This window comes from Abrus precatorius, unplaced genomic scaffold, assembly GCF_003935025.1.
Source record: "Abrus precatorius isolate BTA unplaced genomic scaffold, Abrus_2018 Scaffold9, whole genome shotgun sequence".
NCBI lineage: Eukaryota > Viridiplantae > Streptophyta > Magnoliopsida > Fabales > Fabaceae > Abrus > Abrus precatorius.
Window position 1 is genome coordinate 26836513 of NW_020874439.1, and position 71381 is coordinate 26907893.

General features: G+C 28.6%; 5 protein-coding genes and 1 pseudogene across 5 annotated transcripts; 3 read left to right on the forward strand and 3 right to left on the reverse strand.

The window, feature by feature from the left end:
- The first annotated feature begins 214 nt into the window (after positions 1 to 214).
- Positions 215 to 3590, forward strand: LOC113850328 (peptidyl-prolyl cis-trans isomerase CYP18-1). The gene is made up of 5 exons (XM_027480824.1): positions 215 to 371; positions 474 to 548; positions 1293 to 1454; positions 2386 to 2544; positions 2734 to 3590. The coding sequence occupies exons 1-5, from the start codon at positions 369 to 371 to the stop codon at positions 2815 to 2817; spliced, it is 483 nt and encodes a 160-aa protein (XP_027336625.1). The 5' UTR covers positions 215 to 368; the 3' UTR covers positions 2818 to 3590.
- An 11750-nt stretch (positions 3591 to 15340) lies between these two features.
- Positions 15341 to 16099, forward strand: LOC113851124 (protein LITTLE ZIPPER 1-like). Its single transcript, XM_027481606.1, has 2 exons — positions 15341 to 15447; positions 15874 to 16099. The coding sequence occupies exons 1-2, from the start codon at positions 15341 to 15343 to the stop codon at positions 16097 to 16099; spliced, it is 333 nt and encodes a 110-aa protein (XP_027337407.1).
- A 7311-nt stretch (positions 16100 to 23410) lies between these two features.
- LOC113850294 (4-hydroxy-tetrahydrodipicolinate synthase, chloroplastic-like) lies at positions 23411 to 26027 on the reverse strand. Its single transcript, XM_027480770.1, has 3 exons — positions 25802 to 26027; positions 25094 to 25174; positions 23411 to 24517 (listed from the first exon to the last, which is right to left on the reverse strand). The coding sequence occupies exons 1-3, from the start codon at positions 25996 to 25998 to the stop codon at positions 23590 to 23592; spliced, it is 1206 nt and encodes a 401-aa protein (XP_027336571.1). The 5' UTR covers positions 25999 to 26027; the 3' UTR covers positions 23411 to 23589.
- A 1923-nt stretch (positions 26028 to 27950) lies between these two features.
- Positions 27951 to 30798, reverse strand: LOC113851125 (annotated as a pseudogene).
- Positions 30799 to 32239: 1441 nt separating this feature from the next.
- On the forward strand, positions 32240 to 42395 carry LOC113850149 (kinesin-like protein KIN-UB). Its single transcript, XM_027480536.1, has 19 exons — positions 32240 to 32302; positions 32433 to 32555; positions 32741 to 32926; positions 33113 to 33334; positions 33466 to 33619; positions 33730 to 33879; positions 34152 to 34240; positions 36336 to 36539; positions 37140 to 37245; positions 37483 to 37503; positions 37941 to 38047; positions 38137 to 38268; positions 39458 to 39596; positions 39666 to 39758; positions 40689 to 40814; positions 40976 to 41101; positions 41575 to 41718; positions 42019 to 42147; positions 42235 to 42395. Exons 1-19 carry the CDS (start codon positions 32255 to 32257, stop codon positions 42393 to 42395), a joined length of 2460 nt encoding a protein of 819 aa, XP_027336337.1. The 5' UTR covers positions 32240 to 32254.
- Positions 42396 to 52264: 9869 nt separating this feature from the next.
- Positions 52265 to 53182, reverse strand: LOC113851366 (AT-hook motif nuclear-localized protein 22-like). The gene has a single exon (XM_027481830.1). The coding sequence runs from the start codon at positions 53180 to 53182 to the stop codon at positions 52265 to 52267; it is 918 nt and encodes a 305-aa protein (XP_027337631.1).
- Positions 53183 to 71381: the final 18199 nt, after the last annotated feature.

Below are 71381 nucleotides of genomic sequence, written 5' to 3' on the forward strand. Positions count from 1 at the left end.
CTTGTTACCGACACAGTAATATATCTAGTATTTAAGAAAAAATATTTTTTTCTACCTCTTATATAACTACATAAGCAAAGAAAAAAAAAAGTATATTTTCACGGTACCTTCTCTTATATTAAACAATCTAAAAATTGTCTTTTTCTAACCACTTATCTTTCTATCCAAAATTTGCTTATTTATTATATTTTTTAAACAAGCAAAGCATATACCCCCGAAAGTCCGAAACCCAAATTACAAAAAGCGAAGAATCTTGCAGAAGCAGAAGCAGCGACCCTTCGTTCATTCATATATTTCTTTCACACTTGAAAGCTTCCTATTCTCAGAACTCACTCTTTCGGAATTATAAAAACCCGAATCGAAATCAAATGGTTAGTAGCATCACTCGCTCCGCCATGCGCGTGCACACGTTAATCTCTTCTCTTCTAAGTTCTAACTCACCTGATTTGGTTTGGTTTGGTTTGGTTTTTCAGTCGGTGACGCTGCACACTAACCTAGGAGACATCAAATGTGAAATCTTCTGCGACGAGGTCCCCAAAACCTCTGAGGTAACCCTTTCTATGCTTCATTTTGCTTTCTTCTATTCTAAATAATCAAATTTAATTGAGCAATTAACTTTAACTAATTTATTACTTCCCTCTTCCGTGCTAAATTATTTGCCAAAATATTCAAATTAGTCTGATGTTCATTTTGAAATGTTTGCACGCAAATTCACTGTAGTTTTAAACTTAAGCGTGCGTTTACTTTTTTAATTTATTTTGGGAGAAAATTTGCTTTCTTTTTTATTTTATTTTGTTTTTCCCAAAAGTATGGATTTTTTTTTTATAAATAACTCAAAATATTAAGCTTTTGTTACCCTAATTCGTAAAAATGATGATTGTGAACGAAATCACTGCATCGCTTGTGTAATTTGTTGCCTTAATGCTGGTTAGATGTTATCCTTCTTGTTATCTGAGGTTTCCATTGGTTGTTCTACACTGAGGGGTGCTGCCTAAATTTTAATAGGGGTGAAGCGTTCGTTTGGTGTGGATTAATTTATTTTTGGGAGAATGATTGCGTTATTTTTTTGTTTCATATTTTCCAAAATTATGAAGTGTTAAAAAAAAAACTTGAAAATAATATGCTTTCTTAATTGTGATTATTGATTACTGTGGACAAAATCACTGCATCGCTTGCGCAATTAATCCTTGTAAATGTAAACCTTGTCTGAGGTTTTTTCCATTGGTATTTTTATGTTGGAAATTGCTGTAACTAACAATTCAATTCTTGTGTATAAATGTGTTTCAATCCAGAATTTTTTAGCTCTATGTGCAAGTGGTTACTATGATGGGACTATATTTCACCGCAACATTAAAGGTTTTATGATTCAAGGTGGAGACCCAACTGGAACTGGCAAAGGAGGGACCAGTATATGGGGCAAGAAATTTAATGATGAGATAAGAGAATCTCTGAAGGTGAGTCCATTCACTATGAAGCCACTTCTTTGAGTAGCATTTTGTAAATGTTGTTAGAAGAGGACAAAAGTCACAGAACAATGCATACAAGTTCTATTTAATGTTTGGTGCATTTTAAAAGTTAAATAGAACAGGCATAGGAATAGGATAAACCGATAAAAAGTAGTACATTTTGGTTCCACCAAATGAGATGAAATCAATGAGAACAAAATTTAACCATTTGAAGGGTTCAATGCTACCTTAGGCACATAACTGTACACTTGTTTTGACTTTGATCAGATGCCAACATTAAAACTATAAAGTTTAAGTGGAGAAATGCCATACAGTTTCCATTTTATAAATACCTCTTTTGTTAGCATGCCTTAAAATCAAGACTACAATTGAAATATATGCCCAATTTGGATAGACTACTCTCCAAGCACTTACAGGGGAAGAAATGTATTTGCATGCAAAATGGATTTTCAAGTTACTCCCAGGCTATTTCATCATATTTGAGAGTTGGAGTACTCTAAGCAATTTTTTTAGCTGAAATAAGAGTTATTTCTTGCATTTTTAACTTTGTAAGTTTGAGGAAGTTCACAATATTTAACAACTATTAGTTTCTTCATAACCTAATTGTTTTCCCTTAGCATGTTAACTTTTTATATCTATATATATGTATATTTGCATCTTGATTGGCCAACTCTTTTCTGGTCAATGAAAGTCAATTTTACTATATTGAAATATAATTATGTTACAGTTGTTACATTCTAGCATCTCAATGGAATAATCATGTGGGTTTATGGTGATACTGGTGAGCTGGGGGCTGGCATGAAAATAGTGTGTCATTTCATTTTGATGTGCTTTAGCCTTTATGGAGCAATAATTATAGATTTTTTCTTCATCTGATCATTGTGGTAGTTAATTGGTTGTTTTTTTTTTTATGTTCCAGCACAATGCTAGGGGAATATTGTCAATGGCTAACAGTGGTCCAAATACTAATGGAAGTCAGTTCTTCATAGCCTATGCAAAGCAGCCGCATTTGAATGGACTATATACTGTATTTGGCAGAGTAATACATGGATTTGAAGTTCTTGATCTCATGGAAAAGGTATCATATTCTTCTGCCATTGTTAAAAATGCTTTAGAAACAAGGTTAAAACTAGGTGAGCCTGGCTTGGTTTGGCCACTCAACTAAGGTCTACATTTTTTTTTTCAGTGTCATATTTGTGCAGCCGGTCTAGAGAATGTGTGTGTGTGTGAATCATAGAAAAAAAATTATAATTTTGTTTTTGTGCAGACTCAAACAGGTGCAGGGGATCGACCACTTGCAGAGATAAGGCTCAATCGTGTAACAATCCATGCTAATCCGCTTGCTGGTTAGACTTGTCTCAACAGTTGTTTACGTAAAATTTTAAGTTCCTTTTCCAAACTTTGATCTAACGTAAAGGTGAGGAAAAAGGGAATTCTTACATACTGATTTGAGCGCTTGTACTTCTGATTCAGAGAAGCATTTTGATATAGTAGTAAAATGTACATTGAATTAACATATTTGTGAGATATGCATGGAACACGATAGGTACATTTTAATGGATACTGATTTGAGCACTAGTACTTCTGATTCAGAGAAGCATTTTGATATAGTAGTAAAATGTATGTTGAATTAACATATTTGTGAGATCTGCATGGAACACGATAGGTACATTTTAATGGATTAGTTTAAGTGCTGAAATTTTAATGTCAGAGATCTTGGTATCTTGCCATCTTGGCGTCAGTGTTGTGATTTTCTTAAAGGCCAAGCATAGTATCCCGGCGTGGTATGCCACAAGTAACAGCAGCTAGTTGATGGATAAGCCTGATGAGCTTTCATGTGGAACAGTACATAATCAATGATCTGAAATGAAGCAAAAGGTATATCCTAGAAGAGGAGTCCAAGGAACATGCTACTACAAAAGTATCAAAATGAATCATCAGGTTAAGAGTGAGAATCATTAATTTTGGGATTCACATATTTTTGTGAATTTTAATAAATTTTAACTAAACTAGGAGATTGATAGAGAATATGTTGGTATTTCTTTTTACTAGTATATGTTCAGCCAAGCATGTATAGTGTATAGAAGAAAGGTTCGGTATTTTGAGTTGTACACGTTCCAGTTGGCCAAATCGAACTTGGGATGGGGCGGGTAGTGTTGTTTATGACTAATATACATTATAATACGTGCGTTAATTTTTGCCAAAAAATAAAAATAAAAATTGGTAGGATCTTGGTTTATAATAAGTAAATGGGGTGCAAGAATTTAACCTATCTATCGTGATTTTCATTTAATGCATTAACCATTCTCCAATTAATATTCATTTTGGTTCTTGGAAATAATTTTTGACTTCGGTTCTCTAAAGCGTTTCCCTTCATAAAATAGTTGAGGGGTGAAATTATTTATAAGTTGACTTCCTAGTGGGATAAATTTGTGAGTTAATTCTTTCAAAATGTTAAAAGAAACAAAATATTACTTTCAGGGATCACATTGTGTGCCAATACTTTCACCTAGTGAATTCATTGTATTTGCTTGCCGAAGTAAATCATATATGATATATATTGGCTGATACACACATTGCACTTGGAGCAAAACGAAAAGCATTATATTGTTAAGCTGAAAACATATTATATTATTATTTAGGCTTAATTGTAATTTTTTTTGTCCTTATAACGTATGTACAATTTTGATCTTTCTAATTTTTATTATTTAGTCATTCTAGTTCTTTAAATATTTAAATTAAGTCTTTCATTCCAAAATTTTATTCAATAATTAGTAAAAATATAATTAAAGTATGACATTTTATTTATTGATATAAATAAATAAATATGAAAATTATTTAAATAAAAATACAAAATAAAATGTATAAAATATAATAAAGTTTTAATTTTGAAGTGAATGATTTAATTTGATCAGTTTAAACAAAGAAAGACTAGGAGAATGAGAACGAAGGTGTTTTCCACCCTTAGTTTTGGTTCTTCAATATGGGAGGAATTTATTGGGGAAAGAAAAGTGAACTTCAGAATTTTAAAGTGTATTGACAAATTTGTCGTGTTTATGTTTTAATTCAGGGGGTACAACGGTATACTTTGTCTCATTCTCTCTCTCTCTCTATTTCTTTCTTTTCTTATATTGGTCATTAGTTTAGGTTATATATACTTAATTTTTTAAGTAAACTTTAGGCTTGAGTCTTATCAAAATAAGTTATTTATGTAATTAATTTCAATACTTTTACAATTAAAATTTAATAAATAAGTATTGAATTAAATTATTTATTTAAATGTCCTTTTGGTTGAACTAGAATTGCATTTGATAAATGAAAACTTATTTAGTTATAGATGAGTCTAAAGAAGTTTGATGCACAAATTTGTTAATATATGATTAAATGATATTATGCAGAAGTTTTGCATTAAAAAGAAAACGAAATACGATAATTGAATCCTTAATTTCAATTTGACGGTTCACAGTATAAGATGTGTGTCCCTGCCCTCTATGTAATAGAGTACAATTCTTACGAATTAATAATAACTTATGAGAGTTTGTGCCCAAGTTATTTGGTTTGCATTAGCCAAGATTGAGTTGTCGTCCATTATCTTAAGGGTAAATTCCTCACATTCAACTTATACATTTTAGAAAAATTGATTTTCCAATTGTTGATCCAACATTCTACATTAAGTAGGCAAAGTATTAAGAAAATGAACAAAATTTAGGTGTAACTTCTTAAATATATTAAGTATTTTTTAATGATAATGAAAGTATTACTCTGATAATACGCAATAATGATATATATATGTAATTATTTTTTTTCACTAAAGTAAAACTATATTTTCTATTAAAAAATAATAAAAGCACTTAATTAACTGTATTTAAGTTTTGTTATTAAAACATATTTATATATACAGTAAAGTAACAAAACAAATAAACCCACTTTTAACTAAATAAAGGGTTTTTTTTATGCTCAAAGGGTGTTTATAGTTAATGCAATGGATGAAAGAATAATTAATTAGTTGATATCAAGCTATATGACATTGCTTGGGAAAAAATAACTATCCGTATGATTACACATTCTCACTGTGTCAAAATGCAAGCAATTATGGTCATTGTTTTACAAATTGTAACAGAAATAAGTCTCAATGAGCCCATACAAGCAAGGAATAGCTTTTGTCTAGTTGCCTATGATGATTTCAAATGTAGTGTGTGTGGCCAGAAAATCCCTAAAGTCAAAGGTTTGTGTGGACTGTAAAGCTATTGTAAAGGTTTAGTTAGATGGGAAATAGAGGCAGAAAGCTGAAATAGGATCAGACTAAACGTGGCTCTGTAAATCTTATGTCAAAGAACCATTGACATTTAATTTGGAAATGTGGTCTTGCTTTGTTGAATTTGAAAATTAAAATAAATTTTCTTAAATGTAGTTAATGGGTTAGATACCATAAGGAACAGACATTTTTTTTTCTTCTCTTGTCACGATTTTGGACTTATTTGCTTAAAAGTTGAAAATTAATTTTTGCACTTTTTAATTAAAAAAGCATGTTTTAATAAATATGTGTGGTTTAAATTATGTGCATATCTTAATCATCTTTTAAGTATAATTTAAAATTAATTTCATCAAAATTAATTCTCTAAACATTATAGCAATGAACTCTGTCATTACCACCAATTTCTGTTATCACAGTCTACTATTAATTTATTATCATTGCAATCTTTGAATTCATATATTTTCTTTAATTATATTTAAATGACTAAAATCGTTATTTACCTGTGCACATTAGGAAGAGGCATATGTCAAAGTAGAATTTAATTATAATTTTTTACAACTAATATACATCGGGCCTATATTAATTAAACCAGCCGTATTATTATTATCATCTTAATTTATTCTATTCTCTTAGTGCATAGTTTAATTTAATTAACCGTAACTCTTGTATTAAATTTATATTTACAATTTTTTTCATATAAATTTAAACACACACTATATTATCTTATATAGTGTATCAACCCATTTTAAAATATTGACTAAGCACATCGATCTAGCCTTTAGTCCGACAAGCGAAAGGCAAAGATGGAGTATAAACAAAGACTTTCTAATCAGCTAACACCAATGTTACTATACATTACAGGTATTATCAGAACAATAGTATGTGTAATATTCTAATTATTCACCAGCCTCTAATTATACATTACAAGTTTTTTAATGTTAATTGAAAAAATTTTATTTTTAGCAAAGAAATTTATTTAGCTAGCTAGCTAGTATATCTAAGACATATATGTAACTATATTAATGTCATGTTAAAGTTATTCCTCAGATTGAAATGATTTTTTTTAAAGTGAGTAAACTTGTAAAGTGGTTTATAAATATAAATCACTTTTTCATTTTACACATTTTTTCTTATTTTAAAAGAGGTAAGTCCATCTCAAACTGTGTACTACATTAACTTGAACGTATGTGTCAGGTAAATACTCAAGTGTTTCCTTCGATTACTGTTCACAAAAGAAAAATGCCATATATGTTCAGAGATCATGGTTCTACAAAAGAAATAAGCAAGCTAGAATTCACTCCTACATTCAATAATTGGTAGACAAACTAATCATCCTCTGAGAAGAGAGAAGGAACATCAAGTACCTCTCAATTTATTACTGAAGGGCTATTAATTTCAAGTTATTCAGCTTCTCTTCCAACTATAAGTTTGGGAATGTTCGTTAATTTATATGCATGTATTCAATTCATTTCTGTAGTTCTTTTGAATGTGTGACAATGAATGCTTTAATAATTAAGTTTTACAATAATGATTCTGAGAAATTAATACAATAACTATTCAATTTTGTTAATATGAGTCTTTAAATCTGAATTTAACCATGTAAAAACAGTGAATCTTCTTTTAGTATTAAAAACATAATATCATTATTTTTCATATTTTCAAAGAAATAAATAATATTATAGTAAAAATTATAACGTCTTAATTTCTTAATTATGTTCCAGTACTATATACTGCATGAGATTCCAGTCTCACTATCTGTTTGGTACGAATTCATAGAGAGCTATAATTGCATTTGTTTAAACAATGTCATGATGATATTGCACAGTTGGTAGAGGATGAAAACATATAGTGAAGAACAGCAAGGTTCGAATGGAATTTCTACAAATGCTCTCATTTCAAATTTTCTTCTTCTATACGTACATCCATTACCACCTTTCCTATTGCATTAGGGGTCCATCTATGAGTTTCACTGAATGCTCCATTTTCCAAACAGATAGTGTGGGCACCATGTCTTACTCCAAAATAAAATAAAATCAAGTAAAAATGCCATGATGGTGATGTTAATAGACAAAAAAAGTTAAGTGATGATGATGATGAGGATGTGTACCAATTTCTAAAGCAATCAATGGCAATGGATAATTGAATGGCACAGAAAGAAATCATAAATTTTCTTATTTGAAATGAAGGGAAATTGTGATGTTGAGGTGGACCACAAGAGTGATGCTGAAAGGTGCATGAGTTTGCAGTCAATACATTGATAGTGCATGCAAAACTACCGCATGCCCTCATCTTAATTATATCTTCAGATTATTGTTTGTTGACATGCATTCCCATCCACCATGTATATCATGCTACAAGAAGAAAAAAAAATATAATTTTGATGTATTGTAAGTGTAATTTTTATTTTTTTTTGTTATTCCTATCAATTAATTAAAATAATTTTATATAATTTTAAAAATAATTATTATAAATTTTGATGGTCTTCGGTTAGATTATTGTTTTCAAAATGTTTTTAGTATCAGTGTATTTTGATTAAATTTAAGAATTTTTGCAAGCAGGTTTAAATTCATGAAATGAGTGAATAAGAATGTATTTTTACTCCTTAATTAATTTTAGTGTGATAGAATCAGTATGTTTTAAATTAAATTAACTACACTCTTCTTTATTAACTTCAAAAATAAAATTGAAACAAATTCAAATCCTACAAGCAAGTAATATTAAATTTGAAAGTCATAAATTCAACCGATATTGAGAGAAACTAAAGACAGTGTGAAGGGATATTTTGGAGGATTCGAAAAAAAATATAATTAAATTTATTTTAATTAAATACATCTTCAAATTCTACACTTCTATGTACGTGTATATGCAAGAATTTTTCAATTATTACTTGCTGGATGGATAATTTATAAGAAAAATGAAATTTAAATATTTTGTGTAAGCCAATGATAGAACTGAAAATAATATTTTAAAAAGAATAAGCGCTTGTTTGTTTTCTATTTTTAACAATATTTTTTTTATTTTTAAAAATATTTTTTTTTGTTTTTAAAAATTTGTTTATAATATAAGTTTTATTTTTATTTTCTTCTTAAAAACAATTTTTTAAAATTGTTTTAAAATATAATTTTTAAAAATTAAAAATCAAAACAGAAACTGACTTTGTGGTGAACAAAATGAAGTTGTTGTGCTAACAGCAATGAGATATGCTATTATTAACTCTAATACATAAATCTACAAGAAAACTAATTCGTATATTAAAACAGTTACTTAATTAGATCTCTATGTTATGGTTGATTAGTGATTTTGTTTTCTTTAATTTTATTTAAAATATTATAAATAATTTTTTAGCATGTATAATATTGCACGTAATATAAAAAAATAATAAATAATATATTTTATCAATAATTATATCATTGAATAGCATTATTGCATTCAATTTCATTGAATTTTAATATTTTCAATAAAAAATTAATAAGTATAGATTTTTATCATGTCCTTCCTTGAGTTTCAAATACTCTTTCCAATTTTATGAAAAATAAATAATTCATCAAAATCAATAAAATTTAATTATATATTACAAATTTACAGTGTATTTCAAAAATATTCATAATAATAAAAAATCAGATTTGTGACTAATGCAGAATGAATATACACACTTAACGAGTGAATGTCTTATTAAATAAATTTTACAACAAATAAAGATATAGATGGAATTTAATAATTAAAACATCTAAAAATAGCTCTCTATTTTTTATATTTTAGAAAAAAATGATAATGTTGTGTTTTTTATAAATAAGAGTGGAGGAATATAAGAAAAAAAAACTTTATTACACTTATTAAAAAAATTATTTAATCTCATGTAATGTTTTTAATTTTATCTAAAAACATAAACATTATTTTTTAATATGTTCTTCATGTCTTAAATGATATTAGTTTATGGTTTAAGTTTCTATCCTAAATGTTAATGCTAAAGGTGAAAAATAATTCATAAAAACTTGTTTACAGTAAAATTTTCTCTTTCTTTTTGAAATTTTTATGGAATTATTGATGTCATATTTTGAGAATAAAAAAGGTTATTAAAAATAAAATTTAAAATAAATAAATAATATTTTTAAAATAATTTCATTAGATAGTGTGAAATCAATTAAAATTTGTTTATATTTTAAACTATTATATTTTTATTTTAATTTGTTTATATTTAAGATAGGAAGGGGTAAAATATTGTACAAATTAAAAATTTTATTTTTCAAATTAATACAATCAAGTTAAGGTTTTTATTATGACGATTTTTTTTTTTAGATTTTATGATTTTGAGTGAAATTTAATATTTTAATTTGTGAATTTTTTATAAGAAAAGAATTTTAGTCTGATGAATTGAGTTTTAAAATTTCAAACATAAAATGAGAATTTAATTTTTTTAAGTAAATTATTTATTGTATTAATTGTATGTATTAATGTTCTATACTAATAAAATGATTTTTTAGCATGATATACCCTTTTATTAATATAAATTTTTTAAATGTTTATACTAAATTTTTTTTAAAAATATGGTTCACTTGGAGTAATTTTTTTTTAAAAATTCTTAGAAATAAAATCAGCGTAAAAAATAAATACTTTTTTCTCATAAATTAAAACACAACTTATGGATTTTCAGATAAGTTATCATGTTCAACTTTTTTAAAATCTGAATAGACAAGTTGTTTTCAAGTTATGAATTTTTTTAAAATTTTAAAATATTAATATAATTTATATAATAGTGAAAATGTAATTTAAATATGTTTACATCTTAACCACAAAGCTTGTCGGTGCTATGGATTCTACGAAAGGCTTTGTTGAGTCTTACGCAGTTACGTGCCATATCTTATTTTTACAGGTTATCCTCTCTTTCTTTTCCACGTAGAATTTAAAATTTTCTAGCTGCTTCTTTCTCATTCATTATTTGATATGCTAATCAACATTTAGTGGTCACTACCATTATCTCCTATTAATTATTTGACCATTCTATGATGACAAAATTGAATAATAAATACAGCTAAAAAGTATTCGGTGCATGGTTGGATACTAAGTGATATGTAAAGGAAAAATAATATGAATCTGAACACAAAACCAATTATCGGAAAATACATAAACAAAATTAGTTGATTCAGATTAGATTGTTAAGTTTGTGAAGTCGATCACAACCAGTTATTAAAAAGGTGAACCCCAGTTAACATCAAATCAAGACCAATATCTGATTTATTTACATGTTTAACTATTAATTTTTTTTATTAATGACTAATTTTACACTTTCTTTCATTAAAATACAATTTCCGTTTTAGAAGGGTCAATTTAGAGAAAGAGACAGAGAGATTATTAGCGTAAGAGTTTTGCAATACCCTCCTAATAATCTTCCTACTATCTTATAGAGTAAGTATTAAATAAAAATGTTCATTTATTATAACGTTGAAAGCATAAACCATATTAAATACTTTCTTCGTTTAATAATTAAGAGAATTTATAAGAATAAAGGTAGGAAGATTTATAATTATTTTTAGGATAATTCTTACAATACAGAAAAGGAACTCCATAAAAATATGCTTCTTAAGTTTGAAAAAAGAGATATTAATGTATTTGAAGTTGTGGTCCAATTAATTATACACCAAGAATATAGATTGTCAATGAAACCATCTTGAAAATGTGGGGAGATCTTGATATCATAGTTGACTACAACATCTTCATCTCCCCGTAGTGCTAGTATTTTGGTGGTAGTAATACAAGAAATGAGTGAAGCATAGTGGTCCTTCTCCCCATCAAATGCCTTAACATTCCTTGTTCAAAAGGGCATCATGAGGGCCTCAAAAACCCACCTTCGATTGGAATCAACCTTTTGATTAACAAATATGAAAAGAAAATGGATGAATGGATATACAAGACATGAAATACAATGAACGTTGAATGGAAGTGTTTTTTTCTTTTTACTTTCTTCCGGCATTGATTTCGAATGTTAGTAACATTAACACAAACATGCTTAAAATCGATTCATGATTTTTTTTTTACCATCATAGTTGTTAGCTACTTTCAAGTTAGGACTTACAATATAAAATAATTAAAAAAGAAAAAAAATACATTTAAAGTGAGACATCTTTTGAGATTTTTTAAAATTATTTTGTAAAGTATTTTTTTAAATAATATTTTAGAAAAAACAAAAAGTAAGAGATAGTAAAATTAATTATATACAATACTATATACGATATTAATTTTAAAACTTTCAAATAATAGAATTAAAAAGAAGAATAATATATCCTTCAAGTTTCAAACTTATTTGAAGGAGCATATATGTGAAGTGGCTGTGCCCTTGTTGGATCAATGTGTGTGTGTGTGTATATATATATATATAATACTAGCTCCCACTATATGCATACCATCATGATATAAACAAAAATGGCACACCCAGTGGATGTAGAGGGGCACGGTGGTCATAATGATAGAGAAGAAGATGAAGCCAAAAAAAGGGGGTAAATGAGGATGGCTTAGGTACTCAATTACATGAAGAAAAGGGACAACGAAGGACCTAACCAAATTGACTACTACCCCTTTCACCTTCATTATCGATACCCTCTATTCTAATACTCTAACTCATTTTCAATTGGCTTCATCTTATCCTCATGTGACTTTCACGTGCAACTCCATGTGACTAAGGAAAAAAGGAAGATAATTGGTAGCGGTTTATAACCCAACATTCAATTAATATTGATTACGTCTCTAATGATCTTACGAAAAAATAATTAATATGAGTGCTAATCTAGCCAGGTCCAGTATATATAAATAAGTCACTTTGGGTTACGTTTTCAAATTAAGCAATCATTAATCTTTAATGGCAGTGTTTTGGATTTTCATTTGTTTAACTTAGAGAAACCTAACACGTAATCGCATAATGTGAAATGGAAAAAAAAAAAAAGAAAGAAAAAGTTGCAGGCTTTTCAGACAAAACATTGTTAATTTCACTATAAGGAAATCTCCAATGAGAGGAATGTTGTAAGTGAAAATGGTTCTTAACAATCCTACACAAATTAGTAAACTTACAATGTAAATGTAATTTTTGTAAGTAATTACGTACATCAAACTTAATTTAAATATTCTTTTTAGCATTTATATAAAATTCAGTAATCAAAATCCATTCTTTCTTTCTCCATCTCATAATAAATTTTCTTTCAATGGATATGATTCCTTTGACCATAATATTATTTTCTCATATATCGGTAAAAACAAACAATTCTTACCTGTACTTTTTTTTTTTTCAATATTGGTCATTATAATTCACTCATCTGGATATTAATCTATAATTCAATATAATTGAAAAAATTATAAGGACGAAGATATATTAAAAAAAAATAGTAACTAATATATGTAATGAATTGAAACTAAAATTGAATAAAAATACAGGGTTCATTAATATCTTAAAGCAGGGACCAAAATCTAAATAAGAGCAAATATAAAATATATTGTTATAAAAAAAATTATAGAAATCAAAATTCAATTCGGATTAAACCTTAGGGATTCAATATTTGTTTTTAACATTGATTTTATTTCTAGTTGAGAATTATGTGCGTAGGGTCACTTAAAATTCAAAAGAGAAATTTCTTAATAAGAGCATTATATGAATGAATGTAATGCTCAAATGCTCGCTAATATGAACAGATTTCATGGATTCTGTAAATTGTCTACTCAAGACGACAGAGAACAAAGGCATGTTACACAAATTTACATCATTGAGATGTTGGGGTACAATCTAGCATCCACACGTGCACCGAATCAAGAATATTAAAAAATTAATTAATTAATTAATTAATTATTAGGACATATTAAAGTATATGTTTGAATTAGTTTACTGCGTATTTAAAAAAGTCCTTTAGTTAAAAAGGTTTTCAAAAGAGATTAAAAATAATCATCACTAAACATGTGCTTCTAGCTAGTGATGAATTTAGGTTTACTAATAATGGAACACATGTCCCCATTCATTTTCAATATTTTTTCTATAGATCTTGATTTACGATACTAATTAAGAAATTAATGTTTTTTTAATAGCATGAAAAATACATTGAAAATTGTGAAAAAAGATAATATTATATCTATTACTTTATCTTCACAATCTTTTTTTTTTTTTAAGATATCTTACTTTTAGTACTGAAAATTTCTGAGTCTATCACTATGCATGGACATCCATATAAATCTCTTTAAGAACAAGGGAGTGAAATTTCTATGAGGAATTTTCCATCTGTTGTGTGACTTAAATTTCCTAAGCATCTCACAAGAAAATTAGCCATTTTACTCACAATCTTTAAATATTTAAGAGATGTTTGAGCGAGTTTATAAAAAGCTTATATAAATAATTTATAACTTTTTAAAACTATTTTTAACTTATTTTAATTCATTTATTTATATATCTTATAAATTATAAATATATATGATCCTATTTTAGGTAATTCTATAATTAAATCTCGAAAATAAGCAATGATATAAACAAAATGATCAAATAAATAACAGAATTTTCAAACTCAAACTTTGTAAACCATGGAACAAAGCATCTTTGCCTTTATTTATGCAAATCTTTCTGCGGTACTTGTACTGTTTGGGACTGTCTGAAAACAGTAGGCATGCAGACACTGGTGTAGCAATAACTATATATTGAGACTATTAGCAACCATGCAATGGCCCATTCTAAATGAACAGAAGTAAATGCAGGTTGGCACGTTGAATATCATGTCAAAATTGTCTTCTACCATAATTATCACAACAATTTGACAACACCCCACGTGACTTTATGACTATTTTCCTCATTCAAGTTTGAAGATCCCATAATAACAGTGAGGACCTAAACGATCTTGAAACTGAAGGGGGAAAGTTCTAAAATTCGGGAGAAAAAAGTGTAACTTATCTCAATAGTACTTGGGTGAAGTAGCAAATTAAAACTCAACATACTTATCAATAGCTGAGTTTCTTAAACATTTAGCTAAGATTTAATTTCAAATCTTTGTATACTAAAAAACTTTATTAATAGAAACAAAACATATTTCAATAATAGCTTTTATGTGCCTTAATTAAAAAATGAATCTTTAACAGTAAATGAAGAATACTCCCAATTAATACTCACCAAAAAAAAAGTTGGGTGGGGGTAGTGTAGTAGTTTATGTGTCCACTCTTCATCTCTACGTTACCCACTACCCAAGTTTGAGCCTGATAGACTGACTAACTAGGCAATCAAAAAGGCCAAGAAAAGAAGAGAAGCATTTTTCTTCACCCCCACCCCCTCTCCCCCCCTTCTCTTTCTTCCTCATCTATTGCTACCCTTTGTAATCATGAATCCTTGTGTCATCATTGCTATGAAAAGTCTATCTCTCTCATGGGCAAATACAAACACAATTCACAGCTATATCACTTTCCTTCCCCTATATAGTTTCTAATTATATCAATTTTCTCACCTATATGGCTATATATAAACCCCTTAAGCTCAATGGTTACGCCCCACTTTCATCACATAGCTACTTTCCCATTTTCAGTTATAATAAACTAAACCTTGCATCTATCTCTCAACCTTGTAACCCTCCTTTGGAGAGATCCCAAGTTTTAGAGAGAAATTAACGGTATGTGCTCTTTCTCTTCAGAACAGTCACCAACCCTTGTTTTTGCCGCTCGCCAACCATGGCCATCCAAGAGACAGCACAGGCACCTTCAATTCAGCCTCCATAAAAGGTACCCTTCTAGTTTCAACCAACCTTTTTTTTTTTGGGTCACTTTCTTGCATGTTTTCTTTTGAGGGAATGATCAATCATTTTTCATTTTATATGAAAAAATTGTACTTGCCTTTCTCTTTATAAATATTCACAAATTTTGATAAGATGTTTGATATCTATATATGAAGAAAAACTAAACAATTTTTTCACCACATAATGTCATATGAAATTTTAATTTACCCAGTAAAAAAAAGTCAACAAAAGACGAAAGGCTGTTGATGTACTAATTAAAGAATTACACATTCTAAGCAACGGTCATGATAGTCAAACATTTTTAATAATATGGTAATATATGATCAAATGATAGTAATGTAAGTTCGGTTCAACAAATTATATTCTTAGTTTAATGTATGATTTTGATCGTTGGCTGATGATATTGACATAGAAGGAGAGCACAATTGCAAGAGGCAAGACGAAGGAAAAGGATGATTGTCTTGAAGACAGATATTGAAATGAGAAACTTGAAATTGTACATGGAGAACAAAACCATCATAGAGGAGAATGAGAAGTTGAGGAAGCAAGCATTGCTTCTTCACAAAGAGAATCAGACTCTCATATCTCAACTTCAAAAGAAGCTTTCTCAAGAACATAACAGCAAAACTAGTTACTAGTTAGCTTTCAGCTAATAAAGTTTATTTGTTAAGGTCGAGAATAGGAAAATTTGAAGTGTTTGTCATCGTTAATCCGTTTTATGCGGAGCCCAGAATCTTATATTTCTTTTTCTTATCTTATTTGTTTTGGAGTTTGAGGTTAAATATTAATTTCTTGTAATAAGTTTTCAGAGTTTAATTGTAACCATTATTACAAGGAATATAGTATTGTGCATTGTTACAATCAGATTTAATTTAATTTGTCAGTTCTCGTTGGTTTTCTGATGATATCCTCAAAGATGTGTATATGCTACAGATGTATTTGGATAAATAATATAAGCTTTTATTCATAACAAGTTCATATTATATACGTAAAGATTTGTGTTATAAATGTAATTATACATTTAAAAAATAACATCATTTAAAAATTTTTAAAAATTAATTAAATAGATTAAAAAGAGCTTACGAGGTAATCTTTCGTTATAAACTTCTTCAAATATATTCTAATAGTCTTTTTTTTTCTTCTCACATCATTGTTATTATATTTCCATCTACACTTGCTTAAAAACAAGTTTTGTTGTTCTTCTTTCATCTCTTTACCTATTAAATGACTTGAGCTTTTATAAAAGGATGTAAGAGAGTATAAAGTAGAAATGGTATCAACCATTTATATATTATTAATCATGCCTTTCTTTTTGAAATTTTGGGTAAAATAATAGTTTTAGGAAAGCAAATAAAATTATGAGACAATTTATAGTTTTTAATCAATATCTTATAATACTATTATGCTGATAACCTTTGGAACAGAACACCCATGTTTTATAAAATGGAATGTCTCTTATCTATAGCAAGGCCGGCCTAATCTAAAGCTTCAAGCCCCCAAAACAAGGCTCCAGAAAAACCTATCTCTAATTAATATTCTCTTTTAAACTAAAAAATAATGAATTATTAATTAATATGTAATATTAAAATAAATATTTTTCTTAAATTAAGCCTTCATGCATCACATTATATTTCTAGTAACTATTTTATTTATCTCTTTATTTTAATTTTTGATATAATTAATTTTCAAATATATATATATATATATATATATATATTCTATTATTAAATATTTTAAACAATGAAACTTCAAAAAGCTTATTACACTTTTCATTGGTATTGTAAATAGTTTTAAATTTCAACTCAAAACAATACCAAAGTGTCTGTTTCTTAATCTTCTTTACTTGTCAACCTTCTCTTTGAATTTTTTCAGTGACGCGCATTGCATTGGTACTGCATGTGAGAATAAGTGAGAAACTAAGTTCGCAACAAGTAATAGTGAAACTTTTACGATGCTATCCTAATTCAATGCTCATCAATGTTATTATATACAGAACAATTGAAAAAGTCTTCTTTCATGTTTTGAAAAATATAAAAAAGATGAATATGTGAACATGTTGTAATTTTTGCAAAAGAAATTGTTCTCAGAATGGATAAAGAACCTAATTTTTATATATAAAAAAGTACTATTATAAAAAAATAATGACAAATCCACTAATAAAATTGTAAAATATCCTAAGAATTATTTAGAATTAATTACTTCTCATACAGAGCAAATGATTACTATTCCTTTAAGTATATCTAAACAATTTTAAAAAGCATGAAAATATTTTTCAAATTCTTATTTGGCATTGATAAATTAAATTCATTAAATAGAGAGAATATAAAAGAAAATTATTTTGATCTTAAAATTTTCTTAAAACACAATGTTTGGTGAAATATTGGTGAATTATATTTATTTTTAAAGTTAAAATTTGTAAATTAAAATATGATACTCGCTTACATAAAAGAATGTTAGTAACTTTATAGTAATTAATTTTCGACATAATAAAAAGCTAATTGATACTCAATTACATAGAAGAATTATTTTCTAAATGCATATATTACTTATAAAACAATGTTAGTAATTTTATAGTAATTAATTGTTTCTTCGTTTGAAAGGTTTTCAAAAGTAAATTAACATATATTTGACAATTACTTAATAAAAATAAATAAGTTGTCTTTATTATTAATTAAAAATTATTATTACATTCTACAAACTTCAAAAATTTAATTTAAAATATCATTTTAATAATTTATTTTTTAAAGATATTTTATATTAATTTTCACTTTAAACCTAAATAACATAATATTTATTGTCACTCTTATTTAAATTTTTTTTACATAAGGTACACCTACTATTATAATATAATAAAAAATATCTTAGATAAAAATAATTTAAACAAGAATAATAAATAAAAAATAAATTTATAATAATTAATGTATAAATTATATCTATGGTATATTTTAATTAATCAAGAGTGTAAAAGTGTTTACACCACAAATCTATCAAAATTAAATTTTAAACATTTTACCAAACCTGCTTTAAAGCTATGCATTGACTATATTCTTTTCCTTCTTTTATTTGTGTGTGCAACAGCATGTTAAGAAAGAGGGAGTCAAAAGTTTCGGCATTTAACACCCACTGTTCAACTTAGCACAAATTCTTCAATTTAGTGTGTTCTCCTCTTGGTTTCAAGAGCCAATATATGCCCAAAAATATCATTATACTATTAAGTGTATAATTGTAATAAAAATGAAAAAGCGAAGGGAAGAAAATAGAAAATATTTTAAATGATATATATAACTTAAAGAAAAATTTAAAAATAAAAATAAAATAAGCACTTTGATATATTTTTTCAGCAGAACGGATAAGTTCTTATAAACCTCACCAAATAACTTAGGTTTATTAAATATTGAATGAAATTTTCTTGCATAATATCTCCAATAATAAAATATGTTGCCAATATTATTTCCTTGATAAAAAAATGATTACGTATTAGAATATTGTAAGCTATTCCAATTTATTTGAGACTTAAAAGCTTGACCCACTTTAAAAGTTAGATTAAGAATTCTAACTTTACCATATTTTTATTTAATATATAATATTTTAAGACGCTCTATTCACGTTCAAAATTTGCATGAATTTTATATGATTAAACTTTTATGAATAATTCAACGGTAAGACTAAATAGACTTTGATATCGTTTTATAGAAATGTACTATACCTAATAATTTACTCATAGAAGTTAACCCAAAGAAGAAAGATTGTCCAACTTTAATGAAAAAATTACCAATGTGGAACATTTAACGAAATTTTTACTAATATAATATAAAAATAAAATAAAATAACCTGAATGGACCGGTGCTCACAAAATTTACATAATTAGACCCAATTACTGTAGCAGTAATTGGGTAGCCAGAATTCGGTCCCTGGGCCACCGAATTCTGGAAGTTGAATTTTGATTTTTTTTTCAATTTTTTAAATATTTTTATATAAATAAATAAATTTAATTATTTAAATTATATTTATATATTTATATTCTATTATGTGAAAATAAATAAAAATAAAAATAATATTTATTTTACATGTTTATTAATTTTTTTTTACATAATTATGATAATAAATAATATTTTTATTTTTGTTATCATATTATTTAATATAATTTTAATTTTTGTAAAACAGTATTAATATTATATTCTGAAATTATATTTTTGTTTATTTAATATTATTTAAAAAAATTACAATAATCTAATATTTATGTTTATATATTTATATTATGTTAATCTGTGTGACAGATTTTGTAAATTCCTTGAGAAAGTCGACTTCTGAGAGTGGTTAAAAACGAACCGTTCTCCAAAGTCTACTTCTAAGAACGGTCAATTTTGAACCGCTCTCCAAAGTCTACATCTAAGAGCGATCCATTTTGAACTGCTCTCTAAAGTCAAATTCTAAGAGCGGTTCAATTTGAACTGCTTTCCAAAGTCGTACACGCTGAGCTGATGTGGAGGATTTTGAGAGCGGTTCATAACCAACCGCTCTCAGTATTCGAATTTCGAGAGCGGTTCGTTTTGAACCGCTCTCAGAAGTGAACTCAAGTATTTTTCACACAAATTAACATAATATAAAAATTTATTTTCACACAATATAAAAATAAAAATATAATTCAAATAATAAATTTTATTTTATTATTTAAAACTATTTTTATTATTAAATTTGACAATATATAATTATTATATAAATATAAATATTAGATAATATTTTTTTATTATATATAAAAACAAAAATGCAAATTATGTATGGAATTTGGTGAGATTTTTACATAAATAATATTTAAAAAATAAAAATAATAATAATAATTGAATAATTTTAAATTTGTATTTGATAAAAATTACAATAATAATTTATTTAATTTTATATTTTTATAAAATAAATAAAAGTATTAAATAATAATAAGATTATTTATTTAATTTGAGATATTAATCTTTATTAAAATTTATACATAATTATTTATTTAAAAAATATTTTATTAATATTAATAAACATTATTAAATAATATTATGTAGATATATATATATATATATATATATATATATATATAATATATTTAATATAAATTACTAATACTAAAATTTAGAAGTTGCAATGACATTCATAAAATTAAAAATTACATGAAGAAAATTTTAAAGTAATAACAACAACATAAATCAATGACGGGAAGTAGAAGCTTGAGTAATGTTTGAACATGTCTTCCTTGTGTGACCAGGGGTGTGACAATAAGAACAATTTTTTTGCCGACTTTGTTGTTCTCTAATGTCCATCTCTGTCCTTATCCTACTAAACTTGGGTCGACCTTTTGAAATTCTTTTCAGTTCTGGATTTGGACACAAAGTTGGGCCCGTGTAAGTTGGCCAATAGTCTTCATGTCTGAGTTCTCCAAACTGACCTTTGTATACCTTAGAAACTTGTTGTAAGGTATACACGGGAGATATGTATATGTCAAAGTTGTGGTGTGCGTATAAGCATGAAGCAAGTACATGCGAGCATGGGATGTGAACTTTTTGAAACTTGCCACAATCACACCACATTTCATCTAACCGTACTGTAAATCTTCCTACGGGTCGAATTTCTGTTGGATGTTGCATTTCTTCGACTAAAAATCTAGTGCTTGTTCTGTCAAAGGTGATAACTCTATGAATGTTTGCGTTTGACTGTGCATCTTGAATTGCTTTAGTTGCAACCTCCGAGTACATATGTCCAGCATTAATCATTGCATTTACTTCTCTGCCTCTGTCAATGAAGAACTTATTGCAACGGGTGTATGTTGCCAGGACCATGGAGCAAATTGGCAAGTTTCTGGTTTTCTTCAAGACCGAATTGATTGACTCCGCTAGATTTGTTGTCATGTGTCCTCAGCGTCGTCCATTGTCCCATGCCAGTGTCCATTTTTCCCTTGGGATGTTGTCCAACCATTGTGCAACTTCAGGATTATTATCTTTTACTATGTTGTAATAGTAAAAGAATCTCGGTTCAGTCATCCCATATGCTGGAAACAAGATTACAAAAAAAATTAATATAACTAGCTAAGCAATTGTATAAAATATTAATGAGAATATAAAGTACGTAAAAAATTAAAATTACTCATATTGACAACATCTTTCTTCAGTGCAGCGTTTTTGAATCGTCGTATGAAGTTTTGTGCAATATGTCTAATGCAATAGACATGGACAGAATTGTTTTCTGTCTAACCACTTCCATTTTTGGAGTATGCACTTCTTATGGCCTCGTGACGATCCGAAATGAGGCACAACCCCTCTTGCGGAGTTACGTACCTCCTTAAGTTTTTCAAAAAAAAGAACCATGCATCACTAGTTTCACCTTCTACCATAGCAAAGGCAATGAGGATTATGTTGTTGCAGCCGTCTTGCGCAACTGCCACTAATAAAGTCCCTTTGTATTTGCCATACAAAAATGTTCCATCCACTTGAACAATTGCAGGAATTGGACCGCTCTCAGAAGTCGACTTTGGAGAGCGGTTCGTATACAACTGCTCTTAGAAGTCGTTTTTGGAGAGCAGTTCTTATTTAACCGCTCTCAGAAGTCGACGTTGGAGAGCGGTTCTTATTTAATCGCTCTCAGAAGTCGACTTTGGAGAGCGGTTCGTATTTAACCGCTCTCAGAAGTCACCTTTCTTGCCACGAATTTGAAGACCAGAATTCGACTTTCAGAGAGTCGAATTCTGTACATAAACAGTAATTAATTCGGTCTACTTTGATAAATATTTTTGGGACAGGTCTATTTCAGTATTTTTATTTTTTTTATATATTATTTTGGTTAAAAATTCACATTTAACACATCTCTTACACTCAAAATTAAACATATATTGGTATCCAAGGTTTAAGTTAAATAGACTTTGATATCATATTAAAAATATAAAATTTATATGTTTTTTTAAATGTTGGTAGTCTTGTTTATCAATTAAAATTAAAGTGTTATTTTAATAAAATATTTTTATTTAATGTTATGGCATATTGCTAAAATAAAAAATGTTAATAGATAAACAACACCAACAACACTTAAGAAATTACATCTAAACTTTATCCTATTAAAAATTTATGTTTAATTCACTCTAAAAAATAAGCTAAAAAAAATAAGAGGATTAATTATCTCTCTCATGTCCTAGAATTGAACATCTAACTAGAATGTGAAGTTTGAAAAATTAGACATTTGCAAACCCAATATTAAGACTGTATTAAAAGAAACAAATCATTGATGTATCTTCGCCATATTTTTAGTCAATATAAAATATTTTAACACTTTTTTCATTTACAAAGACTTGCCATACGATACGTGACATATATAGAATTAGAAATCTATGAGTAGTCTAACATTAGAATTAGACAAATTTTGATTTTATACTGTTGATCCTAACTCATTTTTGAAAAATAACTTAAAAAATTAATTGTTGAAAATTCTTAAAAAATATTTTAATGATATTCTTACGGAACATAAAACATTTTAATATTCATCATTGTCAAAAGACTACCCGCATCCTTTCTGGCCCAAGATTGGCTTCTTCTTCTTCTTCTTCCCATCATTGATCAAAGGTGGCTTGACTCGTGGAGAACTAAGATACGCATGCTTTGCCAAGTTTAAAGAGATACTTTTTACGCTCCAACGGAGAAAATGCCATAAACATGGCCAACAAGACTGATGAAGTTAGCAAAGACACATTGCAAACAATAACATATACTCTACTTCATATTTATAATTCATATTTATTTGTAAAAACTATGCTACACATAAAATATATATAGTTTCTCTAAAAAAAGAAATTAATAAATTAAAATTGCGCCAAGGTAAAAAAGTGGTACATCTACCTTCCATCTTCATAAGCATAGTTCTGACTTCTTCACTTATATTAGTGTTGTTTGTATTTTTACCAATATTTAAACAAGGTTCGAACAAAATTCATAAGCATATATAAGTTGGCACCAATTTGACCTGTACACTGCAAACCGTGACATAGAAACAAAATCTTGGCTTTATTTACTGGAACTGACACTATGTACAAGATCTGGTTTTTGAACCGTGGCAAACCTTACCCAACAGAGAAACTTAAAATAAGACATGAAGAAGGTAATCCACATTAATATCGACCAACTATGACAAAGTCATCGTCATCAAGAACTTGAACATCTTTTTCTCCAACAAAATGCTCTCGCCCCATTTGCTTCACCAAATTGACAAACTCTTTCCTTTGTTCCACATGCAGAGGTACATGGGGTAGCCTGAAAACTGGCTTGATGACCCCAAGTTGAGCAAGAGCTGTGTTCAAAGCAATTGGAAGTGGCTCTTGGGAAAGCCAATCAAACAAAGGCATGATTTTTGAATTCAATGTAGGATTCTTGCCTCCAAACATGAGTTCTCTCATTAAACCAGGAATCAAGTTGCTAGCAACAGATTGAACCCCAATACCCCCAAAATCCCATCTAGCATCATGGCTTATTTTATCAATCCCAGTCCACACAACAATTCCTTGATCTGTATACTGTTTAATCCTCTCAGTTCCCACACACTCCTTCACACCAACCAAATTAGGACTTTGAGCCAAGGTTTGAACTACACTAGGAGGAATATCTTGATTAGTCCTTGTAGGTATGTTATATATGATGACAGGACCTATAGAAAGCACACTATTATAGTGAGCAAGCAAACCATCCAAGGAGGTTTTTCCGTAATAGGGGTTTATATGAAGTGCAGCATTCATTCCAACCGCAAAACCACGCTCAGTAGCCTTAATTGCCTCTGATGTGCAGTTGCTTCCGCCATTACCAACAACCTTAACTTTATCACCAAAACAGTTGACTGTGTGTGCAATAAGCATTATCTGTTCATCCCAGGTCATTAATTGCCCTTCACCAGTTGTGCCAGCAACAAGAATACCTTCAACCCCATTTGCAATCTGCATATCTACCAAGTTGTCATATGCATCAAGATCAAATTGCCCATTAGGTAGGTATGGAGTTTTAACTGCAGTTATCAATCTCACACTCCTTATGTTTTCAGTCCATGCCCTGTAAAATACAGTACAAATATAACTTATTTCCCTCAACAATTCCCCACAGCTTAAGTTTTGTAACTTCTTATGATGTTTGCAAACATAATTATATGAATTTGGTTAACAGTGCAGATTTATCAATAAAAGCCAAGTCGTGAAGCTAAAAGCATATTATATATACATCTATATTTTTTTAGCAGGTTGCTTAAAAATTAAAATTTTACACCTGCAAAGCTGTAGATCTGAATTACGTAAATCACTATAAAACTGCGTTGCTGATAAAAAATACAGATCAAGATTATAAGCCTTGTATATCCAAACTAAATCTCAAAGCCCAGAATAAAGGAATTAAAAATTCAAATTAAGTCGTAAATGAAGATTAGAGAGAGATACTGTTTAAAGCTGTATCAAAAGGCAGATCAGAACATCAACTCCAGAGACCCTTTCAGAAATTATACCAAGGGATTTCAAATGTTCCTACATATTGTACACAAATACACACAACAACTTACTGGAATGATATTAATGGGATATTAAAATTTAAGAGAATAATCAATCCATATGGAACAGAATATTTATTATTCAAATCCACCTATTTTTTACAGCTGAGCTGCTCATAGGGATCCAAAAATCATTCATTGCAGCTGCTCGCGGAGGTTTCCAGCATGTGTTCCTGTATCCAAACAAAGAAAATTATAGTGATTAGCCAACCATAATTTGGATTCATAGCTACAATACTTGGTATCCTATCTGCAACACAGTTGGCACCAATCACTGATCTTAGTGCAGGTTTGAGGAAGATTAATTTCCCCCAAAAAATCTCTTATTTTTCAAAATCTCTCTCACGACAGTAACAAAAATAAGCAATTATTCTCCTAAATAAACTGAACCAAACATGCACTAGCTTCATAAGATGATTCCCAGTTTATGGTAATCTTATGCCTTCTAAACTCTTTCGCTTCATCTTTATCAGTTATTTTCTCATACGGCTAAAATGCAAACAATCATAATATTTATTATTTCAGTAACCTCGTTAGCCATCTTAAACTCATTACACACAGTAACATATCAATAAATCACTATACCAAAATATATAAAAAACAAAAATTCAGAAAATAAAAATAATAATTAAAGTACATTTATACCATTATTCAATCATAAATTATTATTATCAGTAACAATTGTTATCTTTTGTAATAATTATTTTAAAAATTATACTTATTATTGATTATAAATAACATAGCAAAATTAAACTCACAATAATTTATTTAAATGGAAAATAAAAGATAGCAGATATAACCTCTTGTTGCGATTGCTGGCTATGGAGCGGAAAAAGGGTAAACGAGGTCCTCTGAACAAGATGCTACTACTGCCATAGTGAGCGACCATGTTTGAAGACCTTAATTGACCCGAATTGAAACTTAGACTATGATCTGACCCGATTGAAGCTCCGGAAAATGAAACAGAGGACAGGGTAACGGAGAGAAAATATGCCATAGGGAGATCACCGGCGTTGACCAATGAATCGCTGCACTAACTTTATTACATTGTTTATCCGATAAATAAAAATAAAAGAAGAATTAGAGTGGAAGGGGAGTACAGAAAAAAATTTTAAATTTGAGATAACAATCAAATTTTTTGAATCTCACTATGTTTTTCCTATACCATTTTTTTTCTGTTTTAGAAAAGAAATAAATTTATAATTATTTTAGATTAAAGGGTTTTAGAAAATTAATGTAATACTATATCTAATTCTATTTATAAGAAATAATTATTAGTACTTTTTTCTAATTTAAAAAAAATTAAATTATCTTCTACGAATTATTTTACGCACAAAAAAATGATTTGTCTTCTAAAAATGTATATTTTTCTCTCTTTAAAAGATACATGTCACTTTTATATATGTAAGAAAAATATGCAAACTGAATAATTTTAGAATTTAACATTATTCTTCAGATACAGGTTTGACAGGAGATTCTTTTAAGTTCTTAAGAATTTAAAGTTGAAAATATTAAATTCCTATGTGAATAATTTAAAAGAAAATTCTCAAAAACTAAAATTTTCAAGAATACTTTTGATTAAATTTTAAAAAACATTTTTATGAAAAAAGTGAAAACTTTAAAGTGCCCCGAAAGCAGAAAGGTTTTTATAAAATAAAAATATAATTATATCTTTTAATATTCTTAAATCTAAACTTAGTTTACATTGTCTTTTCATTATGTTATGGTCTATTTATAACTTGTGTAATTAAAGATGATTTATAATTATTATAATTAAAATTTTGTAATATTTTATCACTTAATATATATATATATATATATATATTCTTATATTATAATTGTCTTGTATTATTTTATTTTAATTTTTTAAAATTTTAAATAATCATAAATTTAGTTAATAGCGTAAAGAAAAATTATTAATTATTATATAAAGTAAATATTTTTTTAAAGAAGTAAGAATACTCCTAAAAAAATAACATTTATATCGAAGACAATATACAAAAATTCACAAGAATAATTGTATAACATATACAATAAATTTAAGACATGTCAAACGTATTTTTAACATTTCAAAAAACAATTTTTTCAGGAAACATGATTTCTAAGAAATATAGTTTTCATGAAGTAAAAAGTATTTTGTATACCAAACACTCTCTTAAGAAAATGCTAAGAACATTATTAAAGAAAAATAAAAAAAATTTAATAAAAAATATAAAATATACTTACATTCATGTTTTTTAGTATATCTTAACATAATTTTTAATAAAAATATCATTTATTAATTCCTTAAGCAATTTCCTTATAAAAAAAATATAATTATTTTTCAATGTATTATTTGTTAATTTTATTATATTTTTATTTATTGTAAAATTTGTGTTAATGAAATAGTCATAATTTATGTAAATGAATACATTCTATTCATTTAATATATATAACACAAATTTGACTATTTAATATTATAATACACAATATAAATATATAATATAACTATAGCAATAATACCTATACTAATAGAAAACTTCCAAAGTTTATTCGTTCATTTTTCTGTAAAATTACTACTTCAAAACTTTTTTTTTTCAATTGACTACTTTTGATTTAATTTTTTAACATTTTAAAATTTTACTTAAATGCTTTAATTTTTAAACATCTAATATTAAACATCTAATAATGGGATTCAGTGTTTGTTTGTGTCTGATAAAGCTTTTTAAGTACGGTTCGAACTTCTACAAAATGCATAAGCAAAAGTGCGTTGGAACTAATTTGAACCAGTTTCCCCCTGCAAATAGTCAGTGAAAAGCAACTAAACTTGTTTTATCGAGCTTAAATGATCTAAAACTATGGTTCCTCATACGGCTTTTGAACTTTTGCAAACGGCAAACTTTGGAAATTGTTCAAAACCCAACATGGAGATTATCATAAAAAAATAAGACTTGTAAAAGGTAATCTGAATTAATATCGACCAACTAAGATAAACTCATCATTATGAAGAACCTTTACTTCCTTTTCTCCCACAAAATGCTCGCTACCAATTTGCTTCACCAAATTGACAAAAAAACTGGTCTAATAACCCCAAGTTGAGCAAGAGCTGTGTTCAAAATGAATTGGTTTTGGCTCAAGGCAAAGCCAATCAAATAAAGGCATGAGCTTTGAATTCAGTTTGGGATTTTCCCCCCCTCAAACATGAGTCCTCTCATCAAACCAGGAATCAAGTTGCTAACAACAGATTGAACCCCAACAGCCCCATAATCCGATCTAGCATCATGGCATTCTTCATCATTTGCAAACCACACAACAATTCCTTCATTTGAATACTGTTTGATCCTGTCATTCCCCACACACTCTTCTACACCAACCAGGTTAGGATTTGGTGTGGTTCGTGAAGGTATATTATATATGATGATGGGGCCTATGGAAAGCACATTATTACAGTGAGCAACCAAACCATCCAAAGAGGTTTTGCCATAGTAAGGATTTATCTGAATTGCAGCATTCATTCCAACAGCAAAACCTCGCCCAGTGGCTTTAATTGCCTCTGATGTGCAGTTGCTTCCGGCATTACCAATAATCTTAACTTTATCACCAAAACAATTGACTGTGTGCGCAATAAGCATTATTTGTTCATCCCATGTCATTAATTGGCCTTCACCAGTTGAACCAGCCCTCTGAGAATACCATCGGCACCGTTCTAAATATATACGACTAAAGCTAACAATACACTTCTTGTTAATGTACTTTTAAACTGTTAACTAAATTTTTTTAAAAATTATAAAAGGATAAAATATAAACATATTAAGAAAAAAATGAAATTCACGTAATTTTGTTAGTTTTTAATAAATTTTAGTTAATAATAAAAATATATTAAAAAATTGTATTGTTAGCCTTTCTAGTAGTATAGTAAACATATCTACCATGTTATCATATCCTTCAAGATCAAATTGGCCATTAGATAGCAAGCATTTATATTTACAAACCAAATCTCAAAGTGAATGATGATAAATGGTGAAAAATAAATAAATATTAAATTCAAACCCACCTTTTTTGCTACAAGATTTGGTATCTTTCTTCATTATGAGTAAGCCTTTCCTTCATTTTTTAGACCCTAACATAATATGGTTATTCATTTTAGTCCACACTTTACAAATTTTTAATTTTAGTCCCCAACTTTTTTATGAAAATTTGTAAATTTTCATTCATTTAATGTCAATTTAAAAATATAGTAAAAACAAGCTAAACTCGATGTCAATTAAAGCTAATAAACTTCTATAATAATAATAATAATAATAATAATAATAATAATGCAGTAAATAAACAACAATCACACTCATTAAATATTTACATGTACCAAAATCAAAATTTAAAGTGTTAAAGAAGGTAAGCTATCTATCATATGAAATTCATTCTAAGTATTTAAGCTTTGTCACATTTAAAATGATGTTTGCTTAGTTATCATATAATAGTATTTAAAATAAATAAATAAAATACTGGACTAAACTTAACAAACAAATTTTATAAAGAGTAATTTTAAAAGATACTATATTTGTAAGGATTATTTACTTATTTAAGTTAATTTTTTGTTTATATAAAATTTATAATGCTTAATATATTTTTTATTATTTTGACACACACACTGTTTTTAGCTATAAAATTAGATTAAAATAATTTTTAAAAATATTTTAAATAATTATATATATATATATATATTATTTTAAAATGTATACTCATATCACAAATTAAAAAATGTAGTATATATATCAGTTTCAAGTATATTTTTAAAATCTAAAATTAAACTTCTTTTGAGCAAATCAGGTATATTTCTAATTAATGACTGATGGATGAAACAGTTGATACATGATGATCTAATAATATAAAGAATAGAAAATATCATTGGTTAAGGAATATTTGAGAAAATGTTAATTCCACGGTCAAAGATTAGAATGAAAGTCACTTGATGAGGTGGTAGCCCACTACTCACTCCTAATAAATGGCTACCTGAAGTTTATAAATATCGTCATTTCGCACATGTGATGCATCACTTGTTATGGAGAGGTTTATTATGATAGTAAATACAATGAAACTAATTCAAAGAGTTCACTTAACTATGTAAATTTCTATTGCGTTACATACAAATTTTTGCTGTGACAGGTATATTGAAATTTATGGCGTGACCCAAATACGATCTGTTGAGTAGTGACTGTGCCATTGCTTTCTCGCTCGGTCCCTCCGTATGACATTTATCCATAACATTTTCTATATTTACCTTGAAATAAAGGAACAAAATATTATGTCTTTTTAAATTCAAGTTAAAACAATTTCATTTTTCTATTATGTTATTGTATAAACATTAATTTAAGATTCATTTTATTAAATATATTTCAAAATAATTATTTATTATATAAATATAAAATTATAATAATTTTGTAATAAAATTGCACTATTTTTAAATATTTTAAATCAACTTAATAATAATAATAATAATAATTCTTTTACACAAATGATCTACTAATTTCTATATATTTTTTAAAACAAAGTTTAAATGTGGTAGTATAAGTATCTTTGAAAGAATTTACCTTAAAATAAAAATATAATTTTAAAAATACTTGAACATAATGAGGAATGGCCTGAACTAACAAGAACGATTCCAAAATTGTAGAGATTTGAACTTAATTTATTAATTATAAATAAAATTTGCATGAGTTATACTCACAAATGTCCTCCTTCCGTGCATGGCCCACCTGGTTCCCTCGTCTTCCCTCCTAATTCGAGAGTTACGGACACGTTCTCTGTCTCTCTCACTCATTTACCTTTTATATATAATATAAATATAAAATAATAACAGAACTAATTCAAACTCAAAATGAGGGAACTCACTCTCACTCTCTCAAACGCCAATGCTTTTGTTTGAATTTTCACTGCCTCTTCTTCTCATTTAGTAGCACCAATGGCTTCCGCCGTTCACCGAAACGCCGTCGCTCTACCTCAGAGGGGAAGCCTCGTTAAGTTAGATCGCAACCACCTCAAAACGCCGTCGCTTAAACCCCGCCTCGCTCACTCGCCGGGATCCAATCTCCGCCGCTCCACCCCCGCTGCTAGGAACCAAGATGGAGGTTATTTAGTTATGGCTTCATTCATTCGACGCAGACAGAGAGAGAGAGTGTAGTTCTATATAAAACGATTTCACTAGGAAGATAAATTGCAGTTTTGAATGAGTGCAAGTTTTGGAGTAGTAAATAAACTTTGTATTTACGGAAAATCTCTCTCTCTCTCTCTCTCTCTCTCTCGATGTAGTTGGTTCATGCTTACATGCTTTTTCGATGGTTATTATTATTCTCTGATTTTGTCTTCTTTTTTTTTTTATGTGTTGCTGTTGTATGAGTTGTTTATTTTTGTGGTTTTATCTATTCATGTTAGTAGGTGACAATGAAGTTAATGCGAATAATAGTAATAAGGTATATACTTATTTTTTACACACTCTTTATTATTGGTTAAAATTTATAAAAATATGTATGTTTACTTCTAATTTAATGTTTTTTTTTTTGGTACTTTTGTAGTTTTCAATGATTTTTGGCTAATTGTTAGGAGTTTGTAAAAAAGAATGTGTTAGAAAGTGAGTTGCTAGCATTTCTCAGTTTATTTTTCATTTTTCAGCTCTTGTTATCTGAAGTGATTCGAGGTGTTGGATACTTCAACCCTTGGATCCTATGGAAAATGGAGGTTAAATATAATCGACGGATGTTTTGTAATAAATGATGATAGGTACGGTATCTCGTGTTTGTGAGAATTTGTTTTGGTCATTAGGATTTGGGTAGCACATTTTGTCAAGGAGAACCCATTCTCAAAGCCGGGGTAATGAGAGGGTTCAGTGTAGATTGGTTTCCTGCTCCTGCGCCACTTGTTTTCTGTTGCAATTTGATATGTAATATTGATTAGATAAGATTTTTGAGTAGATGATAATAGTGGAAATGCTATATATTTTGGAACTGTTCATTGTATGAAGGTATAGGGTTTAAGAGCACTTACACCGTGTGCCAATATGTCTACAAATTTTGCTTTAATTTCCTTGCACTATCCTTATACTTTCATATTTATTTTGAAAGCTAAGTCTTGAAGAGAGTGCGACGATTCTACTCATTCACTTGTTCACTATTCTGTCGTGCTTTTGGCTGTGGCAGTGCTGTTATACTTGTTGCTTATTGTGTATAGTGTCTGGAAGAGTTCGAGTGGCTGTAAGATTGAGACCTCGAAATACTGAGGAAATGGTGGCTGATGCTGATTTTGGTGACTCTGTTGAATTACAACCAGAGGTGCATTTTGGCCAACTGTTTGTACTATTTAGATTCTGCATTTTGATTTAATTATAGATAACTTCATGAATTATTTTAATGTACTAGCGTTCGTTAAGATTTCATTCTTATAACCTTAAATCTCTTTCAGCTTAAAAGACTGAAACTTCGGAGAAACAATTGGGATTCAGACACTTATGAATTTGATGAAGTGCTTACTGAGTTTGCATCACAGAAACGTGTTTATGAAGTTGTAGCTAAGCCAGTTGTTGAGGTCTGTCATAATGATGCATTTCCTAATTGTTCTAGAATAACCTTTTCTCAGCCATTGGACTTTAAGTGTCATTTATGATTTGATTAGACAAACATCATTGTTAGAAGTCATGCTCTGCCTCCATCAATGGATTATCATATTTCTCAATGTAATGGCTTAACATGTCTTTGGATATCTGGTTGCAGAGTGTTCTTGATGGTTATAATGGAACTGTAATGACTTATGGTCAAACTGGAACGGGGAAAACTTTTACTCTTGGACAATTGGGGGAGGAAGACACCTCTGATCGTGGTATCATGGTTCGTTCCATGGAGGATATCTTAGGTGACTTATCTCCAGAAACTGATTTGGTCACTGTCTCATATCTGCAGGTTGTATATTTTTGTGTAACGCTGACTTTTGTATCGTATGCATTGGTTGTCCTATTCACATCATGCTGTGCTTATATAGTCATTAAAGTTGTCTCCTATATGGTTTGATCATGCTAGTGTTCTCTGTTTCATCATTTTCCCAGGCTATTTTAATTTTTGCTGAACTGTCTCCTCCAAATTGTGTAGCTTTACATGGAGACTCTCCAGGACTTACTTAATCCAGCAAATGATAATATTCCCATCTTGGAAGATCCAAGAACTGGTGATGTGTCTTTGCCTGGGGCAACTCTTGTGGAAATCAGGGATCAGCAAAGCTTCTTGGAGTTGCTAAGAGTTGGAGAAGCTAATCGAGTTGCTGCCAACACAAAGTTGAATACTGAATCTTCTCGTAGTCATGCTATACTGACGGTGAAATAATGACTGTGTTTTTGTTTACTTTTTAATTATCTTTACATGTCACTAACAGCAATTCCAATCAGCCTCTTGTTTATTTCATAAAATAATACCCTATCTTAATGACATTATCTATTCTCACACAGGTACATATTAAGAGGTTTGCTGTGGATAGTGAAGATATTGTTTCTACTGAAAATAATGATGCCTCTCACTGGACTAAACCTTCAAAACCACTTGTTCGAAAGAGCAAGCTGGTTGTGGTAGATTTGGCCGGATCTGAGCGTATTCACAAGTCAGGTGTATGTTAGAACTAAACATAAGATTTGTGCATGTGTGTGGGCATCTGCATGCATATATACTTGCCTATTATTATGAATATTAAACTCTGCTCTTTTCTTCTGTGCCAGGAAGTGAGGGGCACATGCTAGAGGAAGCTAAATCCATCAATCTTTCACTTAGTGCACTAGGAAAATGTATTAATGCTCTAGCAGAAAACAATACTCATGTTCCATTTCGGGATTCAAAGCTTACTAGATTGCTTAGAGATTCATTTGGGGGTAAGATACTTTAATCAGTTTGGTTCGATATCATGCTATTATTAGGCTTTAGCTTTTCAACATCTTGTGATAAACTACTGTGGTAAGATTTCTTTAATAGTTTAGGAAACTGGTTTCTGAGTTCTTGTATGACATGTTTACAATATCATTCTCTGAGTCTCCATGCATTTCATGTTATTCTTCTTGGTCCTTTTTCCTATTTGTCAAAACATGCAGTGTTTTTTGTTATGTCATTCTATACTTTGTGCTTCATGTTTTCCAATCATTTGCAGGAACAGCGAGGACTTCATTGATTGTTACTATTGGCCCTTCTCCACGTCATCGAGGAGAGACTTCTAGTACCATCTTGTTTGGCCAAAGGGTTAGTTTTCTTTACTATGAATACGTGTTTATTAAGGTATATTTTTCATCCATATAATATGTTTGATATAAAACCATTTCCAAGACTCCATCTAACAGCTGAAGTATTTAGGGGAGTTGGTTGTGGACTTGTGGTTGTTGATTAGGTTACCAAGTGGTAAGGCATGGCTAATTTTAATTTTAATACAAGCTAAATTGCACTTTTGCATTGTCAGCGCTTTATATGTTGTCCACTCAGCCTTTTGAGTCATCATATAAGACCCACACCCTTGTTAAACCAGGTCATGTGCATGACATGTGATCATCCTTCTACAAATTCTCACCATGTCCACTTTGATATGTTCTCCCCTTTCACCATTTTTTTATCTACTGTCATTGGTTGTAGTTTTGGTGGTGGCTTATGGTGGATGTGGGTTATGAGAACTTGCTAATTGGAGGTGCTGCGATTGGCAATGACTGTGGAAGGAATGAAATCCAAGCTACAATTTTCATCTGGTTTATAGTACCACAATCCATATGAGGGATCTAAATATTATGGTTGTCAATACTTGTCATTGGTGGTAGTAGAAAAGAAGAGGATTGGATGTTGGAAATTGAAGGGGAATAGAGGGTTCTGATCACTTAATTACTGTTGGATACATCACATGGGGTTTTTGTTTCTCCTACATGGACAATTTTAATGCCACATGGATCATTACAGATAAGTGGCAAACTTAGTTTTAGAGTTGGTTTGCCATGTCTTCAATTAATGGATCTTTGATATATGGCAAGGACTAAAAGTAGTCACTTTGGATAAGTAATGGATACCAGCCAAAAGACAAATTATAGTGGGACTAAAATGAAAAATGTGATATATTTATAGGAACCAAAAACATATTTTAATATGAACACTGAAATGAAAAAAATCTGGATCGTCTTGAAAGTATGTAAATAATAATAATGATAGGAACTTGACTTTAAAACCTGCCGGTAGAACCATAGTTATCAAAAAACGTGATCCTAGTTGCAACTTGCTAGTAGAACCAACACTATTATAAAATTTAATTCTTAATCTAAGAACTATGAAAAAGTTCTCAGAAAAAACTGAATTGTATTCAAATTCAACTTGTTTACTCTAATTTACATAGTTCATATTTATAGAAATAAGAAAATTCAAATCTCTATTCTAGTGTAATCTAAGGTAATCTTTATCTTAATATTCAAATTTAAACATATTCTTAATTAATAGAAAATCCTAACAAAGCATTCTCATATTAGAATTCAAATGTTTTGAATAAGTTAATTCTTTTGGTTGCAATTTTATTGAGTCTTCATCTACTTGGGTCTGAGCAAGTAAAATCACAATTTTATTTGTCATTTGTTCTTAAACTTTATTCTCATGGCCCAAAATTGCCTTTTCTTTTTCCTTGAGCTCCATAATTAAGCTTTGCAAAGCTTGTTACATTCTCTTAGTCCTTATTCTAGTTATTGGGCCTCCTATTCCATGCAAAGAATCTTTAGGTTGATTGGTTGGATTTCTATAATGTTTTATAACTAAGCCCCTTATCAAAGTTTAAATGCCTTTAAATCCCTTTTCACTGTATAATTTTCAAGGTTAAGTAGCTTTGACGTCAATATTAAAAAAGTGTTTTGAAAAATGGTTTTCTCAACCTCAATATTGGTGGTCTCATGTGCCAGTTATTATTCCTGCATTACTTTGACAGACTTGTAGCATTTTTGAATTCCCTTAAACTTAGAGAGAAAAGAGCTTATTTTTCAAAGGTTCTCTCAAGAAGCCAGCAAAAATAAGCAATTGTTTCTTATATTGAGACAAACATGCACTTGGATTTGCCCAATTCCTTGTGCAATACATTAATATGCTAGTGCTTGTGTCTTAATTTGCACGCTCTGTCCAGTTTATATACCCCAAAAATTTGGAGTATCTTACTTAATTCATTTTATAACATTCTTTGAATGACTTTTTATTTATATTATCCCTATGGTACCCTATTATTATTATTATTATTATTATTAACAAATTCAAATGAAAATCTTTGTTGAGAATTGATATAGTTGGCTTTGAGGAAAAGATGGATTGATGTGTATTTGTGTCTCAGGCTATGAAAGTTGAGAATATGCTGAAAATAAAGGAGGAGTTTGATTATAAAAGTTTGTCTCGGAGGCAAGAGGTACAATTAGATAAGCTTATTGCGGAAAATGAAAGGCAGCAGAAGGCTTTTGAAGATGAAGTTGAAAGAATAAATTTGGAAGCACAAAGCCGAGTTGCTGAGGTTGAAAGGAAATTTTCAGATGCGTTAGAGGTTTGGTGTATTTTCTAAAGAAAAATAGCACTATCTTGAGCATGATACCTTGTTTCTAAAAATAACATCTTCTAGTTTTGAAATGCTTTATAAATTTTATTAACATGCTCTATAGAATTGTTATTGTTATTAAAGTATGTGTTCCAAGATATTCTTACTTTAGCATTTGGTCATTTATTTAGAGTCTTTTCCTATCCTTTCTGTGCTGTTAACAGCAACAACAAACAGCAAATCTGAGGTTGTGTAGAAAATTAGAAATTAGAACAGTTTGTATGATAGATTAGGGTTTCTGGTAGATCTGAAGGGGGGGGGGGTGTTAATTGAAAGAAGTTAACCTGGAAAGATGGAGGTAAATAGATGGTTCTTTGATATTAACACCTTGGAAACACATCATCTAAGCCACTGGTTTGCAATGTGGGCATGGTTGCAGCCAAGTTCTGAATTACAAAAATTGCAGTATTGTATGGTTCAAGAATACCCCTGGCTACATTGTACTTTTACAGTAGATTCAACATGTCTGATAAGTCTTGATTTTGTTTGAAGTTTTTGACAACCTCTTTCATCTTCACATAATGTCTCATATTGAGTTGTTTCCTGTAGAAAGAGAGACTGAAATGCCAGATGGAGTACATGGCATCAGTTAGGCAGCTGGAGCAGAAGTTGGTTTCAAGTGGAGAAAGACATGGCTGCAATTGGCTTGTGGATGGTCATGGAGAGGTATTCCATTTTGATCAATAGTAACCATACAAACGTTGTTCTGAAAAGTTTGTTCTCTTAACAACAATTTACTGCTGTTGCTAATGTGTGTCAAGGACCAGTACTAAAAGCTTAGATTGTTTGGTAAAGTAAATCCCTTGAATGTTTTTATATCTCTAACACATTGCCTCATGTAAGACGCTTTTGGCTTGAAGACCAATTATACCCAAATTCTGTTATTAGGTAGGAATAAGATCTGCAAATGAATGTTTTATCTAACAATTTGTAATTTTGTTTTGCATTTGGTTCTATCCATTTCCCATTGGTATGCTAGATTACTCATATTCATAAGCATTTTGGTTTGTGTTGTGTGTGTGTGTCTGTGCAATTGTTTTAGTTCATTGTATAAGTTTAGTAGATTGTATGGAAAAAATCAGTTGACTATTTTGATGTACTCAAGATGCACCCACAGCAAAATTTGTTGCAATGTGGCAAATTTCCACTTGTTTCACCTTGCTTGTATATTTCAATATTTATATAATGTATTTCCTGTTTAAATACTACCCCACCTGCCTTTTCTTGTCTTTGCTTCAATCTTCATGGTTTGTGCTAAATTCAATATTTTAGTTAACACTTAAGTGTTAGTGGTCCTGATATTAAAGGTTTTGTTGGCACAGGGTCCTACACCGTCTTCTGCAGATGAAGTTGCTGAGGTCAAAAAGCTGTTTGAAAATGAAAGCGTTAAGAGAAAAGCAGCTGAAGCAGAGGTACAAAATCTAAAAAGTCTGCTGGAGAAATATACTCGAACAGAGGTACATATTTCACTTCAATGAAAAGCTTCTCTGGCTTCTTATTTTTCAAGTATTGATTTTCTTTTATATTGGGGGTTTTTGTGTACTAGACAGGAGGGGATACAGAGATGATAAAGCTTAACAGCATTCTGAAGGATGGGGCTAATCAGGAAAAGAAACTTGAAGAAGAAATAATAATATTAAGTAGTCAATTATTGCAATTGAACTTTGAAGCTGATCAGGTATTGTATTGCTTTTGACTCTGTGCAACATATGCTTGAATTATAAGGACTAGCCTAGGATGCACTTAATGAAGTAATGATTTGGCTTCACATATATTTGAATATGTTGTAATTCAATGCACCTACTGGATTTAAAGGCTTTTTTTATGCAAGGAAAAAAATTACTTAAAACAAAATAGGTAAAGTACCACTGGCAGAGCATAAGAAATCCTTTTATATTGATACGTGAAGAAGTGACTAAAGTATTCATGTGGATCACCGATATCATTGCATCCAAGTAATGGAAACTCCCTTGAAAGAGTACCAACCAAAGAAGCAAATGAAGTCATAAAAATGTAAGAGAAAAATGACATCCTTGAAACTAGTTCATTTCTCGAGCCAAATATTCCCAGTGAACTGCTTTGTTACAGATATACTATACCATTCATATGTCTTCGCCTAACAGATTAAACTTTTCGGTTAGTTGGTTTATGACACCAACTGGTCTAGATTACAATCCTTGCTTAGCCCATTTTCTTCTAATAACATTTTGAATTACAGCACAGAGGGATGGCTTGAACATTATTCATGCTTAAAGTCCGAGCTTTTGTGAGAGGGGTTGTGTTAGAGATATATATAAAACCATTCATGTGTCTTTACCTAATAGCTTAAAGCTTTTGAGATAGTTGTATCATGACATGCAGCACATGCTTGATGTTTCACATTAAGCGATCTGTATTTTAGAGCTTCTGGACGACCAGAACACAATGTAAAGCAGTAGGAAATAGTTTCTTAATGATATTGTCAATTGTGATTTGTGACAACTATTTACATTTGAAATACTGGAAATATACTTTCTGTATTATTATGAAGGTATTACAAGAATATATATGCTACACAGATACTATATTCCCTCAAGTTTAGGAATTGAATGGTAAAAAGATAGCAGTCTTAAACTAATAATCATTACAGAAAAACTAACAAAATTGTTACAAATATAATCAACATGTACAATGTAAAGTTCTTTAAGTGCCATCAAGTTGGAAAGTTTGGCTGCCATATTGAAACCAGAATAATTGTTGAGTGACTTCAAGTTTTCATGTACTTAATAGCATCTAGCTGCATTTACCTTGTTCTTATAGCATAACTTTGCCATGTGTTATTTAATTTCTTCATGCGAATATAAATAATGTTATGGATATGGTCATAGATGAGAAGATGTTTAGAAAGTGAAAGCTCTGTAAATGCATCCCCTGCTATGGATTCTTCCATGTCTCAAGTTAGGCATTCTCAACACAAATACACTGGGAATGGTCAGAAGGCATCTTTTGCTGCACTCTTTGAGCAAGGTGCAATTTGGTTGAGTTATAATTAAATCTTAACAATATCCTTGTATGTGTGACACGTTATTTTGACAGTTGGGTTGCAAAAGATTTTGTCTTTGCTGGAGTCTGATGATGCCAATGTACGAATTCATGCTGTTAAAGTGGTGGCCAACCTAGCAGCAGAAGGTTGTTGCTATCCTCTTCTCAAGGCTGTTATTTGATCTTCTGCTTTCAGTGCTTTGTACTACTTGTATTTTGATGTTTGGCTATCAAAATCTTTGAAAAGAAGCACATTGTGGTGATGATAATCCTGATAATTTTGTGATAGGTGGTAGTGGATTCAAGAGAGTAATTATCTGATGTTTTTATTCTTGTTTTTGTTGCATGTCTGTGTCATATTGTACAAACTCTGGGAAGGAGTGAAATTCATGCTAGCAACATTGTTTTATTTGGGACAATCATAGCTTTAAATGTTTGTCCTATGTTTTGCACATTTACTCTAGTCTGTATCAATTGTTTATGATGCTCAATTTACCATTCACCGAGTGCTGATCCATCGTTTTGCTTTACTATCATCAAGGGCAATCCTTTTGCAATGTTAAGTATAGAGACATTGATATAGATATGGGTCGTCATTCTGTTTTGCTAAACATATAAATCAAACCCATTCATGGACCTACAACATATCTATCTTTTAGAATAAAGTGGATCTTGACATGTTATTTTATCTGGAATTCATGAAAATTTCATATATTAACTTCTGAATAAATTATTTTATGGCCTTTGTTTTAAAAGTTTTGGTTTCCCTTCCCCCATTTTCCCCATGAGCCTCTCCATCATCATAATATCTTCTATTGATGTTGTGATTCGTGAGTCATTCTATTTCTGAAGAGGGGGTGGGAAGGATTCTTACTGCTGTGTATAAACAATTGGTCTCTTGCGCGGATGAATGTTATTGAAGTGCAGTCATACATCCCTGCCCATCAGACTATTTTCCTCTTTTTTCTCTTTTTACTTACGTTTTCATTGCATTCATACCCAAGCCTTCTATTTTTTTTACCTTCTTGGTAGTATATGAAGATTTTGTTGAATAATTTGTTTCAATGTAATATGCAGAGGCAAATCAAAAAAGTATTGTTGAAGCTGGTGGTCTTACTTCCTTGTTGATGCTTCTTAGAAGATATGATGATGAAACTGTCCGCAGAGTGGCAGCAGGGGCAATTGCCAATCTTGCCATGAATGGTGATCGTCATTAGCAGTCATATTTTTTTTATAAATGTTTGAGCTAGCTGGATTGTGCTTCCTACTTTGTTACGATTGCTAGGTGTTAGTGGTTCTGTGGATTCAGCTAATGTTACTTTTGATATTGCTTTGCTTTCTTGAATTCTTTCATGACAATTCAGAAGCCAATCAAGAACTTATAATGGCTGAAGGGGGAGTCACTTTGTTAGCAATAGCTGCATCTGATGCTGAAGAACCTCAAACTCTTCGAATGGTTGCTGGTGCCATAGCTAACCTATGTGGAAATGGTACATTTACTTGTTTTCTAGTCATTTGTGTTGCTAAATCTCTGAAAATATATATTTTATCTACCAAATATTGTCCTTGGAATAAACACTTAAAAGACCTGTCAAGTTGGTGATTATTGTTTTCGTCCTGCATCCTGCTGTAGCATTTCTAGGGTCAAGCTGGTCTGTGGTCCATGTCCCAATCTGAGATAAACTAGGGACGATAGGTTCATATCATTTATTGTTTTGCAGTGTTTCACTTGAATTAAGATGTGTACCGTAGGGAGACAAAAGGATCATATTTTGAGAAGAGAGAACCCTTATTTCTTTGCATGGATGTTAAATATGTGTAAATGGATAGCTACTGAACAAGGTGTACTGAACGTCTAAACAATTGTGCTTTCATCTGTAAATTTTACATTGAAAGACTTGATCTTCGTATTTCCATCACTGGATATCTAGTATTCACCATTTTGTCTGGGTTCTTAATCCAGATAAAATATTAATGAAGCTGAGATCCCAGGGAGCTATCAAGGCCATACTGGGAATTGTAAGATGTGGACATCCTGATGTTCTTTCCCAAGTTGCACGAGGAATTGCCAATTTTGCCAAATGCGAGTCTCGAGCTTCCAATCAAGGTTTGCTTTCTTTTGAATATTTGACTGTCAATGGTGAAAATGTTGTATTGGAGTTAATTCATTGAAAATGGACAAAGTTGTTGCTTCGCAGCTGCAATCAAGGGCCATTTACTTACTTTAAAGATAGGTTTGCTTTTTGTTTCTAGTTTCTAAACAAGTCGTTGCCATTAATTCCCCCACTCTGCTGCTTGCCTGCTTCCCCATTTAGCACATTTCTAGAACGAAAGAGAAATGAATGATATATCAGTTTTACTATTATTATTGTTATTATAGCCTCGTAATTATATCTTGCATTCTCAGGGATAAAAAGTGGTAGGTCTTTTCTGATAGAAGATGGCGCACTTCCATGGATAGTACAGAATGCTAATAATGAAGCTACACCAATCAGGCGTCACATTGAACTTGCACTGTGCCACTTAGCACAGCATGGTAATGAGACTCCTTGTCTTCTCATGTTTCGAGTTTTTTAGTGCATTTTTAAAAAAACTAAAGCAATTGAGGTAATGAAAACTGTAGAAGTAAATGCAAAAGATATGATCAGTGGAGGTGCCCTTTGGGAGCTTGTCCGAATTTCGAGAGATTGTACACGAGAGGACATAAGGAATCTTGCTCGTGGGACTCTCGGTTCTATCCTGCCTTTCAAATCTGAATTACGGCGTTTACGTATAGACTATTGATTGCAAATCTTTCCTGGGGTTGTTCATATTTTGTTCTTGTTTAACTGCTGATGAGACTGATCTAGTGATCCTGCAGTGTTCATCTGACATGGAGCATTGGGGAGTTATATACCTTGCTAGTTTTGTGCAAGAGAAGCAGGGTTTGGTAGGTACTTTTGGGCTTTTTAGTCATCACTGATCCAGAATGACTTATAGATAGAGGAGAGAAGAAACGAGGTTTTTGGGTTTGGGAGAGATGCTGAAGATATATGATCAATCAAACAAGGTGTAGTCAAACTCTGACTACCCGAAATGACATGGAGCTGCCCGATATTGTATTATTTGACTTGTGCAGGTAATGAAAATTATTAATCTATTCGATAATGACCGAAAAGTGTTATCTCGTGGGAAATTGATTTTCGAAGAGCTAGAAATTTGCGTTTCTTATTCAAGGCTTATTAGTAACGGGGTTTGATTCTTTTAAATTATTTAATCTCTATCTTTATAAGAGAACAAGAAGAATAATTTTAAACAATTCAATTATGTATATGTTTTAAAATAAGGAAGATATTTCGGCTGTATTGGACAAAAGTTAGTTGAAAGCTTTTAGTGTATAATTTATAGTTGATAAGTTAGTCAAAAGTTTATAATTTTATTAGGAATTGATTAAATTAAAGTCATTTGATAAAACTAATTGAAATATATTAAGCAACTAAAATGAATATATTAAAAATTAAATGAAGAAAAATAGATTTAGAATTTGTAATTTATTAAAAATGGTAAGAGTAAATATGAAATTATATTGTTGATAACTTATAAGCTAGAAGTTGAATGTTATTTCATTAAACTTTTTAAAAGCTAAAAGTTACAAGTTTTATCTGCTATAAGCTTTTAGATAAGTTATATAGCTTGTATTATACAGTTTTAATATACTATTAAAAGTGAAAGTTTTTGGATGAATATATATATAACAAGAGATGGAAATAATGATGTGAATGTTAAATCTTGAGTAGTTTAAATAACGAAATGTAAAATATTTTTCTTTTGTATTTTATGTGATATATTTTAAAATATAACAGAACAGGGTACGGGTTTTTTAAGTGATGTATTTTGGTTTTAAAAAAAAAAGTGATATATTTTAGTTTCATAATAAAAGGTGAAGTAGAACAAGTAGAGATAAATTATTTTGTTCTACTTTATTTACATGGTAAATACTACGAGTTTAGTTTTAATGTAAATATTTTTATTATTAGTTAAATATTATATATGGTAAGTATATTTTTAAATTAACCATTGTTTTGTTTTTTACACTACGAGTATTACTAAAACAAAGTATTTAAATAAATAATTAAAAGTAATTACTATAATTATTAACTATAAATATTTTATTATATAAATTTAAATAAAGATACATTTTAAATTAAAAAGTAAATTAAGAACAAAATAAAGATTAAACTAATATGAAATTAAAAATAAATGATTAATACAAAAAAATTATTTGGAATGGTGAGAGAACTAAATTCTAAAAGTATTCTCGTTTGAGAAAGTCTATGAAAATATTTTTATTTAAGAATTTATATTTACAAATTATATATAAAATTTATTATAATAAAAGTCAATAATTTTTACTGATATGATGACAATAGATAATTAGATGACAAATAAGATTTTGTTACACTGTAAATATATTTTAATTAAAACTATTTTAGTTGTTCAAGAGACAAAGACCCATTAATAAAAGGTAAGTTAATAAGTTTAAGAATTAATTTTAATAAAATGATTGAATTTATTAATCTGTGTAATTTCTTCTCTTTTAATTTGGATAGATAGATAAGAATAGAACAATAGTATTATTTATGGAATACTTATTTAAATGTAACATTATGTTATAGTAATTTATTTTTAAGTTCAAATAAGTTTTTTATTCCCATAATTATTTTTAGATTTAGTTTTTATAAAAAAAAATAGTATTTAATTTTTACCATTCTACATATACATTTTAAAAGGATATAAAATTAGTTCTTATTATTATAAAAGTTTTTAAAATTTAATTGGAACTGTTTTTTTTTTTTTTTACTCTTTTAAAATGTTAATAAACAAATATTAACAGTTTCTTTTATAAGAACTAATTCAAAACATATCTATAAGCATAAAAAATAAATTAAATTACAATAACTTCATTTCATTGCAACAAGTGTCTTTTTTTGTCTAAATTCTCCCTCGCTCTCATCCAAAGTTGAAAGATGCCTAATTAAGGATCATCGATAACTCAACGTAACATTGGGCATGAAATTTATGGATTTTGTTAAACTTAACTCTAATTGATAAGCAGTTAATAATAGTAAAATTTTATTAAAAATTAATAAATGTATGCAAATTTTAAGATTTTATACAGTTAATTTAAGAAATTATAGCTACGTATAATATTTTTTATCTTAATTTTAAAATTTAATAATTTATAAGTACCTTATCAATTAAGAGAATATTTTATTTTTTTACATGTAAAATAATTATCACTTTTAATAATATATTAGTAAATAATAAAGTTAATAATTTATTTTAAAAATATAAATATATTTTAATTTTTAAAATATAAGTAAAATTATTATTATTAATTGAAAGAGAATATAATATAAATATTCTTACTGTATCTTAACAAACACTTTTAAAAAAATTTACATTTCGAAATTAGATCATACTAAGTAACAATGTAACTATGTGTCACCCACGTCTCAAACTTTTACAAGGAGCCAACCTCATTACATTAATTAAGACCTTATTCCATTGTTGTTACACTGCTCATGCAAATAGAAATTAAAGCGTTAAAATATCTTTTTAGGTATACTTCACCTTTATTACTCTATGCAGCTCACAATACTGAAGCAGCATCCATCATCAAGTTACAACGGTGGGGCGTTTGCACCGAATGAGTCCTTAGAATTTTTTAGTATATCAACTGAATTTTAAGATAAAAATTTAACTAATGTAAAATCTTCTTATATGCATCATATAAATCTTCTTTTATATAGTAATATATTTTTACACTACTTATATGCATCCCCTATCAGATCCAAAGCTACAGTTGAACTAACCCAAAAGCGTAGAGAACAACAGTTAAAGGGACTGATGCAGGGTATTTGGAAGTTGTTGGTGATGGATCACCAATCCAACTTAGCTAAGTTGCTGCCACATTTGTGAAGGCTGCTATTGGAGTCTGAAGATAGGTCTAAGACATGTTTGATTGAACATAGTCCATTAGCAGAATAAAGAGATGATGGATTGCAGCTACAGAACACTTCTTCACTTTCAAATGCATCTATGATACCTCATAACAACAAGCATACACCTACAAACACGTGAGAGAGGAGGGCAGGCTTGAAACAATGCCAAATGGATAAAGTTACTGTTTATTGTCTGAAAATGTGAGAACTAGATTCCCTTAATTTGGAAGGCCAAATACTTCATTTTCCCCCCCTTTTCCTTTATCCACCTTTTCTCATGCGTTTCTCTTTCTATGTCATAGGATCATGCCATAATTTGAACTTCTTTCCCTCATTTTAAACTCTTCATGCTTACATCATATAGGTTGTGGGTGATCTGACATTAAAACTGAACATACTATACTAATTAAAAAAATTAGTTTTTGTTAGAAAAAATAAAGAGTTTTTAGCAAATCAGGGATCTCTTATATCATTGGTCAAGAGTGAACCATATATATAAGCAAATTTGATTAAAATAGTAGGTTCTAAGTAATTGTTACTTATATATCATTCAACTTTCCTATTTTTACTTAATGTATAGCTTCTTCACATATGCTTAATTTCTAACCACTTTAACTCACTTTCAAAATTTGATTTACAGAAAAAAATGTTTAATTTTATAAAAAGTATTTGCATCCTATTTCTAACTAATGTGTGATATCTTAAGGAAAGTGTCTCTCTACATAACTAAATTTCAATTTCTTTTGTTTATATATTCACATTTTTTATTTCTCCATCAAAGTAAAATTAGTCCATTTCATTTGCCACCAAATTGAAAAATCAGATCGTGAGGAATGAACATGTAAGTGCAACCTGAGATGGCCAAACACACTTGTACAAATCTTCAACCTATAAATTCCCAATATTTTAATTTACTCTGTCTCAGAACTTGTCTCGTCGTATGCATATTCGTTTCCTATTTTAAGAGATACAATGAACCTACTATACCAAAAGAAGAAGAGATAAAGATGAGATCCATACCTCTCCTTCCTCTCTCATCCCTCCCTCCCCCAAAGAAAAACTCTTATCTTTCTCCCTCGTTAATTACATGATTTAAAGTATTGCTTAGATTAATTTATTAACAAAACAATTATTAATATTGCTAAGATTGCTTTCACTAATATAACTTTTGTTTGATAAAATTTAAATTTACTATAAATTTCATTAATTTATTCTAACAACATGATATGTTATACTATTTATTTATTTTTATCTAGATTACATATATCTTTTACTGGAAACAATCTTGTTCAAGACAAGTAAAACTATTATGAGCAAACATAATTCTTCTTTCCCTTACTTATTATACTAATATTTGATATACTGATAATATATGCTAATTTTTTATATATAAATATAATCATTTGTTAATGATGTATGATTGTTAGTGTGTGGATTTACTATAATGTCACAATCGTGGTTGTGTATATCTACCTGCAATTTCTCATATGTTGCTAATCGTAGTGTAATGGCAACCACTGTGTTCATCAATCGCCACAGATCTCCAACATCTAGCTTGCAGTTAACATGATCTTTGTCATCAATTAGTTTTGAAAAAGTGATCGTACAATCTTGCTAGACCCTTATAGTTCAAAGGTCCACTAAATCTGTTTCACGTAGAAGATGTAGAAAATGATGGTGCCTGTTGAATCAGAAGGTGAAGGCGGGGATACTTACAAAGCACATAGTACATGTATTTTAGTAAGTTAACAGATTATAGAATGAAAATATAGTTAGCTATAGTTTGAATCAAATTTTAGAGTTGTTTGAGAAAAAATAAATAAAATTTCTTTCATAAATTAAAAGAAATACAAATGTTTTCTAATTTATGATAAAAGTGTTATTATTTATATTAACTTTTTTGTTCTATAAGAACTTTTTAGAAATTTATACAAACTATAAGTTGACGTTAAGATTTAACTGTAAAGTATAGGATTTGAGTCTCACATTAAAAATATTCTAGAAGTCCGATTATAAGAGGTGTGAATTGGTGATTTAAATTTAAATTATTTTATGGTTGCATAATTGGAAACATCATATGAAATTAGCATAATATGAATGCTTATTGTGTATTAATGTTTTATACTAATAAAATTATATTATAGTATAATATATCATTTCTAAATTCAAACTCAGAATGTGTATGATAACTTGTTGCCATTTTCATGAACTGAAAGCATATATAAAGTTAAATTACAAATTTCCCAAGTAAAATTGAATCATGAGTACCAACGTTTTTTTAAAATAACTTACTATTTACTCGTTTAAGAGCACAAACCTATCTTGTAAGGATATAATTGAAAGTGAATTTTTAGAGAGAGAAAAAGAAGATATTTAAAAAAATTAATTTTAAATGAATCATTTTAAAAATAAAAATAAAATAACCAATTAACATAAATTTAATGTTTTAATATTGTGTTTATTTTTATAAATATTATATTTTTTTAATTTAAAAATATAAAATAATCTTTTTTTTTTCCTCGAAAACTTTATATCTAAACAGACCCTAAAGTGAAACACCTTCATTTTATGAAGCATACTAAAAAAGAGTTATCTCAAGGTACAAGACAAAACTATATTTTTATCAGTGAGTGGTTAAAAGTAGTAAAATAGACATAACTTAACGGGCAGGTCCATTTAACCTGTCGAAAAAATGGCAAGCTAGACTAAAATTTTTACACTATCAACTTTGTTGTGAAATCCAAATCATTAGCAGGTCAACCCATCGAACCTATTTTTCAAAAAATAAGTAAATATACTTAGAGCTTCTTTTTATAACCATAAAGAAAATTATTTTTTTCATATTCAATTACTTGTTGCTGGCTAACCACACTAACGTTAATATTAGATATATAATCACAAGATCACAAACAATAAAATGTACAATTTAAAATAACAAAATAGTTTTGCAAATATCACTGTCCAAAAAACGTATTTTTTTATTTTTCAAAAAATATTATCATTAATTCTTCAAATTTATAAACTAATTTATAATGAAATATGTTAACTAAATTAAACATTTTTGAATTTATAATTAATAGTGAAAATAAGTCAAATTGTTTGTCGAGAACCTTTGCCCTAAACTGCATCATGTCTCGACCAAATTCACTTATTAGATAGGTTAAGTTAAGATTCTTTAAAGTTAATTTAGTTTTTAAAAAATTAAAATTTGGGCCATTCAAAAAAAATTGTTAAACCTAGTAGGTAGGTTTATTTAAATAATAATAGTAACTAACAACAGTATCTACAATTAATGATGAAGATAATATAATATTTTAAAATTCTATTTTCATTTTTTTGATAAATTCAAGTTTACAAATTTACATAAAAATTTAAGTTCAATAGTATATTTAGAAAAAAAAACATTTTAAAAAATTTATTACACAATAAGCCTTTAAATCATGAAAATGTTAACTTGAACTGTTAAAGTAATAAATATAGTTCCGGATAAAAGGACCTTATTGAAAGACTTCACTTGCCCTAATTTCAATAACATCTCCTTGTAAAATATAAAACTAACAAAATATTTGGAATTAAGTTGTGCATTATTCATTTATTCTTATCTACATAGTTCATATTACATATGAAAGATACATCGTATTTTCTTCAATTTTTTTAAATTAAAGGATGTTAATTTTCAAGAAGTAACTAAAACATGTTTTTTAGTTACTCAAAGATTAAGCTGCAAAACCACATAAAAATGGTATCTACACAATACTTGTATATATTTATGATGCTGCTGCCCAGTTTAGTTTATAGATATTTTATCCGAATTTGCAAAAAAAAAAAAAATTGAACTTGAAAATATGCCTTAATATTTTTTTCGTTGTGAATCCAATTAAAATTGTGCAGGCTACATTACTGAAATAATAAATAACAATAACAAACAACATAACAATCGCATGAACTGAGTTTTATATTAAAATTAATCCTACACTTTAAGTCTATTTTTCTCCTAATCCTCTAATTCTATAATTTTATTTTTAATATCTTTCACAATCTAGAATAACGTATACCTGTCCTCTATTCAATATCACAGGAATACCATCCACAAATTTGTGCAGAGAAGAAGAACAACACTACATAAAGGTAGTGAAATTGGTTATAGATAATGTTAATGGAGTTGGAAAATGTCAACTTTGATCTACGTATTATATACCCTAAAGTTTATCAACAAGATAACGAATTTATGGGTAAACAAGGAAGTGAAGAAAGATATCCATCATAATAGAATCTTATTTTCTTATAAGTTGCATATTATTATAATGTGGTTCCAAGTTCCAAGTGATGCACACCATGATGAGGTAGAAAGGTATAATCACCTAATCTAAAGCACAGTAGTCATGGTCCACCAATATGCACATTACAGATCTAAAAACATGTATAAAAGCTAATAAGCATATCAAATTAAGAAAGATAAAGAACATGATATAACTAAAGCTACGTGTCGATATTTATTCCAGGGTTTTGATGCTCTAAGCTAGCTAGAAGTGTAGTGATAATTAATTAGCTATCGGTACAAAAAAAATGAAAAGTAAAAATACTCTTTGAAACCACTACACAAGGGCAGTTTCTGATTCTAAATGAAAGGACTCTAATAAAAGTGCTGACGAGCTTAAGATTCTTCTGTTTCTTTTCTTTAGCCTAAGACCCGTATATAGGTTCAACAAAAAAATTGTTTGTTGAATTCAATGCAGATTATTTACAGATATAAGTTTTATCATAAGTCATAGGATATATATGTATATGGAAGAAGAGAAATACTACATATGTAACCTCATACAATATTATAAAAAATAGATTCTAGCTTTATAAAGAAAGTATTGAATGAAAAATAAATACATTTTACTAACATCTTAATATATTAAAAATTAACATTTTCTTCATTTAACGTGCAAGAAGGAGAATTAGCAAAATGATATTGGAGAATTTAAATTTATCCGTTGAAGACAAGTAATCGCAAGTGCAAATATATGTTATTGCATGCTGTTTTGACGAAGAACTATGAACACTGTGACTGTGTATGTGTCCAAAATGGCACCCTTAACACAAGAAATGCTCTATGTAGACTTTTCCAGACAGTGTTCTTTATTGAGAATGATCTTTGGGAAGTGCTGATCTATAGAAAAACTCATCAGCTAGAGGAACTGGACAAGGCTAAGAATAGAATCCAAGGAAAAGATGGATATTAATAAACAAAGAACATGTTGGCATTGGTGGAATAGCAGTGGAAAGAAGCAGAGAAAGCTAGGGTTTCAAGGAGCATCTATTCCATAATCAAGACAAAACTCTGAGTTTATTTATCTCTCTTCCCTCTTTCTTTATAAATATATATATTTATTTTTATTATGATTTAAAATTTTGAATATAATATTTAATACTTCTTGACGTGTGTTTTTAAATACACATTTAAAAATAAAATTATTATAATAATATATATTATAATATGAAATTACATACTAACTTACCTCAAACTTCGATTTTACTTGCAGCCCTTTTATTTCTCTAGTGCCAATGGCACTTTAGGGGAGGCTTTAACGCTTGCTAGCTCTTGAGGTCTGTTTGTTCTAGTTGTTGCCTCGAAAAGGAACCTTTTTTTTTCCACAGAGCAGCGCACGTGTGACCCAACACCCAATGCTCATCTCTGCCTCCATAATAAACCCTAATCACAGAGAGACAGACAAACAGAGTGAAGCCCATAACCCCCCATTCTCCTTATTCCTTGAAATGCATGAATTTTACTGTCCAACACCTGTTACTTTCTAAGAGTTATCAACTTAATATTAAAATAATCTAAACATTTAATTAACTGCACCGATAAAACGGGGTAGTGTTCTAGTATGATGCTTTAAAAAGGAGAAAATATATTATTCATGAAACAATAGAGCAATGATGGTGCTAATTTTGAGAATATGGGTGTGGAAAGAGTGGGAGTTTGGATGTAATGATGGATGTTAGTAGAAGAGAAAGTGAGAGTGAATGGTAATGATGGATGAGTTAGTGTGTTCTAAGTACAAAGGATGCTAATTATTGTGTCCTAAACTTTTTCTTGATATAGATAAAATTTTGAACATTTCATATATCTATATAAATTATGTTTTTTGTGGGGTTATTTTTAGACCGTGTATTAGAATCTGAATCTCAGAGTCCTAGAAAACCCCCCCAAACAGGAAATAAGACACAAAGGAAAATAAAATGTAAAATAAATAATAAAAAGAGAAAACAGAAAACCGTTCTCTTTTCCTCCTCCTGCAAAGATTGACTGATAAATTATCAGACAAGGTACCAAAATTGCAGTAAGAACATGGAAAGAGAGAGAGCACACGTTAGATGCTGCTGCATCTTGAAGCCACAATTTACGAACGAGAAAAAACATTTAGATATGTTATAATCATCAAACCCCACAAAAAATTCATGAATTTATACATCCTTCTTCAACTCAACACTGATCAATACCAGGATCAAAGACTTCAATTAAGCGTAAACTAAGTTATAATTAAGGAAGAAGGAGAATGAACAGTGATGAACATAAAGAGAAAGTAGAAATTAAAAAAAGAAGACATGAACAAGAATTAAATAAAAAGAAAACAAAGATAACCCATAAAAAAAACATGAAATTAAAACATTTTGTTAAAAAGGAGGGCGAGCACTGCCACCCCAATAACCCTCTGCTGGTAATTGACACGAATTGAGAAGATTCTGAGGCACTCCATGGAAAAGAGAACTATTAGGATCTCCCACAAGTTGTTGTTGTGATTGCGGTTGTGGTTGTTGCTGTGTTCCCACAATCCCTGGGGACCCTAACCCTCCTGTGCTATTAACTGCAACTGGAGTTTCCTCTTCTTCCAAGGGTAACCTCTCATAAGCAGCATTACCAAATGAAGCAGCCATGATAACAACAGGGCCAGAAGCCAAAAGGGGTCCCACCACGCTTCCACCAACTACTTGTCCTTGTCCTCCAGCCAAGTATATGGCTAGTCCCGACGCTGCCGGAGGTGCCGGCGGCGGCAGGAATGAACCGGACAGGGACAAAATCTCGAACCTTCCATGAAGGGTCACGACAGCACCCGGCGAGGCCGGTTGCCGCAGGGTGACATTAGTGACGGTGCCGCTGCCGCTGAGGACACAAACACCGCGTTGTCGCCGCCTTGCGAAGGCGGTGACACTCTCCATGATGTCACAACCGTTGGCAATTTCCATGACATGGGATCGGAGAGCATTAGCACTGTCTCTTGTGATGATAATGGGTGGTTTGGGCTTGTTTTTGGACCCTGCCGGTCTTCCTCTTGGTCTTCTTGACATTTCACTTCCTCCTCCTTCTCCTGACCCAGGGTCTTTGCCTTCCATACCGCCGTGGGGAGGAGTGTTGGCACCGCCACCCGCGGTGTTGTCCTCTCGATCTCGCTTCTGGCCACGGCCATTAGCACTTTCTTCTTCAGTGTTTTGGTGGTTGTGGTGGGGTTGGAATTGGTGGTGAGGGTGTAGGTGAAGATCTCTAGTGAGAAAGGGTGGAGGGAGAGGACGTCCTTGTGCTGCTACAGGATCCATTGATCACAACCCTAGATTGTCCCTTTGAGCACTGAACACCCACAAGTCAAGAAAGTTCCAAGCTAGAAAATTGGAAGGATAAAAGGTGAGATAGATGGGATCTAGGTGCTAGTGGTTGTTTTTTTTCTCCTTTTGAGGGGGTTCGATTTTCTTTTGTTTCTTTGTTTTGGTTACTTTGAGGAGTGAGAAGAGGTAGCTAGCAAGGTGTTGGAAGCATGCTACTTAGTACTTACCTTCAACACAAAAGGAAAGAGAAAAAATAAATGGGAAGGTTGTTTTTGCAAAACCCCACCGAATTTTGAGCTGAATGAACCACCATTTGCTGATGATGATCTCTATGCTCGGAGGTGCTTGGTTAACTTGATGATTGGCACATGAAGCTAAGCTACCTTTAAGTAAGGAAGTGGTAGTTCAAGGTTTGGAGGAAATAAGGTAATAAAGAGTTCTAAGAAAGGGAAAGGGGGGAAGAAAAACGAGTTGGGGTGCTTTTGTGTTGGGTTAATAAGGGGGATTTAGGATGGATATGGATGGATGGTGGTGGTATTTGGTATTTTTTTTCTTTTTCTTTTCTTTTTCCTTTTTTTTTTTTTTTTTGTTTTTGGTTCGAACCATTTGGGTTATTACTGCGTTGTTGGGTTAGGGTTAGGTCCAAGGAATCGGATCGATGATGGATGATGGGTTTGATTTTGGTAAGAAAGACAGCGTGCGCATGGGCGGTGATGTGGGCCCTACACTAGTCTTTGAGGGCCCCATTTATTGAAGACTACCATGCTTTGCTTCCTCTCCCTCTTAACCCAAGCTATGTGTATGTCTATACTTCTTCTCTATCCCAAAAGCCTGCAAATAAGAACACATTCTGTCTTTCTCTTATTGGCCAAAACCCTCACTCCATAATCCTTAATCCTTAGCTCTTTTTCTGTCATCACTCTCTCTCTCTCTCTCTCTCTCTCTGCCTTTGGAACTCATTATTATTGTTTCCTCTGATGGTTCCCAGAATCAGTATACATCAAAGTTCAGCCATTTCCCGTGCTTCAAAACTCTTTCTTCTTATATATATATATATATATATATATATATATATTGTAAGTGTAACCTTCCTCTCATTAAAATTTCATATATTTTGATAAAATATTCATAGCAAAACTGTTTCTTCTTTCTAAAACTCTACTCCCGAGTATGATTGGAATTTAAACAAAAACTATAATATATCATTAGCATATTTTATATCGAGAAACAAACGCGCACATAGTTTATGTGTCTTTTATATGGCTTTGTATATAATATGCGCACATTTCCAGTGTTAGTTTTTCCATGAAACTAATACAATGATATTAAAAAGTTTATAATCATTGATCTGGAATAAAAAAAAAAAACTGTGTAGTAGGAGTTTGTAATGATTTCTAGAAGTATATATGTCCTTGATGTTGTTCTTCTAGTGATACTTTATGTATTATTAATCATGAAATAATAAATAGATTTCGTTCATCATATAATATAGTTAACAATACTACATCTGCACCAAAATGACATAAATTAGTTATGATGATATTTCACCAATTTATAGAACATAGATATTTTTAAATTTTCATTTTCTAAATCGCAACCAAATACCTTATAGCTAATGGAGTCTTTCATAGTCAATCTAAATATACAGAACGATTATGTATAAGATTTTTTAAGCTCGTCTTATATAAAAATGAATACTTCTACCAACCAATAAAAACAGTCAAGTTCAACATTTCATTTTGACTGTTTCTATCCCACTGTAACGTTTTGAAATTTATCAAGTCAAAGAAACCATTTATTCAATTGATAGATATAGTAAAACTGATATATAAAAAAAACAATGAGTATTTTGACCATGACCATTACTTAATTTTAAATTTAAGATTTTTCCATTACGAAGTTATCTGTAATTCTATTATAAATTTTTGACTAATCAGATTCAAGACGTATTCAAGGTCCTTCGTAAACAATCTACCTAAATATATTTTTTATTTATGTACACGAGAATTAAAAATAAAAATATATATAAAAAATAAATAAAAGTTACGATTGGATTTAGTTTAGTTCAATTTTAATTATCAGATTAAAAAAAACAACCCAAACTAAAGTAAGTGATCTTTCAAAAAACTTTCAATCAATAAGTCATCAGATTTTTATTTTTATTTTGTTTGGTTTTATGATTTAAAATGGTTTGATTCTATTTATAAATGTCACTGATAGCAAGTAATTAAAGGCCAAGCCATATTTTGCAAATAGAGAAACCAAAAGGGGGGAGGTCAATCATTTGTCAATTCTCCTTCTTCACCAAACAAGACATTAAAAAGTGATTATATGTTAATAAACATGACTTAGACTAATTAATTCTGTTTTTTTGTATTTATTCATCGGTCATACAATGCCTCCACATAAAAGAAAAACATGGAAACATTCCAAAAAGGATACTTAGCTGGAGAATGGGCTGATTTTCCAAATTGTGTGGTTCTTCAATTTTACCTATTTTTATTTTAGATGGTTTTAATCGCTTGGACGATATTGTAATTGACGATGGTATCTGTAAAAAAATATATTACATATATTTTTTATATATTTATAACTAATATATACAATCCTACTGAGTCGAAGGTTATCTGAAACTCGACAAACATCCCTAATCTATTTTTCATGCACTAATTAATAGATAATATCATTATCATTAACTCGGTTTTTACATTAAGAATTTCAAAAATATTTAGCAATTATGAAGCAAATGCCACGTTATATTTACATTATAGAAATGCTTAAGTGTTTTAATTGTGACTCACTTGCATTTAAACGTAATATAAGTAACCTTTAATTGTTTGGGAATTAAGTTGCATCAATCTCTGCACTAGCTTAAAGACATAAATTTAGTGGGTGTACGCTCGACTAAGTAAAATATAATTTTAATTTTACAGTAATTAAATAAAAAGTGTATAATTATACAATGATATATGTGTAAGTATTAGGAGTGGATTTGATTTTCTTTTAGCTTATATATTTTTATTCCTTTTATTTTAATTTTTATATTGTTTTAGTTTTCTAAGTTTTAATTTGTCACCTTCATCTCTTATAATTTTTTAATTAATTAAAATTAAGTTTTTATTCTAAATTTTTATTAATAATTAATAAAAGTGTGATATGTTATTATTTTGTCTAAATTCATAAAAAAAATGACTTTTGCATCAATAACAACTAATTTTAAATTGCTGCTCAGACTTTACAACTATTGAATACAAATTATAATTTAGAATGAAGTTTCAAAACAAAATTTCATTTGATTTTTTAAAGCTTTAAAATGAATTATATGATATTTAAAATAAATTGTGATATTGTCGAGAATCATTAATGACGGGTAGAATGTATAGTGTATAAAATGTTTGCTACGTTGAATAAGAAGTGGAACAGTTCAGTCACCATAATGATTATGTGACGCGGCCGTTTATGGTGGTCGCCGATTGCGGTGGACAGGAAAAGAAAGGAAGTGAAGGCATTTTTCCCTACGACGACAAAAAAGAGATAATATATAAAATAAAATATTTTATATTATTTATTTATTGTTAATAATTATTTTAATTTTTAAAAATAACTATTAAGTTAAAAATTAATTTTAAATGCATAAAAGTACTTTTTATTAAAAAAATATATTTATTACATTTAAAATAAAAAATAAAAAATATTTTTTAATAAATTAAAGGACAAACATTAAAAATATTTTATTTTTTAAAAATTAAAATATTTGACTTTAACCATTTCAAGATCTAATTTGAGAGCTTTTTAATTATAATTTAAAAAAGTTGAAAATTATTTTTATAAATAAAATAAAATAGATGAATATAAATGTTTGTTGACATAAATTTCTCAATAATTAAAATTATAAAAATTAAAAAATAATATAATTTAAAAATATTTTTTAAATATGACAAAAATATATTAATAATTATATATTATTTATAAAAATTATCTAATAATATGAAAAATATTTAAATTCTTTAATAAGTATTATTTTAAATGCTGATTAATGAAATAAGCGTACTTTTTATTAAAAATTTACAAAAATAATATATTAATGATATAGTTTAATAAAAAAAACATCTCTAAGTTTAAAATTAATATTATTATGATATTAATTAAGTATTTTTTTTTATAAAATAAGAGTAAAACAACAAAAAAATAAAGTGTGGGAGAGAGAAACAGGTGGGGTCCTTGGAAATTGGAGAAGGGGCCCACCTCGACAATTGACGTAAGGAAGTCAGGAACTGTCTTTAACTCTTAATTAGAGCGACCATTGTTTTCAGGAATTTTGCTTCGTCTTGTCTCCAAAGCTTTTGTATAGCGAAACCTTCTTTTTTCCGTAAAATATTAATAAATATCAAATTTATATTAAAAATTATAATATTCAATACTGTTAATATATTAATTTTTGACAGGTTTTATAATTTTTATTGAAATTTTACTTTAGACACACTTCAAAACACTATTATGTATGACTTTTTTAACATTACAGTACAAGAAATTAATAATTTATATTATTAAAAATATTAATATATAAAAAAATTTATTATAATTTTTAAATAAAAATTAATATATTTAATTTTTTATTGGGGTTTATTTATTAATACGCATTAAAGATGATTTTCTTAAGTGTGTTTGAAAAGTAAAATAAAAACTTGTATACAATAATTTTGTAATAAAAAGTTAATATATTAATAATATTATAATAGTAATTTTATTTTCATTATTTTTATTTTAGTAAACATTAGAAAATTTTATTAATGTTTTAATAACTATAAGTTAATCAATTGGACATTAAAAAATTAATTGTAATATTTAAAATTTATTTTATTTAACGTGAAACAATATTATTGTACCGTTTCCATTCTTATTTATTTGTAAATAAAGATAAGTAATTATAAGAAAAAATTAATTGTTCTATTAAAATTATTTGCTAAAGTTCTTAATTTATATTTTGTTACTAGGTATTTTATTTTATTATATAAATAGTATAAATAAATCCTATAGTTTAGTGTAGGTAAATGATAATAGTAAAATTTTATTAAAAAATATTTTTAATATAATAAGCATTTTCTCTTATAAATAAAAGTTTATTATTTTTAAGTACTTTGATTTAATCTTAAAAACTAAATTTGATAAAAATAATATTTCATATGGACAAAGAATATATTAAAATAATAATTAATAATATTTTAAACTTTTATATTATAAGATTTAAAATAATATTAATTAATTTTTTATTATATTTTTAATAACACACAATAAAAATTCATATGTAATAAATTTTTAATATAAATAAAAAATTTAGTGTACTAAGAATATTAAATATTAAATATTTTAAAAAAAAAACTTTACTCTTTTCTAATTTCTTGTTGACTTATTGTGCCATTGAACAATGATACACATTGAAAAAATGTTTATTAATAACGGAAAAGTTAGAAAGGTTCAGTATCTAAGGGTATACAAAATTAGAAAAACTGGAATAGCAAAAAAAAACTAAAAAGAAAAACTCCAAGATTGTATATTTTTATTTTTAAATAATTAAAATATTTATTTTTTATGTTTTATAATCTTTAACTATTAAATAAAACGTATTAAATAATTTTAAAAATATAAATCAATCGCTTTAAATTATTTTAAAAAAACTTAAAAATATCATAAAAAATAACAAAAACGCTGTTCTCATGATTGTTATTATATTCAAGTATAATTTTAATATAAAAAAAAACTAATTTTTATGATTTCGCTGAGAATATTATAGACATTTATTAACAAAGCTTAATTATATTTAATTTTTAAAATAATTAATACATGTACTTTTACATTTAATATATATTTTATAAAATAATATGAGATTTATTAGAAGAATTTATCTGAAGATATAATAAAATTCTTCCATTTACACTTTTTTCGGGTCTTATTGATTAATGCTTTTAGAACTATTTAAGAAAATAAAAATAATTTTAATAAAAATATATTAAAAAATACATTAAGATTTATAAGCGGAAAACATTAATAACACTTTTAATAAAATTTATTTACTGAAAGCGTCCTTAAAATACTAGTGAATTTGTTTTCTTAAAACAATAATTTTAAAATACTATATAAACAAATTACATTTATTAACACTCATTGCCGGTTTAATAACGTAACTTTTAATATAATTTATAACAAATTTATAATTGTTAATTAAAATTTATTAAAAATTATAAAAAATACCTTTTTATTCTTAAATTAATAATTTTTTCTCACACTTTATCATTTTTAATAAATTTTAAATAATAACACAAAATATGTTAAAAACTATGTTTTTAACACTTCTCCTTTAAGGATGTTTCAAAGGTTGAAGGTTTGTGAGGTCAATTCTTTTTAACACAAAGAAAATGATTAACTTATTTATTAATCAGTAGGATTTTAAAACGTATACAAATTAATTATTGTTTTTATTTAAAAATATATATTTAAGTTTCTATAGATATTAGATAAATCTTTAATAAATATATCTTTCAATCGATGACTAAAAAGTAATTCCTTTCAAAATTAGTATAAAAAATATAAATAAACTAATGAAATTTTTTTATACACATTTAAAATATGCACTTGCAGAAAATAATGATCATTGTTACTTAAAATATTTCATAAGTTTCAGTCTGAATTTCGGACATAAAATAAGTTAATAATTTACGTAATGCATTTTAATAACTTTAAATACACAACAACAAATTTTAATTAAAGGGATTAAAATTATATAATAATTTATTTTAAATATTATATGAAAATAGGTTAATAGGATACACACAAGAAAAAATATAGTATACATGCATTTTACAGCATACCATTTTTAACACACTATTCATTATTCACAAAAATTGATTAAGAATTATAGAAATTTTGTGAATCTCACTTTTTTTTTTCACTCTTAATTATTTAATAATTTTCTCTCAATGTAAATTTCAAAAATTCTTAGCTAACAATTAATACTCTCTCAATCTTTAAAAATTAGTCTCTTAAGTCATTTTTGTATTTCTTAAAATAATAATCGTTTAACAATTTTAAGATAGAATGATTTTGTCTTTTAATATTATTTTTAAAATGATTATTATCTCAAAATCTATTTTTTATCTTCTCTCTATTCGTTTGCTACATAAATAAATTTCAAAATGTGTATGATAGAAAATTTCATAATATTTTTTTTTATTAAAAGTAAGATAATTAAATGCATTTATTAGTTATTGTAGCACAACATTAAATGACTATTTTCAAAGATGGAGGGAGTAGTATTTAAAAAGAGTATATTAGAGAGTACTTTATTTGTCTCTAAAAAATAGTTGTTCAAAATTGTAACACAAAAATTTAAAAATATGTTTAATTATCTTGTTTTAGTAAAAACATTGTAAATTTTTGTATTTAGTCATTTTGAAATTTGTTTATGCAATAAATGAATAAAAAAAATAAAGAATAAATTCTAAAATATTATAACAAACATTGATAAAAAGATAAATATAATGATAACAAATTTAAATATTTTCATGTTAAAAAATAGTCATATTCGCATATTTTTTTAATTTTCGTTTAAGCTAGTAAAAATTTTACTTAAAGAAAAGTAAAAAAATATGCAAATGTTAGATTTTGAGACAATGATATCAGCAGAATTGAACTTAAAATTAAAAACTCAATTATGCAGATAAATTGTATTCATCTCTCATAATCAGTGATGGATGCATTGAAGATGCGTGTGAGAGACAACATAGTGAATGAGGATGGGATTGAGGGATCACCCCCACCTGATGTTTGACGCCGATGTCAGGCGCCGTTGGATCTTGTCCCCACGTTATCATCTTCACACGCTACCTTCCAACTTATCGCACGTGCCTCATTATGCTCCTTTCTTCTCTTTTATTCTATCAAATTAAGATAATGCAAATGATACCATAGGGTTGAATTAAAGAGATAAAATGTGCATAATCTCAGTGACCCATTTTGTAATGCGAAAAATTGGCACATTTTCCTCTGAGTTGACGGGGAATATTCGTTGGGTCATGTGTGGTGAATGTAAGAAAAGAATGAAGGAAGAACAAGGTATCTTTTCTGTCACTTCACAGCCCTTCCCTTCGCTTAACCCTGCTTCTTTTCAATTCAATTCTTGGATTCCTTTTTATTTTTTTGTTATTTTCTCACTACTACAGACCATGTGCCTTGCACGTGCCGGCTATTTTCCAATCTCCAAAGAAAGAGTGGCCTTTGTTGAGAAGCTAAATGGTATAAGAAGAGATCAAATTGTATTATTCCATGGCGATTTTGTATTTGATAGCATGTTTGGTTGTAAAGTCCCCATTGCTGGAATAACTCCAAATCAAGGTTTCAAGTCATGCAAGGTTTTGAATTTTGTTGTTTTCTTGCTTTCTTATTTTTTCTTCTGTCGAATTTTCATTTTTTAAGTTTGTTTTTGTTCCCCATATGATTTATTTTTCTCAAATGTGATGATTCCTTTCTAGATTTGTCCTTTTTTTTCTTGTCGTGATTGAACCTTATGGAGATATTGTAAAAAATGGCATCATTGACCTACAATTAAAGGCGCCAAAACTTAATGCAAAGTGGATTGTCGACAAGATCTTCATGCTCATTGATCCTTTCAGTATTTGGATCTAATTTTATTTCTCTCTACTTCACCATTGGACTGTTCTAAAATTTACATGAATATATCTTCATTCTTTACCCTTATTTTTACTTTCAATGTTAAGTATTAGTGAAAAAGTTTAATATTGGATAAAAATAAGTAATAATAATACTCAACTTAATAGGTTTAAGGATTTAAATTAAATATAGTATTTAAATCTGTTTGTATAATTGCTTCACCCATTAATATTGGAGATCTTTTATTGTAATGCATTTGTTTGCACATTCTCGATTGTATAGTTCTGGATTCATGGCTTTTTCATTAAAATTAATGAAAAAAGATTAAAAAAAAATCAGATATAAGTTGTATTAAACAAAAAAAAAAACATTATCACAATATTATAATTGCCAGAGACAATATAGTAAAAAAATTAGTTTATTATTTTAAATATATTTTATTATCTTAATTTTTTAAATGTGATTTTACCGCTAAAGAATGTGATCAGAATCTAATGCAATTTATATCGCATCAAACTACTAATGTTGTTGTTACTCTGTAAATCACCTGCATCGAGATTTTAAAAATATCACAACGTATAAAACTAAAAAGATAAAACCTCTTGTATAATTTCTTTTATTCTTATAAATTTTATAGTATTTAAAATTGACACTTCAAGAATATTAAATTTTAATTCATAATAAATTAAATGAATAAAAATTAATTTATATTATCAATATGTTAAATATTAATTTGTTGACAAAATTTTAATTCAGTGCTGTGATATATAAGACATGTGGTCTGTGGTAGACATTTATCCTATTCAACATATTAATTTTAAAATAAATTATTATCTCAATAAAAGTTACTGTGTCAAAGTTTCTGAATAAAACATAAGTATTTAATTTATTATTAATTTTTATTAGTTAAATATTAATTTAACTTTTTTTTTAATTTGACGTTGCACATGTTAAATATTTAATATACATTTATCTTGATCAATATACAATTAAAGTACATTATAAGATAAATTCATTTTAAAATGTAAACACTCTTACACTTTAACTCAACTGCAATTGAACTATTATAACTTACTTAATTGATATATTTAAGTAATTATTAAGTTTTTTAATCTAATAAATCATATAATATGTTTCTTTAATATTTTAACCTTTTTTACAATAATTTATACAAGTTCATCATTCATTATACTGTATAATATTAAAAGCTAAACATTGAATTACTATTGGTTTCATCCTGATTCAACCACAATAATATTATATTATAAATTGGTACCTTTTGCAATTCAATCAGAGTTTGATTACATTGATTAATACATCTCATGACAAATTTTAACGTTAGAATTTCATAAGTAAAAAACTGAACATCTACTCCCCCAATCTCAAATATAAGCAAAAAATAATTCAATTATACTTATTAAAAAATTATTTAATTTTATCTAAAAAATAAAGTCAAATTTTTATATATATTTTATAATATTTATTGTAAAAAAAATATGTCACTAATGATATTAGTTGATGGTTTAAGTAATTATGCTAAGAATCAATGTTAACGGTGAAAAATAATTTTTGGGTAGAGACTTAAATTATAAAAACTTGTTTTAAGTAAAAACTTTTCTTTTTTATTTTGAAAGTAAAGTTACATGTAATTGTTGATACCATATCTCTATGATTAAAAAAAGCATTAAAAATAAAATTTAAATTAATAAAATATATTTTAGCAATAATTTCATTAAATTATGTGAAATTAATTAAGATTTACTTGTATTTTAAACAACTAAACCTCACTTTATATTTGTTTGTGTTTGAAACAGGAGGGAGTACTCTTATCTCTAAAAACTAGTCTCTTTAGTCAATTTAATTTTGAAATAACAGGCATTTTACAATTTTAAGGTAGAGTTAAATATTTTTTTTCTAATTTTAGCCTTAAGATAATTACAAGTATTATCTGAAAACCCATTTTCTATTTTCTCTCTCTATTCATTTATCACATAAGAAATTTTTAAATGGGTATAATAGAAAATTTTATGAAAATAAAATAATTAAATACATTTCTTAATTCTTGTGTCATAGTCTTTCATGACTATTTTTGAGAAAAAAGAAAGTATACTGTTAATCACAATGAGAAACAAGAAAAAATAGATGATTTGGGAGGTGGATGCTTGATGCCTAGTTGTTAATGTGATCCAATAAAAAGGATATGACTAATTAATTGAAGTATAATAAAATTGTATCTGGTCCCTATCAACAGGTAACAAGAAAGTTTGGCTCTTGGTGCTCCAAATTGGCAAGTGAATTGGTCAATCAAAGGGAAAAGGTAGGCAAGAGTTGGATGTGTGATGAGTTATTTGTTTAGCTTGAAGGAATAATGAAGATCTTAATTAGTAAGTGATTAAATTTAGAATGAGAAAATAAAAATGGGGGATTGTGTTGTGTGTGTTGACTGAGTGCATCGTCTAGAGTGCTGTAGTGTAGGTTGAATGGCAAACCAAGGCGTGTGGGCGTGAATGGATGAATGAGAGTGGTGACAGAGACTCCCCTTTCCGTGCGCTTAGGGCCCCAATCATATCCCTCCTTTCTGCTGCTTCTTTTCTCTTTCTCATTCCACAAGTAAGGACAAAATTTTCATTTCCATTTCATCGCTTATAGCTAAAATTTGGCAAAATTCATAATTCACATGAACATTAATCAATTATTATTAAGAAAATTCAATTGGTTTTATTAATATAGAAGCAAGTTTGATGATTAGCAATAATGCTGACTTATATTACGAATCAGATATTCTCATAGCAGATTAAATTACCTTTCATGCATGAGGCAGCGATCGAGTCTAGTTGGTAAGAATTTGATTTCTACGATAAACATACAACAATTTTGCATAATATAAAGATATGCTCCCCAATGGGTTTATAAGCCAATTAGAATAAAAAGCTTTGATATTGAACCACCAAGTGTCAATCAAACCAACAAGTATCAGAAGACCATGTATTGAAAGCCACCCTATTTCTCTAAATTCACATTGAGCAAATCACTGCATTTTGAAGGTATATTTAGATAAATGATTTAATAATAACTATTTCATAAATTTATAAAAACTGTAACATATCTTTATAAACTTTTTAAATGTATCCTGAATCAAAGTCATATATACCCTTTTTCTCCTTTATCCTTTTTAATTGTTCCCGGAATTGAAGAAATAGCTCATTTAGAATCAAAACAAAAATCATCATTGTCAAGTCTCAAAAAGACTTCACAGATTGTCCATCTATTATCAAAACCTAACAAACACAAGGCACAAAAATTAGGAAAACACACTTATTATTTTATTTTTCAAATTTCTAAGGATGTGGCAAACATACATGCATGGCCCCTGATGTGTTATATATTCTAACCTTCTCTCTTTTAGCATGGTGATGAGTTTATCATTTTTGTTGGGAGCTACTTCAACTCCTTTTTATTAAACAGAGAAAGATTATTAGAAGATGATGAAGAAGAATAAACAATTTGTGGAGCTAGGATTTGGTGATTGGTTGATGAAGAATAAAATTTATTTAAGGGTCACTCCCGGAAGTACCGGCCCATGCCACCTTCTTCTCCCTCTTCATGTTACTTTCGTCCTTCTCATCACATTATCAATCTCTCTCTTCTATAAGAACGAGACAAGTTGAAAAGAACCTTACCATTAGAAAAATAAAGTGTGATAATACACCAAACCACCCCGTCTCTTTCTCAAGAAACAAACAAACAATGTATAAAATTAAATCGCAAGATTAAAATAATAACACAACAAAAAGCATCGCTTTCGAACTTGTAGTCAACGATTCCTTCACCAACTCACTTCCTAGGTTCTAAAATCCAAGTTTCTTCATCACCAATACACATTATGTAACCCCCTCCACTTCCAATGTCTCACCAAAGTTCATCTCCACCCATCAATTTGTTAATGTGTGACGTCTACTCCCTCTCAAAATTGGCTTATTTTAACAGTCTTATACTCACCACTTACCTCAAAAGGACAAATTAATCAATGAATAGAATTGCACTATTTAATTTTCATGCATTAGATTTTTGTTGTCATATCGATTAGTCGCATTATAGGGACGATAGTGGTACTTTAGAGATCAATTTAATTGGTAAAACATATTTATACTTTTAGTGAACGAATACAATTTAACTTGACTTCAATTCGCAAATAAAATAAAATTTATGTCAAAAGTAAATTTTAGCATAAATTTTTTATCCCAACACGAAGTTATATTTTTCACTTCCAGTCACATGTAGTAAACGAAATCTTACAGCTGATGACCATCAACCGCTATTATCTTCATTTCCTATGCCCATTTTCCAATTCCGAAAGTAGTTTGGGGAGCATGAATTAAGCTCTCCCAAGATGCTATAAAGGACTTGATTTTGCCAATTCACGCAGTTACGGGATTTGATTGACTGGGATAATTTGGTAAAGGCTGACGAATGAAATTACCAATCACTTTGGTGCTTTGTATTGACTACAAAATGACTCTATATTGTATTTCTAAGTTGCAACAGATGACACATAAACTATGTTAATATTAGTTCGGCGGAGCTGGAGGACCTTTAATGTGTGTGGACCACTAAGTTCATGTGTAATATAATAATAATAATGAAAGGTAAAGAACTTACCATCTTGCATGCATTTATAGGTATGATTTGATAGGCATTTCATTAGTTTTGGTGTCTTTATTTTTTTTTTCACTTTAATTGATGTTTAGGGAATTTATATTAATAATATCCAGTTCACAAAGTGTATTCTCTTGTTTAGTAAGAATTCCACTATATAAAAATTGAAGCATTCCCTAGCTTTTCATAGGCTTTTTCACCAATGAGAAGCACCATTTGCAAAAATCAATAAAAAAAAAAATGATCATGTATAACCTATCTAAGTGTTCAAAAAGCTGAAACGAACTATGTAGCTTTCATTTTTATCCATTGATGAACCTATTATGCATGTACATATTGCTAGTGTAAGCATCAAATTTTTTCCGTGTACTCCACAAATGTTGCTTTAGCTTCAGTCATTGACCCCAAAGCTAAAGCTGGATCGAAATGTCAAGAGTCAAGGGTTCCCAAACTAAATCACAAAACAAGTTCAAACAATCAAACAACGTTTGATTCACGCATTTAGCTAAAATATAAATTTTGTGTGTGTGTTTCGAATTTTGTGAATGACATTTAGTCCTCGAGAAAGACATAGTCATCCCTTTAGAGAGGAAAAAAATTGAATGAATGTGTCCATTGAAAAAACCTGTTGAAAGATCATGGTACTAGTGCAACAACAACAATATAATATAATTCGATGCTTATCTTAATCAACTCTTTAAAATTAAACAAACCAAATGGAACCCACTATCTTTAGTCTAATTAAACAATTATTAGTAAAGTTAATCCAAAGAGAGTGGACCACTTCCAAAGAAGAAAATTTAATACTAACAATTCCATGTGAAGGGCACCTATTGCATCGAACCTAGCACGATGGTGCATGTTCTCACTCTTTCACAAGCCGCTTTTCACTCAAAGTGGGTTGAGATTGTTGCACACACATCTCTTGTCCTCCATGGAAAGCCAATCCAAAGCTTTCAAACTTATGTTAATTAATTCAAATCCCATTATTTTAAGGGCTAAACAACCGACCAAACTGAAGCGTTCATGTGACGGATTATGATAGATTTGGAACCTTTCTTGTCATCTATGCACCTGCTAGCTCGTCTAACCTCTTTTGAAATGAAATTTTACAAAAGATTGATGGCATAATGTCAACGATTTTGCTTCCATTTGATTGGTGGGTGCAGGGTCCGTTGTGCCAATCTTAAATCGTTCCCATTAGGTACTTTGAATTTGAACATGCTGAGTTTTTTCTGGACTAAGGCCACATTAATTGTTGGGTCAACATTATTAATGAGCCTTGCGGATTAAAACCTTATCCTCTTTTAAGATTTAAATTGAGGTGATCTTGAATAATTTTAACACCGATTCTTATACCATGTCTGCTACTATTGTATCATCTAGAGAAAAAAAAAAATACAAGTTCAAGAAATATCCAAAATATAAAAAATGTTCAAGAATTAATGTAAAAGGAGAAAATTGGATCTTCAAGGTCTAAGTTTTATTGTAAGTTTGCCTGTAATTTAGAGAAAGGTTTATTATCCTATTGTGAAATCCATAATTTATTGGACATAAAGGGAAAAAAGAAAAGAAAAAAATAACCCTCCGTACTATGTTTCTTGTACCGTAGTTTAGAAAAAAGGAGTGGTTATAAAAATATTATTGATTCGGAAGTGAATTTTTATATTTAGATATGTATTCGTATTTATCTATATAAATTATTAATATAGGCATACAGGTAGGGGAGAAAACAAGGAAATAGCAAGCTTAAAGAATTTAGTTCCAACATATTTGGAAGTGCATGCAATTATAGTTTAGAAACTTCTGTGGCAAATTTTAAAAGTTTGCAAGTAATAAAATTGAACTTTGTTGGAGCTTAGGGATCTTATAATATACAGTATTAAAATAAAAGAAGGCTACTATGACACATTGGTGTTTGATATCTATAAGAAAAGGAATTGTCTTTTTAAAAAATACTCTTGAAAGAATGATTACTTGAAACATGCATGGCTTAAATAAACATTCTTGTTTAAGTTGTCAATGAAAAGTGTTTTTCTTTTTATTCAATAATCGTTTTCTCCATTAAATTTTCCATTTGAAAGGAATGATTGTTGGTAGAACCTAAACAACTCAATTGATTTAAGTCTAAGATACTGGTGAAAGTGTCACAATATCGCCCATCTGCTTTAGGTAATTACTTAAAAAAAGATGTCGATTCAGCCACTTGAGATATATAAAATCCATCGTTAACAGAGTATGTTTAATCGGTTTTCATATTCTTTAATTTAATTGATAACTGATAGATTGCGAAGCAGATATAGTCCTTTCATATATAATTTCTTGTACTTTGCTGTCCTATCAAAGCAACATAAACAAGTTAAATTATCGATTCATTTAGTTATTATTATCATATTAATATTATTATTGCAATAATATATAGTATGAAACACAAATCATGTCCGGATTGAGATGTATCTGATTATGTAACTATTATTTCATTTATATAAAAAAGAAACTGTAGTTAATCATATAAAGTTCTTTCTTTTTTTTTGTGCAAAATGAATTAGGCTTCCAAATAAAGAATCTATCTAATTCAGAAAATTCGAAAGACGAATTTAAGTGCATATATCAGCAAATTTGGCTGTAAGTTTACAGGTTAACTGAGCAAAAGAGCATAACCTATTGATTTAAGCTTCCAAGCCAACATTGTGTTTATAGTTCTAACTAAGTTTGGATTAGCCTAGAAAATACCTTATGATCAGAATTTATTGAATGAATTTTAACTCAAAAGAAGGATAACCTTCTTTTTTTTCCAAATTAATCAAAACTAAACATGCGTATAATTTTAAAAGAAAAAGCACTACATTTATCTAACAAGAATTTATATATGTTTTCAGTTAGGGGGATATTAATAAAATATTACAATTTATTAAAATAATGAACATTGAAAAATAAAATTAAGTTCGAATTATTAATTATCAATTGCAGTGCAACCAGTATAGCTAAAGTTAAAACTCTTGAAAACAATTTGAATTTCAACACCACTCATTTTCTAAAGTCTTTTCCAAATGGGCCCTCTTACCTATCTCCACTTGGTCCAACACATTATCCATTAATGAAAATAATTAGTCTTAGTTGATTTGTATTTAATGAGGCTAATGGAAGCTGTAGAACTAATGAAAGCAACTCATCTAAAATGATAGAGAGAGAGGAGAGATTGCTTCATAAGTTGATGTGTAATATAGAAGTAGAAAAATTTGAGCTTATCACTTTATTTAAATCAATTTATCAATTTTAATTTTTAATAGTAGATATGTTTTGTAGACGTGTTATAATTTCCAAGAACCAAATTTTAGGCTTTTCCTTTCTAAATTTATTGAATATACGATCCACAGATTTATACTTGCTTAAATTTCTTACTACTTTATTAATATGAGACTTTATTATGTAACATTTTTTTCTCAAATTCAATTAATTTTAGCTAAATCATGACTTGCATTTAACTTTTAACTTGAACTTATGTTTTAAGTTTAAGTCTTGCCCTGGGTCTTGTTTCTTCTTTTAAGTCCTTCAGCTTATGCTCCTTTTCTTGAATTTTTAGATGGCAAAGCTCTATATTTTTTTAGTCCTTTTATTTTTCATTAGACTTGATTCTGTTTTTCATATTTGGACCTTTCAAATTTTTTTTACCATTTTTTAAGACTTCAAGTTTTATAATTTTTAATTTAATATTTTTCGTGTCATTTATAATAATAATAATTATATAAAAAATATATGCAAGTTTACCCACGGACTACCCCTTAACCCGTTGATGAGATGGGAAATAAAAACTATTAGCCTCCACAGGGTTTGTGAATAAATAAAAACGTGGGCTTTCACAAATAAGCCCATCTATTTCACGGGCTAAAAGAGTAGTGCGGGCTTACCAATATATACGTCAGAGTTTGGAAGCAGCTTCAAAGAAGAGGATTTGACAAATCTATTCTTTATATAATATATATATATAGTTATTATTATTTGAAATTTTCTATCTTCAATTATTAATTTTTTAAAAATTATTAAAAATTAATATACTTTCACTAAAATTTTTAACGTCATTGTAGTATGATTTTCAATAATATTATCGATTAATCTTTTAATCAGTACTTTTCAGATACTGACTAATAAGATTCAACATTTTTTTAAATAACGCTTTAAATTATTATTCATCAATTAATTTTAATATTAAACTTAAAAATTTGTTTATTTTTTTATTATATGCAATATTTAAATAAAAAAATGAGACCCTAATAAAGGAGGAAACCTAAAACACATGCTTTGTCTCTTGAACCGCCATGACCAAACTCAAAGATAGAGTGATATATTGTTTTATTTTTCACATTGACGAATAAAAAAGAGAGAGAGAAAGAGAGGTACTGATGAAAATATTTGTGAGATTTTTTTTGGAATTTCGTATGTGTTAAATTAATCCACTTAATCAAGATTATGTCTCAATAATGGTTCACTGAAAATGCTTTCTAAAAGCAGTATTTGCTCTTATTGCCATAATTAATGTAATATTTATCTATTTCTTGTATTAGAAAAAAGCCTAATTATTATTATAATAATATATTGTGTGTTCCAATTCTAACTGGATAAGTATACAATAAGGATAGAATAAATCACTTTTGGTCAACTGTTGACTACTTTGTTTTCAATGGAAAAATTACACAATTTAAAAATTAGTTTTATTACTTGAGAAATTGAAAATTTAATATTATATATAACAACATTGTATACTCTAATTATTTGTGTGTGTCCTAAAAGCACAGTTAAAAAATAAATGAGCTAACCAAAAATTATTCCTCAAAGTTGTACAAAAAACAACTTTCGTTAAAAACAAAATATTTAT

Coding starts and splice junctions, on each gene's coding strand:
- LOC113851124 (XM_027481606.1), top strand. CDS start 15,341: ATGTGCTCTTTCTCTTCAGAACAGTCACCAACCCTTGTTTTTGCCGCT. Junction 15,448..15,873: donor CAATTCAGCCTCCATAAAAG/GTACCCTTCTAG, acceptor ATATTGACATAG/AAGGAGAGCACAATTGCAAG.
- LOC113851366 (XM_027481830.1), bottom strand. CDS start 53,182: ATGGATCCTGTAGCAGCACAAGGACGTCCTCTCCCTCCACCCTTTCTC.
- LOC113850294 (XM_027480770.1), bottom strand. CDS start 25,998: ATGGCATATTTTCTCTCCGTTACCCTGTCCTCTGTTTCATTTTCCGGA. Junction 25,175..25,801: donor GCCAGCAATCGCAACAAGAG/GTTATATCTGCT, acceptor GTTTGGATACAG/GAACACATGCTGGAAACCTC. Junction 24,518..25,093: donor AGCTCAGCTGTAAAAAATAG/GTGGATTTGAAT, acceptor TGTATTTTACAG/GGCATGGACTGAAAACATAA.
- LOC113850149 (XM_027480536.1), top strand. CDS start 32,255: ATGGTGGCTGATGCTGATTTTGGTGACTCTGTTGAATTACAACCAGAG. Junction 38,048..38,136: donor AGAAATATACTCGAACAGAG/GTACATATTTCA, acceptor TTTGTGTACTAG/ACAGGAGGGGATACAGAGAT. Junction 38,269..39,457: donor TGAACTTTGAAGCTGATCAG/GTATTGTATTGC, acceptor ATATGGTCATAG/ATGAGAAGATGTTTAGAAAG.
- LOC113850328 (XM_027480824.1), top strand. Junction 1,455..2,385: donor AGATAAGAGAATCTCTGAAG/GTGAGTCCATTC, acceptor TTTATGTTCCAG/CACAATGCTAGGGGAATATT. Junction 2,545..2,733: donor TTCTTGATCTCATGGAAAAG/GTATCATATTCT, acceptor GTTTTTGTGCAG/ACTCAAACAGGTGCAGGGGA.